A 72,089-nucleotide genomic window follows, 5' to 3' on the forward strand; every position below is an offset into this window, starting at 1 on the left:
GGATGGGATTCTGGAAACAGTAAAGAAATCAAAACCAAAATTTGCCATCTTGATTTTTGCCTTGGGCCAGCCCTCCTATTAGACATTTCTGTTGTCAGCCAAAATTTATATGACTATTCCTTGATTTTCTGTAGATTTTAGATATTCTGAACGCCTCAGCTCGCCATCTGGTTTTAGCACGGTAAAAGATGAAATTGCAATCTAACATGGCTTTAACTAGGCTCCAAGCATTTAAGTCATTCTGCTTAGTCATTGCTTCCCTTTCATTCCCTCAGGCAGTGAAACATGTTATGTGTCATGCTACAAAAGCATTCTCAGGATCAAAAGGACTTTTTGATGTTTCAGGACCTCCTTTCTCTCTTGGGATGATTTCCTAAAGGTTGATGTATGGGCTAGAGCTAGGGGTGGCTGGAGGAAGGAATACAAACGGGCTCCCTTGTCCAGGACACACCTGTTGTCAGTTCTGCAGAAGACATTATTTAGACACTTTCCAGTCTTTTAGAGAAGATGCAAATCTTTAGAATACCACAGAAGAGAACAAAAATGTGTTCTGAGAAATGCAGTTTACTCCACTTCCAATAAAATTGGGAAATGATCAATCTCAAGTGTATTAACTTTGCATATCTAGATGACTTAGGTAATGTCCCTGTTATGAAGAACTCATAAATCGTAACACAGTTCTAGGAATATTTTTTTCTGGATACTAATTTTCTTATTTTCTTAAATACTTGTTATTTTTACTTTGCACTGAGTGGGAAATGAAGAGTACAAGCTAACAGCAACAACCAAATCCCTTCTTCCTGTTATCTTTTTACCCCATCTGAAATTCAGAGCTATAACTTCCATCTGAAAATCTCTATGAGGGAAGTTAAATGGCTTTTTCTGTTCTCAGTTTATTGTTATCACTGAGGAATGAGAATATTGAGTGATTATCTTACATCAAATAGGGAAATGACATTCTCCACTATAGCATGTAACCATTTACTATCTGCACAAGTTTGGTTAGTAGCTTAAATCGTATGCTTGTTATTTTACATTTGTTCCTTCAGACTTATTGTTCAGTCTTCTTACCTTCTCTATGGCCTGAGATGGTGTCCTCTGTTGTTTAGATTACCCAGACCTGCTTATCTTCTGGATACTAGTTGAGTTTGGCCAATGAGAGTTAGGAGAAGATTTGAGAAAGAGAAATAGGTAAGAATATTCACGCTTCCCAGTTCTCCCCTCTTTGTGGCCTGGGTCCTTTTGGATCTTGGCTATAATTTTCTTTGGGTTCTGTAGAAATAATGGTTTCCCATTATTAATGGGACCATATATAATGGCCCTAAATACTTTGCTATTCATCCTTCTTTCATCCTAATCCTTTCACAACTCTGTAAATAATCTCTTGCTTAGTTAATTGTTTCACTGAGTTAGCTATTTTTTTTTCTTTTTTATCCAATAATGATGCCAAATTTGATGCCAAGATAAAACCTAGGAATCTGAGTTCCAAAATGGGATTCTGGGATTATGTTACTCACATATCGGATGAGCTCACATAATAATATCAAGGTTACTCAAGTTTCTGTAGATGCAGACATGAGATGGAAGAGAAGGTGGGTCACTTCAGAGATCAATATACTGTGATAGTTGCTCACCCTAGAGGTGTATTAGTTTTCCATTGCTGCATAACAAATAATCTCTAAAATGCACTGCCCTAAAACCATGAACATTAACTATTTCTCAACTTCTGTGGGTTAGGGAATCAAGATGATCTTAGCTAGGTGGTTCTATTAACTCAGGAACTATAAAGAAATAGCTGTCAAGATATTTACTGGGATTGCAGCCATCAGAAGGTTTAACTGGGGCCTAGGGAATCTAAGATTCCTTCACTCAGATGAGTTTTGGTAAGAGATCTCCATTTCTTGCTGTTTGTTGGTAAGAGGGCTTAATTCCTCCTCTGAAGGAATTGTCTGAATGATGACATTCAAGTGGCTCCTCCCTGAGTGAGTGACACAAGAGAGAGGGCAAGGAGGGAGCCACATGTCTTTTTGTGGAATTGTGTGGTGTGGAAGCTGCAAACCATCACTCCTACTTAATTCCATCCATTAAAAACAAGTCACTAAGTTCAGCCTACACAAAATAGGAAGGAAATTAGATCCTACCTTTCAAAGACAGTGCAAGAAAAATGTGTGGGCATATTTTAAACCATTGCAGGTAGCAATACTGATCATAATGATTATGAAATAACTGAATTTTCCTAATCATTCATGAAAATCTACACATATCAGTTGACAATGAACCAAGGAAGACAAATTGATAACCTTGAGCTCCTGTCTCAATGCCTGGGTGAAGAATCATAAAGCTCTTTGATGACTAGTAGAAGGTCTTATTTCCAGTAATCACAGGTCCAGCATAGCTGAGGATTAAATCCGAGGACTGTTTTTAAGTGTCACAGGGTTGCAAGGCCAAAAAAAGTACTCAACCCCATCAGATCTCTTGTGTGCTGCTTGGAAAGGGAGAGAAGCTGAGACATTATTATGAGAACCTTGGAGAGACGGAGAAATCCCCTAGCCCTCAAGTCTTTCTTGTTTCTACCCAAGAAGCTCCCTTTCTCTTATATAATATATATGGAGATAGAAAATTTAATAGTCATTAGCATCTGGAGTGATTAGGTGTCAGATAGTCCAGAAGTTGACATAAAGTGAGAGAAGCAATGAGTTGAAGTTCATTCTTTCTAATGAAGAATACATGTGCTCACAGAGATAGGAGACATCCACCTGAGTAGAACAACCCCAAAGCACAGGAAGAAGCTATTAAGAAGGAAGACATGAACAGGGCTAACGCTTCAGGGAAGCCCATTGGCTTTGTCAGTTAACTATTAGTTCTACTTCCTAATTCTCTCAAATCCTGGACACTTCTCTTCAGTCTTCAGACGCGATCACGTGCATGCCATCATCCTTCCTAGGGTTATGTTTCATAACTGGTTTTCCCACCCCCAGGCTTGGTCTCCACCCTAATTTGGTCTTGCAAGCAGCCTTTTTTTTTTTTTTTTCCGGAAACACTTTTAATACTTGTGGAAATAGAAAACGTGTGACATAGGAGCAGGAAAGGAAGCCCTCCGCCACACAGACATAAATGACAACGGGCAGAGCAGCGCGGTGGCATTGCGGGGGGACAGCCACCGACTTTCCGTTTGCTCCTTCAGTCCTCATTGTGGGTAGGACTTAATGAGCTCCTGCTCTGTGCCAGGCACCGTGCCAGGCACTGGAGACACAACCTTCGCAAAAGAGCTGTCCCTTCTGTACTTGCAGAACTGTCAACCCAGGGAACTGGCCAGTCTGGGGCATCCTATTGTCCTGATTAACTGAGCACTTGTTCTGTGTCAGACAAGGCCCCCCAAATTCCACAGCTTAATCCTCACGGCGAAGGCTGAGGCCAGGAAGCATGATCTGTCTGTTACAGATGAGAAAGCTAAGGTGTGCAAAGGATGAGCCGCTTGCCCAAGGTTTCGGGGCAAGGATGTGGGACAGCTGGAATCAGGCTCTGCTGAGTCCCCAGGAACACACTTCTGATCCCTTTGCTATGTTGCCCGATGGTCTGAGCCCCCAAACTCCTGATGGGGTAGTCGGCTGCCCTGAGGAATCTACATGTGCTCTAAAATCAATTGTGGGGATGGCTGCACAACTCTGTCAGTATACTAAAACCCATTGCGTTGTATACTTCAACTGGGTGAAGTATACTATATAAGTTATATTTCAAAAAACTTGTTACAAACAATACATAAGGTGGGGTAAGTCAGATATTAATGAGATTATTTCAAAAAGAAAGAGAAGGTGCAAAGACTGCTTTTTGAGTGGGAAGAGAACAGATGTGAGCCCCGTGAGGACAGGTACTTGTGTTGATCCCACAGGGCTGTAGACACTCCTCTGTGTTAAAACAGTGGCTGGAATAGTGAAGGTGCTCAGTAGATACTTCTTGAATGAACAAATGAACAAGAGACAGAAAGGAGTGTAGGGCAAGAGAGGACTTTTTGTTTTAGGATGAGGCTGAGTATGTTTTATTTATTTTATTTTATTTTTAAAGATTTATTTATTTATTCATGAAAGACACAGAGAGAGAGGGAGGCAAAGGGAGAAGCAAGGTCCATGCAGGAAGCCCCATGTGGGACTCGATCCCGGGACTCCAGGATCACACCCTGAACTAAAGGCAGATGCTCAACCACTGAGCCACCCAGGTGTCCCTGAGCATATTTTTAGACTGGGAAGAAGTGATAGCTGAAATCAAAAGAGAGAACACTCCTTTAGACCAACTTCCCCAATAGAAACTGGAACTGATTTACCTCTGTATTTGTACCAGCATATTTGGAAATGGATAAAGGAACACTTTTTTCGATGAGGTTTTGTTAAAAATGAGCACTGGCAATTTATTGTGATGAGGTGGTGACTGTTTCAGTGCCTCTATAATAAAAAAGTTTATGCACTCATCTGATTGTCCTTCTTCCTACAGACTCTTTGCTGTTGAGTAGGATGCTTTCTTATTTATCATAGTTTCATGATCAACTCATTGATCTCTATTGTATTCATTTCTTCTGACGGCAATTAAAACAGTGAACAAGAGGCTCTATGCAGTGTTCTTGGAGTTGCATCCCACATGCCATAGATTAAGGACTGCTATTTCCAGTACAAAGAGCTTATGTGCCCCTGGATCATAATGGTTCTCTAAGAAGGGATATATCATTGCAACTTCTGAACTGTTAACCTTGACTTTTCATTGGTGTTTATTCTCATTAAGTGTTTCATGTGAAATTATATTTTTCATGTAATGTTACTTCTAAGAGAGAGCTGGAATTTGGCAATTATTGACAAGCATTGTATATCCAAGGCTATAAAAAACAGTGCAGGAAATGAGAAAGGAAGACCAGAAAGCCCTGCAGGGAACTTTAAACACAATCTCATTATTCTCTAGAAAATTGAAAAAAGGCCATGCCTTGTCTCTTTTTTTTCCCTTTGTTTGTTCATTCATTTTGTTTCTTTAAACTCCACAGATGAGTGAAATCTTCCTCTAACTTATTTCACTTAGCATGACATTCTCCAGGTCCATGCATGTTGTCATGAATGATAAGATTTCATTATTTTTGATGGCTGTGTAATATTCCATCATGTACCACATCCTCTGCATCCATTCATCAGTGGATGGACATTCAGGCTGCTTCCCTATCTAGGCTATTGTATTAACACTGTATGTTAATTATACTTCAAACAAACAAACAAAAAAGCCATGTTTGACATTGTGATCATATAAGGATCAAAAATATATTGTTTAACAAGCTTATTCTGTGGTTTTTGTATAGGAAATAACTGTGAAAAATCATCCTGCACAAAAGGAGAGGAATTAGGAGAAATAGAAGTTGAAGAAAATTAGCTGAGAGGTTAAATGTCTTTTCAAAACAATCATATTCTTCATGCACTATCTCAACACTAAGAAAGTGGATTGTTTCAAATTATTTTGAATAATTGAATGATTTAGAAAACAGAATTACTAAATTAGACAATTCTTGAAGCAGAAAAGAATATAGAGAGGGAGTCCTTTTTTTTTTTCTTAAATATTTCATTTATTTATTTGAAAGAGACAGAGAGAGCACAAGCAAGGGGAGCAGGAAGCAGACTCCCCACTGATCAGGGAGCCGATGTGGGGTTCCCTCCCAGGACCCTGAGATCTTGACCAGAGCAGAAGGCAGATGCTCAAACACCTGAGCTACCCAGGCTTCCAAAAGGAAGTCCTTTCAAAGCAAAAACATCGATCCATGAAGGGAGGCAAGGAAACAAGAAGCTGGAGAGAGTGACAAAATAAATTTAAAATAGGAGAAGAAAGGAAAAGGAATCCATGTTAGGAGGAAAGTCCTTGGAAAGGGCATCTAGCCGGCTCGGTCTGTGGAATGCCTGTGAGTCTTGATCATCCAGCCTCATGCTGGGTGTAGGAAATATTTAAAAATAAAATCTTAAAAAAGTAAATAAATAAAAATTTATTGAAAAAATAAGAAAATAAAAATGTGTGAGGAAATTAAAGAAACACAATCATAATTATTTATTTCCATTGTACTTGAGAGTCATATCCATACATGTTTACTTCAGCTCTCTTCAACTATATGGCACAGCCTTCTGTAGCAGGTGTCCTGGGAGGCTTGGGGGTGAAAAGCTGGTGGGGGGGGATTGACTGGCAAGAACTCAGAGCCCACAGAAGAAGTACCCCAGGTCCCAGCCACAGCCTGTGTCCCTGTGAGATCACAAAGGACCCTTCTGAAAACCCTCCCCTCTTTGTCCATTGTAGTTTGAATTAATGTTTCATTACTTTGGTGTAAATGGCTTGACACACATGTCTACACACCTCACACACATGGGAGTCCAGGGTATGCCTGCCAAATACAGGCCCCCTCAGCCTCCTTCCCTGCATCCATACCGCTGCCCCGGGGAGGGAGGTGGCAGTGAGTTAGGGAGGGGAGGGACAAAGAACAGAAGCACTCTAGGAGGATGGGGCAAAGGAAAGAAAGCAGGACAGGAGTCAGAAGAGAGGGGAGGGCATAGTTGGCAGATCCTAAGACATGCAGTTTATGGAAAAGGAATGCAGAGAGAACTTTTAAGAAGCTGCCTCAGTCCACCAGGGCTGCCACAACAAAGCACCACATACCACCAGATGTGAGCAACACACATTTGAACAACACACATTTATTTTCTCACAGTTCTGGAGGCGGGAAGTCGGTCAGGGTGTCAGTGTGGTTGGTTTCTGGTGAGGGCTCTCCTGATTGCAGATGGTGTCTTCATGGTGCTGCTCACTTGGTAGAAGGCAAAGTGGGGGAAGAGGGGATGGGGGGGAGAGGGAGGGGGAGAGAGAGAAAGGAAGCTGGGAAAGAGGAGAGAGGGACAGGGGAGAGAGAGGAAGGGGAGACGGAGAACTCTCCAGACACTTAGAAGGGTTCTAATCCTATTGATAGAGGCTCCACTTGACCCCATCTAATTCTAATTGCCTCCCAAAGACCCCATCTCCTAATACCATCACCTTGGAGGTTAGGTTTGGACATAAATTTAGGGGGGTGAAGATTCAGTCCATAGCAGAAGACTTTTCCTGAATCGTGTAAGGATGATGATAGTAATTTGAATGTACACAGTTACTACGGTGTGTCAGGAACCATTTTTAAAGTCAGGTTTACTAAAATATAATTTATATGCAGTAAAGCTTGCTTTTATGTGAGCAGCTCTGTGCATTTTGATCCAAGTGAAGCCTGTTGCCAGCACAATCGACACGCGAGAACAGTTTTAAACTAATTCACTCAGCACTTACAGCGCATAATGAGGCAGGAACCTTTAGGACCCTGGTCCCACAGTCAGGAAACCAGTGCACAGAGAGTGAAGTGCTCAGGTGACAAAGCAGGTGTAGGAACTGGGGAGTTTGATCTCAGAGGCTGTGTTTTGATGAATGCACATCCCTTGCTTAGCATTTTGTTTAAAAAAAAAAAAACTTTTAGTAACAAGTTAAATCAGTTTTCTAAACGTTTGGGACTTAGGTTTGTGCTTTTCTTGCGTAAAGTAATATGCTGAGAACGACCAAAGAAGCAGTTTTCTTGTGAAGACAAATGGCTGAATAGAAAATAGAAATAGGTATTCATGAAGATCCATAGATGTACCCACTGACATCCTGCTCATTAGTTATTCTGTCCACAATATACACTTAATTGGAATAAGCACCCTTTCCTCAGTACATTTTTCAATCTGAAATTTGGAAAGAAATGAAGAAGGTTTCTGAGGATCTGTTTCTATAATTAAAGGTACCATACTTTGGTGTGACCTTCTTAGATGTAAATGCATGCCAATCAGCCCATGATGTTTCCACCATCCAATTCCATCAGAAATTCTGGCAATAATATGGCAGACAATGAGGAAGACAAGCTCTTTTTTCTCCAATACTCAGGTGCTTAAAAACAACAACAACAACAAAAACAAAAACCACTGTAAAGTTCAGATCCCAATTTGAAGGTTGGGTTATGAGAGGTTAGAGGTGTGTGGGTCGGTAGCACTAGGCTAGAAACCAGGAGAGGGAATGTTGGTATCTCATAGTGATGTTCCCTGCAACCCGGCCAGTGTTGAGGTGGCAGCTGGACCAGACAGTTCCTGCAGGCCCCACAGAGTTTTAGGATACCATCATCATGGGTGCTTGGAGACCTGGGTGCATCAGCCCTGTGAAGTCCTGACTACCACGCAGGGCATTCCTAGTGCGTGCCCAGCTCTCCGTGAAATAAGAGAAAAAGATGAGCTTTCCATCCGTTGTGAGTGTAAGTAGGGTTTTGCCCGTGTTCTCATATGTGGCAACCTAGTCAGTAGTACGCATCAGAGGAAGAGAACACCGGTCTATCTTCAACTGCATACACATCACTGTGTGTGTTCTGTAATTTGGAGGAGACTTGTGGGTTTCAGGGATTATCTGTAATCCCAAGAATATTTATTATTATGTTTTATATAAGTATCATGCATTTTATATATGTATTTATAGGTTTGTACATTTTTAAATATATATGCGTGTGCTGTTTATTCTCTTCTGGTATTTTCTTCTGTTGAACATTTATGATCTACGAGTTAATGAGTTAAAAGTGTCTTTATTTTTTTTAAAGATTTTATTTATTTATTCATGAGAGACACAGAGAAAGAGAGAGAGGCAGAGACAAGCAGAGGAGAAGCAGGCTCCATTGCAGGGAGCCTGACGTGGGACTTGATCCCTGGTCTCCAGGATCAGACCCTGGCCTGAAGGTGGCGCTAAACCGCTGAACCACCAGGGCTGCCCAAAAGTGTCTTTATTATACAAGTGTATGTACAAATAATAACAAAGCTATCATTAATGGAGTGCCTAATACACCGCAGACATGTATAGAATTTCTGTGAGGTCGGCATTACTGCCATCCCAGTTTTACTACTAGTAATCTGAGTTCAAAGTAGTTGATTTCCAGAAGGCTCCAGCTAATAAATTAGGGGGCTTGAATCCAAACAATCGGATGCTAAATATTCTGACATGGAGATTACACTACACACTCACACATGCTCACACACACACACACACACACAGTGCAGGTACTGAACTATGGAAACATTCTTGGCAATGGGAGCAAGATTTAAAAAGAAGAATTCATGCTCATTATTGCTTTCTAACCTTTTGTTGAATGTACTGCATTAGGCTGCAGAAGGAATACAGCTCTGATTTGTGTCCTCTAACAATTATTAGATTTTTTATTTCTAAATATTTAGCTCAACACGAAATTCTTCGTTTCCAGTTGTTGGGGCTTGGGAGGCATTGAAAGTTAATCAGAAGGTGTGAAAAATGTAACTTCATTTTCTTCCTGTCATCCCAGGGCTTTGCTCTGGCTGCAACTATTTTTAAGACACAAAAGGCAGGCGTATATTATTTCTTCCTTTTACCAGTCATGCGTCTTAATAACAAATACCTATGGCTTAGCTTTATAAAGAATCTGAAATAAAACCTTGTGTATGTTTTATCTTGTGATTCAAAGATTAACTGATTGATTAGTCTCAGGACAATTTCGCTGGATGAAGTATTTTTTCCTTTTTGTTGACAAGTCACACTTTTCATTTCTACTTATATCAGTGTTTTTCCTTCACTTACAAACTTGGTTATTTTCACCTGGTCCTGAATTCCACACTTATGGTTCTAGGTAACAGCTGACTAACTAGCTAACCTAGAGGTAGGTGAGACACAACTCTTTCTTTCCCCTTTTCCTCCTGTCCTCCCCTCCTGGCCATCCTCCCCCTGCTCCTCATCGACTCCTCCTGCTGCCCTCCTTTCTTTATTGCCATGGGTGTCACCATCTGGTTCCAGGGTGCCACAACCCTACCTCCACCTCCCCATCCTCACAGCTACATCTTCTATAATTACCTTTCTATTCCAGGCCAGTGGTATGAACTTTGCACATGCTATACCATTCAGTCTTCAAAATAATTCTGAGGGGTAAGTATCTGTGTTAGGGTTTCACAGAGGAATGGTCCGTGATTCAGCAGCCACAGGATACTGCATTTCCAAGCTCTCAAGTTTTACAGCCAACCTGAACATTGGGAATAAATATATGTGAGAGATGGTTAGGAAAAAAAATACAAATAACTGTATTGGAGAGCTTGAAATTCATGAGGTGATTTTAATTATATATACACACATCTAGCTTGCAATGCCAATTGTGTTCTGCCTTGGAAAACGCAGCTCTTGTTTAAAATAAAGTATGCGCATTTGAATATCATTGCTGGAAAGGAGATTACATAATGAGCAAATAATTGCATTCCAGGAAATCATTGTGTAGAATATAACTTCAGGCTTTTTGATTAACCTTTATGTCCTTGTACATATGACTCACCACTCAATACAGTTCAGTCATTGCGCAAGAATGTATGGGTTTCATTCTACTTAAGTTAAAAAAAAACTTTCAGAATATTTTTCATAATTGCATTTTATTTTACACAAATGTAATAATTCCCATACATTTGTCTTAATTCAGCCAGTTTATTTTTGTTTTGTTGTATTCATGTTTGCTAAGTACTTTTTGTTTGGGCTTATTCTGGCTTGGGAGTTTTAGGTTTATATTTCTTATCCTCCTCTGTATTTTTTAACATATATTTCTGGTTCAGAAAATTTAATCAAAACATAATTTCTTTATGACAGAAAGTGGGATTGAATTTTAAGTGTGGAGGTATTTGGATAATGAGGCATCTGTGGTGTTAAACCTTGAAGACCTGTCTTTTTGAAAAAAAAAAAAAAAAACACCTGAAAATATATGTTTTTGAAATGATTGCACTCAAGGATGGTTAATTATATCTAAACTGAAGGGAATCTCAGAGATCATTTTACTTCCATCCTCTTGTTTTATAGCTAAAGAATGACCTTTTGAATTTAAATGAACTTCCCAATGACACTAAGGCCTGCTCCTTTTCTCCTAGAAGTTGATCTTGCAACCTACATTCACAGCAATCTAATGAAAAACTAAAACGCCAATTCCTTTGATTTACAGTCTTCAACAGGACTTACTAAGCAAGCCAATAGAAGAGGCAAGAGGAAGGGACACCCATCTGAGCTTGGTTCCTGGCCTTCTGCCTCGGGTGAATACTCATCACCAGGATGGGTGCAGCCCCTTGTGTTGATGGAGTTCCTGAGCTAACTCTGGGGGATGGGGATTGGAGGTAGGTGTTTACTCAGACATCGGAAGTCAGGAGACGGTTTTTCTTTTTTTTTTTCTATTATTGGAGTTCAATTTGCCAACATTTAGCATAACACCCAGTGCTCTACAGCAAAGAAACAATCCAGTCATGAATTGGGCAAAAGACATGAACAGAAATCTCACAGAGGAAGACATAGACATGGCCAACAAGCACATGAGAAAATGCTCCACATCGCTGGCCATCAGGGAAATACGTCCCACGTTGGGCTTCCTGCATGGAGCCTGCTTCTCCCTCTGCCTGTGTCTCTGCCTCTCTCTCTGTATGTCTCATGAATAAATAAATAAAAATCTTAAAAAAAGAAAAAGGATTACTTTCTCCAACACTATGCATCCCCTTCCATTTTTTAAGAGAGAAGGCAGGTGAGTCTATTGGGCTGATGCAGTGTGCTGACAGATGGTCAGGAGGGCCCTGGAGAGAGATGCACTATACCTGCCTTGGAGGCACACTAAAAGGAGCTCCAAAGAGCGGGGTTTGAGGACAAGGCAAAAGTGTAGGTAATCTCGATAAAGTCAAACAAAAGATGTAATGAGAGAGATTTTGAGGATTCATAATTTATGTATAAACTTATGCAATTTAATGGAGCTAAGATTCCAGAAGTGGAACTCCTGAGGGATGACTAAAGGGCACAGGTGGCTCTGGGAGCGGGCTCCCGAGGCAGCCGAGCGACTCTGCTCTTTGACGTTGCATCTGTCATGATCTGTCTTCTTCTCCCCCTTCCCTACTGCTCCTGTTCTAGTCCATGCCATTGGATCCCTTTTCTTGATTATTCACTAGTTTCCCAGTTTCTTTCCTTCCTCACTGGTCCTTGTTTCAATTCCCGTGTTACACTGAGGCTGGAGAGATTCGTCACCTACAAAGTCTCCAGCCTCACCTCAGTTAAGACTCTTCCTAGCTCAGAGATTCCATTACCTATTCCATATGCCAACTACTGTTAGCCTCCTGTTCTTTCATCCTCTAGAAACACCTTTGTCACTTGGTAGCCTCACCCACTCACTACAGCCACGCCCCTCACCACGCCACGCCCTCACCTGCGGCCACGCCTCTTATGATGCTCTGGATTAAGGTCAGACCTATTTACCATAGCCACGCCCCCTCACCAAGCCACGCCCCCACCTGCAGTCACACCCTTACCAAACTGCTCTGGACTATGGTCAGGCTATTTACCACGGCCACGGCCCCTTGCCAAGCCACGCCTTCACGGACAGCCCTGCCCCTCGTCACGGACACGCCCCTGCCGGGCCACGCCCTCACCTGCGGCCACACCCCTTGTCACGCCCCTGCCCCTTACTAAACTGCTCTGGAGTATGGGCAGCCCATTTCCCATGGCCACGCCCCCTGCCGTGGCCACGCCCCTCCACGAGCTACGCCCTCACTCCTGCTCAACACACCTATTGGAGCTGCCTGTAAGCACCAGCCCCTTCCTGCTCTTTTCTTCGTTCGTGCTGATTTCCTCACCGGATGCAGCCTCCTTCCCTCCTCAGTTTGCTCAACCTCCACAAATCGATGCATCCACCTCTAGTGTCACCTCTTTTTGGAAATATGTCCGGGTTCCCTAAAGCTGAGCTAGGCCCCTGTGTTTCTATATCACCCCGAAGATGTGATTATCACATGTAAACCACATCTAATAAACGTTCCACTTACCCTTTCCATTCACACGCTAGAGATCCTTGAGGGAAGGAAGGAGCTGTGCGTTCCGTTTCACCCTCCACTTCTCACAGTGCTTAGCGTCCAAGGGGGTGCCCAAAACATATTTAACTCGGTGAATGACCTGATCATAGGAAATGGTGAGAGACCTCCTCAAATTCAGAATTCTTTCACAAACCACAGAGCTTCTCAGTAAAGTATTCAACTCTAGGGGTTTTTGCTAAACGTTCTGCTCTAATTGTCCTGGGCTCCGATATGAACGCCCCCGGGGAGAGGAAGGAGAAGCTGCTACTTTTAAATGTTGCCATCATTTCCCCGTTCTCTATGGCGCCAGGGCCGAAAGAGGCTCGTCTGAATCCATCTGATGACTCCGTTTGTTTTTTATCAATCTGGTGAAATGAGTGAGTGTGTTGCCCTCTTTCCTCCTTCCAATATTTTACCAGGTTTCTAATCCTTTTCCACCTCAATTTCTCTTCACTGTTATTTCCCACTCAAATTCGACATATGATACATTCTATTAATATTCTCCCCGTTTAAACCTACAGAGCACATATCGCTTCACTGATCATCTGGAAGGAGAGGTTGCTTGAAAATAGAGCTAAATTATTTCTCAGGTGAAAGGCATTGCATGATAAGGGATTTCACCTTTAGCAGGGCTCTTGCCCATTTCATTACATTTTGTTGAAAAATTCAAAGTCTGAGTCTCTGAAAATTGTGCATGTATAATGTCTCTCTGTGCTTTGAAAACCGTTCTTATACGAAAATACAGAGCATTGTTCCAGCAGATCAGATTGGCCAGGGGCACGCTGGGCTTGGTATCTTCCTAATACCTGGAGTTTGTAGCGCAACTCTGAGAAATCTCTATTCATTCAGCCATGCATTCAAACACTTTTACCTAGTGTACACACTGGGACTATCAAATCTTCCTCACATGTATCATAAATCTATTTACCTGGCAGTCACATTCATATGCCGTGTGCCTGATAACCTACTGTTCAGTACCTACAAAATTTGAGATGACATATATTCTGACTTCACGTAATTATAATTGGCATAGTGTTACAACTAGAGTTAGATCATCTGTGTAAGTAGATTCGTGGTGCCTCTTCTTTGCCAAGCTTCATGGTAAACCTAAGTTTTACTAAATGTATTCTCCCTTGAGGCTTCGCTATCTAGTTTATCCTTTGGAATGGCTGTATATCCTGCCACATCAACTCATGGAAACTCTGCTTATTATTGTCTATTGCAGCTCATGCCCAGATCCATTCTGTGCCCCTTACTATCCTGCTCTATGCCTCCAGAGGCTGACTGCTACATTATCTCCCTGACAGTTTCTCCAGAAATGCACATTCTCCCTATGTCTTCAGTCCTAGGGGTGACATCGTTTCTCTGTTGCTAGTGCATCATGGGCCCTCAATTCTCCTAATCCTAACTTCCTTCAGTTAAACCCTTTGAGTGTGCCATTCTTTTTTTTTTTTTTTTTTTGCTGGGGCCCACTGACAGCCCAAAAGTTAGAGCTGAAGAGAAAATCTAATTTAACATCTGTATTAGTTCCTGGTTATAGCTTAACAAATTCCCCCCCAAAAACTGGTGGCTTAAAACAACATATATTTATTCTTTCATAGTCCTGGAAGCCAGAAGTCTACGATCAAGGTGGTGGCATAGCCACACTTCCTCTGAAGGATCTAGAGGAGAATATCCTCTTGTTTCTTCCAGCTTCTGGTGGCTCCTTGGCTCATGGCAGCAGCATCCTTCCAATCTTTGCCTCTGTTTTCCCATGGCCTTTCTTGTGTGACTGTATGGGTAAGCTCCTCCTTTTCTAATAAGGACATTGGCCATTGGTACCTGCCTTAAATCTAGGATGATTTCGTCTTGAGATCTTCAACTAATTACATTTGCAAAGTCCTATTTCCAAATAATGTTACATTCTGAGGTCCTGAGTGACTAAGAATTTTGGGGAACACTATTCAACCCACTATATCTCCATCCTTAAGAAAAAAATCCTCTAATACTTGTCTTCACAGAAGGTAATCAGTATATATGTAATAAAAAGAGAATGTAGCCATATAAGGTTGACAATTTATCACTAACCCTGTTTTTAAGAGCTCATATGATGAGTAGAAGGGCAAAGATCTATATTTAAAGCACTGATGGTGTGCATTTATATTCAGGATATAAATTTGTCTGACTATGATGGAGACCACAAATAATTACCTTGGAGAGAAAGAAAGATGGCTATTTCTCAAGCTGATGTGGCGGCTCAGATCTACAAAGTTGTCAGGAGTCAACAATCTAGGCTCTTTCTCTCCAGGCGGTTTCCTCCTAGCATGTTGCCCTTATCCACGTGACTCAGGATGGCTCATCACATACCTCCATTCTGGTTTTCATGGAGAACAAAGGGTACTGACAAGGTCACACTTCCAAGAATTCCTACATATCACTTTTCTAAAGATTGATTGATTGATTGATTGATTTTAGACACAGAGAGTGAGATGGGGCAAGCGAGGGGAGGGATACAGGGAGGGAAAAAATATTCAAGTAGGCTCCCTGCTAGGCATGGAGCCCATCATTGGGCTCCATCCCAGGCCCCTGAGATCATCAGTCGGACACTCAAATGACTGAGCCACCCAGGCACCCCAACACGTCATTTTTCTTATTATATCCAGAACTGCTTTATGTGGCCCTATATGTATAGTTGCAAAGGGAACTGGAAGATAAAGGGTTTATTTTGAAGTCCCGTGTTCAGCTCAATATCAGGACTCACTCGCTCAGAGAGAGAAATAAAGAACAGGGTTTGTGGGATAATTAGCATTCTAAATCACCTTCTGCAAGACCTTAACTATCAAGTACTTCAGCATATCTGTCTTACACCAACCTTTCAGAGGCTGCACAACTTTCTGTAAAACTTTTGATTAATTCCTCTGAGACATTGTTTAATAGATACTTTTCATGCTTCCATAAGTTCATCCTGAAACGAAGAACCATTAATTGTATGACTATCATGTGCCAAACATTCATTTGGTCAACACTTATTTATTGGGCACCTAGTATGTATCAGGTATTGAAAAGCTAATGGTGACAAAGATAAATGGAGTCCTTGTCCTTCTGGGGAAAAACGATCTTGATTGGGGTGGAGGAGTAATCTAAAGCAGTGAATAAGTGAATTCAATAAAATCATATCATGATCAATATTATTGAGAAAAGCAAATGTTCTGTAGAGACTGACTGGGAATGAGGAATTTATTTTAAACAAGACAAATATGCCTTGAAGCTTTTCAACAATTGTGACGGAAGGATGGTATTTTCCCTATTTACACGTTTGAAGGAACAGTGGTGTTTATCATCCTCTCATTTTCTCCATGAGCGAATTCCCCAAGGTCATACACCTGGTCAACTAGTCCCTGAATTTATTTATTTTTTTTTTAATTTTTATTTATTTATGATAGTCACAGAGAGAGAGAGAGAGGCAGAGACATAGGCAGAGGGAGAAGCAGGCTCCATGCACCGGGAGCCTCATGTGGGATTCGATCCCGGGTCTCCAGGATCGTGCCCTGGGCCAAAGGCAGGCGCTAAACCACTGCGCCACCCAGGGATCCCCTAGTCCCTGAATTTAGAGGCTGAGTCTGGACCCAGTTCTCTCTGCCCTCCCCACCTGTTTCCATTTCCTCTAACTCTCAATTTGTGAAATACATAGTTCTGCAGTAATATTTTAAGAAGAAGTAGTAAGCTAATGATCTTATGCAGCTCTGTGATTTTCACATCACAAAGTTAATTTACAGAGTATAGACATGAGCAGTAAGAGACTAACTGGGATTACAGGTCTCAGGACCATGGCATTTGAGAATTAGTTAGAAGACTGTGGGCACCATGCTTGCAGAACAAAAGTCCAAGGGGGGTACATGAGAGCAGTCTCCAAATATGAAGAGAGGTCACATGAAAGAGGTGAGCTTGTTCTTTAGGGCACCACTATACAGAATCACATTTGAGGGGTAGAGGCTAAAAATAATAGTAGCTAAAACCTAATAGCAATTACTATGGAGTAAACACTTTATGTGTATTAACTAAATTAATCTTCATGGCAATAGTACAAGCAGATACTGTCATTATCCAGAGTTTACCAAGGATGTGACTGAGGCACAGATAAAGTTATCTGGCCAAGAATAAAAGGTGAGCTGGAGTGCCCACATGTCTTCTGGCATTACCATCTGTCCTTAAAATGCAGAGCTATCTTGCTTTATGTTGAAAGATTAGCTCCTTAACAAATGTGGCTCTGATTCATTCAAGATGAGGTAGGTCGTGATTAAAAAAAAAAAAAAATCTTACCATCCAAAGATGGGAGGGAGAAGGACCTTAGTATGTGGTGAAGAGGTTGGTTAATCTTCTTTCTAGTCTCTTTAGACAGATTACATATCCACTCAGATGGAAGCCACAGTCAACTAAAGAGCAAAATGTAAAAATAACAGTGTGTTGGTTACATCTTACATCACTTAGTAAGGTATTGTTGATGAGACACAAAATCCGGGCTTAGATGCCCAATAAGTTGTCAATCAATTCAGGGAATTCCACCTCATGTTCTGAACAGGAAGGTCCTTGGACAACTTGGTCATGTACAAGCATGCGTCTTGTTTATCTGTACAATATAGGTTTTTCTGGAGCTCACCATTTGTAAAACAAATGTTGCTTTAATAATTCAGAAATATAAGAGTCTAAACCATGGAATGAATGTTCTCAGCAATAACTAGAGAAGTCTTGAGGCCAATGCCTCCACACCATGGCTGCCACTGTACTCCTCTTCCTAGGAAACCTGACCATATCTAACATTGTTTGCACTCATTTCCTGAGGCCAAGATTTTCCAGTAGAAATTAAATAAGTAAATCATTTTTTTAAAAAAGATGTTATTTAGCTGTATGGGTAACGACTATTTCGTAAACCTATTAGGAAAGAGAACTCCCATGCATTTCTTTAATGTTATTCTAGTTTGCAGTTCATATTTTGCTTAATGAAAAAATTTTGTGACTCCTCTCTTAGAGGAGTAAGACATTTTGTTTGAGGGATGGGTGCGCTGATGAATTAGGTATGGATCTCTTTTGTTATGTTTTAAGTCTATTACTTGGTCATAGATTCTCCTGTTTTTGAAATTTATTTCTTTTGGGGCATGGAGATTTGAATAACTTTTCCTTCTGTGTGGGAACATACCCTTGGTTCTGTTGTCTCGCCCTCTTTTACTTCTAAATAAGGGAAATGGTGCTCATTTTCATCGTTTCAACTACTAACAATATTCTGATGGACACATCTTAACCTGTATTTTGAGGACCATAACTTCAATGTTACTACTCACACTGGAAGTGTAACAGAGCTTAACTTCCCTTCTCCACACATTCAGCATTCCACACTAAGACAATTCCTCTACATTTGCTGCTTTTTTGAGTCAACCCCCCACCCCCATCTTCCTAGTTTCCCCCAGCACAAAGATTGGGATTTCCACTTGTCAATCCTGTCTCATCTGCCACCATGGCTCACTATTAAGTTACACTGTTCTGTCTCTTGTTCTTGAACTTGCTCTTGAGAACTTTCGAGAGCTTACTCTGTTTTTCTCTCATTTCTGGATAATTGAGGCAAGGCCAAGTACATATTTTTATATATCATTTTGGGCTCACCTATAGAACATAAACAGAGATGTGAACATAGTCAGCATTGAATATATAGACTTTTGAGAGATTTAACTTAGAAATCAGTCTGATAAACTACCCTGATAGAGAACTTCCAATGACAAGGATTTTGGATTTTTAAATGCAACCAGATTGTATTAGCAGTAAATAATAAGGATATAATGTAAATGCAGAGATAAAAAGATGATTCCATTTTTTAAATTTAAAACGATAAAAAGAAATGCAAATGAAGACAGCTATTTCAAGTAGTTGTAACGTCAAAAGTGAACACAGAGACACATTCCAAAGAGTGTGGGAAAATAAGTCAGCTATTTAGATGTATTTGATTCAGCAAAAGAGAAACCATTTTTCATCTTTAGAAACACTTTTGAGCACTTCAAAAACAATACTTAGATTCAGAAGACAGGTACATTTTCATTACCCTCTGTCATACTTTTTTCAGTTACTAATGGGGAGAGGTTTCAAAACTGATTCAACCCTTGAGTCCTTGAGTGTGATACTTAGATTAAGCACTCCACTTCCAGAGGCAGGTTTCTCAGACCCCGGCATGATGGAATTACTTGCTAATATACTTGTTAAATATATAGAGTCCCAAGACCATCTCTGGAGCTGGGGGTCGATGTTGAACAAGGACCTCTGATAATTCTTATGCACATTACATTTTGAGGAATGCTCTTCTACCAAAGACTACGGGACATCAGCCAGGTTGGTCTCTGTACACCGTAACAGAATGACTAGAAGATTTAAGATAATCTTGTCCAATTTCCAAGTTCTTGGACTGTTCTTGGCCTGGGCTTCATCATCTGCAAAAGAGCCCTGAGGGACCAAGGAGAGATTTATGGTGCCTCCATGGTTCTAGATGCTCAACATGGAGGGACACGGTTGCAGAAGCTCCAAAGTATTCATTGCCACCCATTTTTCTCCTGTGCAGAGAATGCTACACTGAGTTGTTAAAAGTTATTACTGGTATATGTCTTAGTACTGTTCCAATAGAGCTTAAAAATTTAATGAGAGTAAATCACTCTAATGACTGCTCTAGTGTTTTTATGTGTATGTTTCCACTAATTTATCAGTTTGTTTCCTTAAAGAAAAAGTGGTTTAATTACCCATAACAACACTACATCATTTCAGAAACTTTTGAATATATTTCTTTCTTTTCATTTTGGTATGTGCTTATAAAACTTTGAGTTTTTTTTTCTTATATATTAGGAAGGCGAATGGGCAAAGAGAGGGAAGATGGATGGCAAGCTGTAATTTAATCTCAAGGTACTGATAATATCATAAACATCATCACGATGTATGGATTGAATTACAACTTTGTAATCAATCTCTCTCCCTATCTATTATCCACCAGAGAACAAATGGTGGCAGGGGCATCTAAATCAGAGAATGTATCCAGCAACAAGACTGACAAATGAATGTAAACTACTTCTGAAACTTCCCTAAATGAAAGTACCACTTACTGGTAAAAATAAATGAATTTAGGACTTTTCATATTACAATTGGGGCTAAACCCATCAGTTTTCTTTATGAAGACAAAGTAAGGACTTCAGAACTGGCCCTTCTGCTTTAATGAAATAATGTCCAAACTTGAAATTCTGTGAAGCTGTAAAACTAACACTCGGTACTTTGCTTAAACAGGGCTTTGCAATCTGGCACTTTCTGTTGTCACATAAGCCTAAACCACATTAAAAATAAGTGTTTGTTATAGAGTGTGATTCAAAAGAAGATATTACCTTTAAATTGTGGTTTATAAGTTATTGAATGCCCTTATGGGCTTTAGCTCATTACAAGATTTTTGAAAATATTAACTTACAAATATTAGTATGGGTGTCATATATATCAGGATGTGAGAATAAAACGAATGTACTCCTCTAAGGACAGGTCGGTGTATATGAGGGCCAGGTGTAAAGGTCAGGTTTTGAAAGTTCCAAGGACTTTTTCTAATCCATCACTCCTTACTTTATAGTCACTGTAGAATTATTCTCAGAAGAATCTTTTCACATCATATATTTATAATTATAAATGTGCACCTTTAAAGAACACAGTAATTTCTTAAGAAGAAGTATATTTCTTAGTGCATTATAGGGCACTGTAAAACTGGAACTGGACCCAATTTTAAAACAGCCCTGAAAGACTGTTGAGATGAAATAAAATCAGAGTAATTATTGAAAGTAATTACTTCCGAAGTGAGCAAAAAACCAACAAAACAAAACTTAAAAGTCAGAAGGGAGCATTAGAGCCACGTTGATTACTTTGTGCCTGATTGGTATCATGGACGAGTAAACCATCTGCAGGAAGGTACAAATACTCTTACAGAGGGTTTATCTTCTGGATGTGTATTCTTTTCCCGGATTAGAAGCTACTATAAACTGGAGCATCACTCTTTATTTTTCACTTATTGGACAGAGTTGATCAAATGTTATATAATCACTCCCAGATGTATGCCGTGTTATGTAAATGTATTCAAATGGAGAAAAAGGTAATTCAACGGTCCTTACTAAACAAATATCATAATAAATTATCATAATATCTAGTTAACAAGTTTTAGCATTTTCCATGTGACAGGCATCATTCAAAGGACTTAATATTTTAACTAATTTAATTTAACAACCGTAGGCAATGAGTTCTCATGTTATCCCATTTTACAGAAGAGAAGGAGGTACAGATAAATCAGGGAACTTGCTCAGGGTCACACAAGTGACATGTTGGAGCTGTGATTTAAATGCATAAATCCGTCTATAGAGCCCGTGCTATCCACCACGATGTTCTGCATCTCACAAACTGAGATTAAAACCATTTCTTATATATGGATTCACAAATCAAATGCATACATGCCCCAGGCCCATAGTGTGTATTTGATACTTTGTGATCATTCCAGCAAATATGCTTTGAGACTTGAATTGTGTCTAATTGAAATGTTGTATCATTGGGATTCTCCTGAGAAACAGAACCAAAAGATTTTTTTTTTTTTATCATTTTTTAAATTTTGGTTCTTAGTTTTTATTTATTTATTTGTATGGGGTTATCCTGCTTGAGCAGGTCTCTGAGCTACTTTGGATTTATGGCTTGACATTTTTCTCTATATTTGACATTTCAGTGCCACTATCTTTTCAATATGTTTCCTGCACATTTTCTTGCTCTTCTCCTTCTGGGACTTACATGTGCACATACATCAGACTTTTCGATATTGTGGCAACACTCTTGGTTTTTCTGGTCCTTGTTTTGTTTTTTTTTTTTTTTAGTTTAGTTTTTTTTTTTTTTTCCCCTCTTTGGGTCTGGTTTTGGGTATTTTTCTTGATTTCATTGTAAGTTTACTGATCAGGGTAACTTACTCAGCTGGGTCAAGTCCGCTGATGAAACTGTCAAGGAAATTCTTTATCCCTGGTATTTTGTTCCACATTTTCATGTAATTTCTACTTCTCTACTGAAATTCTTCATCTGTTCTGTATATTGTCCATCTGTTCCATTAGATTATTTTACATACTTACAATACTCCTACTGCCCAGTCTGAAAATTTTAACATCTAGGTCACTTCTATAGCTGGGTCAGTTCATGGTTTTGTTTTAACAATTAGTTTTTTTCCCTTGCTTTTTGCAGGATTTTGTCTCATAAATGTTGACTGAATATTGAATGTCACATAAAGAACATCAGTGACTGAGGGAAACGGAAATGCCCAGAAATGAGCATGCTTCTTCATCTTCAAGGCTGTTAGCATTGGTAGTGGTTTTGTGGTTGTGCTTAGCGCATTGTCATCTTCAGGTTCCCCAAACGGGGGGCTGCCACTGGGCTGTGCTTAGGCCAGTAGGCTGTGGCCCTGACAGTTTGTCTAGTGTTGCTGGTCTCCCCACAACTGGTAGCATTTTCCACATGTCTGCACTACGAAAGGGTTTCTCTCCTCTGTGTTCCTACCCATCTTCCATGTGAGGACTTCTGGGGGAGTCTCTTTTGTAGGATCCAGCTTCAGGTCAGGAAGCTACAGCATTTCAACTCCAGGCTTCCTCAGCACCCTGGCCTCTCCTCTCCTCCTGCTACCTCTGAGGGATCTTGTTCAGGGCAGCTCTCCCCCTACTGAATTGCTCTAGAATTCTGGGTACTAGAATCTTTCTGACCCTCCTGCAGTTAGGAGGTGTGATTTCATGATCCTTCCCTGCTTTCCTCATGTGAAAAGTGTTCTTCCTCCAGCCAGACCATTTTACTTGTGATCTCTGGTCAAGAGGCTTTCTCTTTTTTCTTAATAGAAGAAAGTTAGTGGGGCTTTATTCCCTCCTGCTGCTAATCTTGGAGCCCTGGGATTTGCTCTTCCTTTCTTAGCATCTTAAGGCCTTTACTTAAGAGGGAAAAGAATAGGCAGGGAAAGTAGTCACGTGCCTTTACCACAGTGGCCGATTCCTGCACTAATACAGAGGCCCTTTCCATTTGGCCGCCCTGCCCACAGTGGTTTCCCTGAGCCTCCATGGAGTCTAACAGCAGGTGGGATTCCTCTGGGGCTTGGGGGTTTCCATGTTTCTGATGATGCCTCTCTAGTCCATGCTCAGTCTATCAGAATTTATCGAAAATTTAGGTGTATTCTATCCCACTCGTGTGCTGACCATAACTTCCAAGCATTGACCTTTGCATAATCCAGTTCGTGGATCCTATGTCTCTTGGTGGTCATCTGTCTTCCCTTGAATTCTAAGCTATTTGGTTGCTCTAACTCAATGTTTTGATAAGAATAAGAACAATGAAGATTTCTTACCATCTCCCTATTTTTGTATGTCCTTGGCAGAAGTAGACTCTCAAGGCTACATAGAGCCAAACATCAATAAATATTGTTGAACTCTGTCATTTTCCATGCTTTTCCAAATCCATGAATCTTAAGAATAAAGTTGACAAATTGTAGAATGAGCATTTTGTGTTCTATATTGATTAGAATAAATGAAAAAAAAAATTAAGATACATGAGGGACTTAGACAAAATCCTCCTTCTTAAAACTAAAGTGTACTTTTACTTTTTTGAAAAAAAAATAGCTTTATCCATATGCCCCAAACTTTTAACCAAATTTATTGGTGATCCAGTGGCTCCCCATGGCATATTCCATCCATAGACCCATCTAACCTATAACCGAACAATGTGCCAAAAGTCACCCAAGCCAGAGCTTAACATATTTATTCCTAAGATTTGTGTCTCAGCGTGGAAATAAATTTAGAGCTAGGTAGCTGAGGAATATAGGTAAATTATTATACTAAAATATATGTCTTCCTGTTTTTGACCTTTAAAGATTTTTATATGTTTTATACATCCATGTCTTCTTTTCTTAACCATTTACAAGATAAGAAATGTATTTCATATTTCATTAAGGTATACATTTATAAGGATTTATGAGGTTCAGAATTAAGGTGACATTATTATGAATAAAATGATGGAAGTATAATTATGGCATAATTACCAACTATTAAAACATAACCTAAATAGCTATGTAAATAAACATAACCATTGTTTCCAATTTTTGTTGAAATCACATTACTAATACATTTTCTATTTTAAATAGCTACTCTTTCCAGGTTTTAACTCAGTTTTATTGGAAAAATAATGGTGACAATTTTAATTGTGGTAAGTACACATTATAGGTATAATCTGGGGATCTGAGAAAGTTGACATAAATTATGATGCTTTATGGCATTAATGATGGGCTCCTACTGGGACTGCAAAGCATACACCCTCATATCTCCACCTAATGGCTAATTCACTCTTTCCTTTTTCCCTCTTTATAAAATTAGCTAGTGGGCCCATAGTAGGGAAGAATGGCTGTTCCTACTCCAAACTTCTAATTTCATTCTAATCGAGTCAGATACATCCTCTGATCTTTACATTAGTAATGCCCAATTAGCAAGGCCTAGAGTAGAAAGTAGAAGAAAAATTGGCAATTCTAGGCCACTCACAGTAAAATCACTTAATCTCATTTATTAGCAGTTTTGCTAACCCACACTAAAATGGATAAATTGGAAGTTATTATGGGGGGAAAAGTGAGTCAGGGGCCACAGTTCCCAGATAACCAGTTTTTGAAGCAAGGTATGTTACTTAAGATAATATAAACTCCTTGCTGCCAGTGACAGTGATTTGTCTGAGCACCCAGAGCAGTGCCTTATACAAAGTTGGAATTCAACAGAAGTTCACCCAGTGAATGCATTAATAATATGACACCCTGAATTTTCCATTCAAAACATAAAGATATTAATATTTTGTCATATTTGTTAAATTATCCATTCATCGTTCATAGATACTCTCTATTGTGTGACAATGTGTAGGGGCTGAAAAGCCCCGATTAATTCTGAGTTTGATGGATATTTGTATAAAACTGCATTTCTAGGTATAGCCTCAGGCCAGGCATCTGAGCCAACATTACCATCATGAGTAAAAGTTAATTCTACTCTCTTATGCCCTAGTTTTAGGTGCCATATCCTCCAGGGAGTGAGACTGGGTATGCAAATACCTAGCTAAACAGAAAACTGATAGCTGATTTCACTGAAATGTAGCATACAGCACCTAAATAACTTTCTCAAATTAAAAAAAAAAAATTCTTGAAAAAACGGGTTAAAAAAAGCAGTCAGGAGGTTACTGTATTATGCTTCTGAATGCAATTTTTCCTATAAAGTTTATTGCAAAATACTACCCTGATGTAGTTAAATCCTTCCCAATGGCATGAGTTGTCATTTGCCATGTAATCTACTAAAGTAGAAACTTTTACTGGGGGAATAAGAAAAAATAAAAAAGAGGCAGTTTTTATTTAATCCCACTAACCAACATTATTATAAGATGATAAAAAAGATGGTGGGGGGGGGATTGAATTTCTCAGAAATACTCTAGTAATAAATGGGTCAGAATGGGATGAAAAAGGGGGAAAAAGACAATACCACTCTACTTAAAAAATGAAACAGACGGAAATTCAGCAGGAGTTGTTGTTAATCAAAAAGCACCCACTTTCCAGCCCGGCTGCAAATTTTCATTTGCAGAAAGCTCAAATATCTCTGAAATTGATGCTCTGAATGAAAGGTGTGATTTCAGAGAAAACTTATAGCTGTCCTATTTCTTATGCAAGGGGACAAAAATCTTTTAATTTCTATATTCTGATTCCCCCACCAGATAGGAAGTGACACCTTTATTTACTTAAGATTAAAACAATCATACTTCTTAGCAAAGAATATTCATCTTTCATAAGCTAGTTGCTTTTAAGACATAAAGAACATCTTTTCAATAAAAGAATAACTAATTGGATGTATGCCACATGTATTTTTCCATAAATATGCTGCTAAGTATTTTCTACCTCATACAATATGCATTCAAGTTATCTTGTAGACACAATTTATTTTAAAGGGAGACTCCTGATTAGAATTCATAATTGTTTGCCAGTAAAATGAAAGTTGTATGTTAACTAAAAATTTACCTAAGCTGTTACTTCAAAAGTCAAATGAATAATTATCCAAAGATTAAAAATAACGCATAAACATCTCACTGTGAACATAGGGGTGCAAGAAATGTCCTGTCTTCTTTGGTTCCACAGTCTAACTAGAATAGATAAGATGACAACAGATTTTATATATATATCAGATATATATATATATATATCAAGTTAAGAAAATATAGTTTCACGCTTAGTAATGTATTTCTGAGGAAGTGCTGTCATCCCAACATTTAGTGTTATTGAATTTATTTAAATTCAAATTGCACTTCAAAACTCAGTACATTTACTTTTCCCCAGCTTTAGTGAGGTGTAATTGACAAATAAAAATTGTATCTATTTAACTTGTATAATATAATGTTTTGAATGAACTATGTATACATTCTAAAGTTTTCACCACTAGCCAACCTAATTAACATATCCATCATTTCACACTACTATTTTCACCCTCCTTTCCTCCCTTCCTTTCTCCCTTCCTTCCTTCCTCCCTCCCTCCTTCCCTCCATTTCTTCCTTCCATGGTGAGAACACTTCAGATCTAACCAAGTTTCAAGTATATGATACAGTATTGTTAACTTGTTGCCATGGTAGAGTTTCCATCTCCAGAATTCATTTATTTTGCATAACTAAAAATGTTGTACCCTTTAACCAACATCTCCTCATTTCCCCCACCCCCTGCTCCAGGCCACTACCATTCAACTCTCTGCTTTTATGAATTCAATTCAATGCTTTAGATCTACATACAAGGGTGATTATGCATCATTTATCTTTCTGTGCCTGGCTTGTCAATTGGCATCCTGTCTTCCAGTTTCATCCATGTTATTACCAATGGTAGGATTTCCTTCTTTTTTTTCTAAGGTTGAATAATATTCCACTATATATAATGAAAATTTATTAAATTTATAAATATATATTCCTTATCCAGACATCTATTGATGGGCTTTTAGGTTGTTTCCATATTTTGGCTATAGTGAATAATACTGCAATGAATAGAACACAGCTTGTCAAGATCTTGATTGCAGATAAATTATAAGAGACTTTATAGTTAGAATAAACTGAGGGTTGCTGGAGGAGAGGTGGATGGGGGGAATGGGCTAAATGGGTGACGGGTATTAAAGAGGGTACTTGTTGGGATGAGCACCCAGTATTGTATGTAAGTGATGAATCACTAAATTCTAGTCCTGAAACAAGTACTATGCTATATGATAACAACTTGAATTTAAATTTAAAAAAAAGATCTTGATTTCATTTCCTTTGTTTCATTCCCTTTGGATATATACTCAGAAGTGGGATTGCAGGAAGATATAGTAGTTCTATGTGTAATTTTTTGAGAAACTGCAACACTGTTTTCCATAGTAGCTGCACCAATTTACATTTCCACCAACAGTGCACAAGAATTCCTTCTCCATATTCTCACCGACACTTGTTATCTTTTTTTTTTAAGATTTTATTTATTTGAGATAGAGAAAGAGTGCAAGTGGGGGCTAGGGGAGAGGGACAAGCTAACTGTTCTGAGCACAGAGCCCAAATTGGGGCTTGATCTCATGACCCTGAGATATGACCTGAGCCAAAATCAAGAGTTGGAGGCCTAACTAACTGAGCCACCTAGGCACCCCGACATATGTTATCTTTTGTCTTTCTGATAATAGCCATTTTAACAGGTGTGGATGATATCTCACTTTGGTTTGATTTGTATTTTCCAGATGATTAGTGAAGTTGAGAACTTTTTCATATACCTGTTGGCCATTTGTATATATTCTTTGGTGAAATATCTATTCATTTTTCTTTAATCAAAGTCTTACTACATTTGTTTCCAATTCAAAAAGTGCTCTTAATAGTTCAGGCTAGGGTGCCTGGGTGGATCTGTTGGTTAAGCATCTGCCTTGGGCTCAAGTTGTGGTCCCAGGATCCTGGGATGGAGTCCTGCATTGGGCTCCCTGCTCACTGGGGAGCCTGCCTCTCCCTCTGTGCCCCCAACCCCCACTTGTGCTCTCTCTCTCTCTCTTGCTTTCTCTTAAATAAATAAATAAAATCTTAAAAAAAAACCCTTAAAAAATAGGTTAGGGCCTCTCAGAAGATGTTGCACTAACAATCAATGGTGAAAAACTAAGAAATGCCTTTGTGACAAAATAATTATATCTGTTTAAACTTTTTTCCAACCTCAGTTCTATCTATGGCAATTAATTTCCACATTCTTTAACAATAATGCTACCCTTATTAAAACACTGAAGAAAACCTGTATATAGGAAAAACATATATTGGTATGTTTTCTCCAAATTTATATGTAGATGAACACTGGTTAGAAAACATTTTAAAAACTCATACATCTTAAAGATTAAGAAGTAAAAGCTATGCTCATTGTCTTAGCTATAAAACACCATGTTTTAAGTTCTTCTGTTAGGTTCTTCAGGCTTTAGGAAATCAAAATTAACATGCTTTTCTTTTCTTTCTTAGTTCTGGCTGCTTTGGCTGTCTGAGTGGGATCCTTTGATGTTGCAGGAATGTAAGTTTCAGATGTAACTCTTATTCCTACTTGGAACATCTACCTTCAAAAATTCCATTAATACACACACACACACACACACACACACACTTTAGAAACTTGAAAGTTTAAAGAAAAAGGAATCACAATATTGTATTTACACTTCAGAAAGAACACTAAGGGTGATCCATTTTATAACCCATATCTTTATTTTGTAGTATTTCATCTTTTCCTCAATTCTCTTGTTTATGAGAACTGCTTAGCAGGCTCATCTATAACAAATCCTGAAAACTCTGCTAGACACCCAGCCCCAGGATCATGTAAAGTTCTGATAAAACTGAATGAAATCTTAGACTGCTTCAGAATTGATGTAATTGCACAAGATCACTCCTCTAATGTAGCTTCAGAACTCAAGACCCTCGCCTGGGCCAGACAGAAGTGGACCTCTTGGTATATTTCTGGCTTCAAATGGGTTATCTTAGATCTTTTATAGAATAAAATTATGCTAACAAGTCATTTTGCTGTCTATACACAAAGCTCGATAGTCACATAAGAACATTGTAGAAATTGAAAAATAATCCAGTGGTGGAACATAGAATATAAACTTCAGAAGTTTAACTGCAATGTGCTCTCCTAAAACTTGATTATATTCTGTGCTCATAGGTGTCAATGTATAATTAATTTTATACATGGTTTTGCTTCAGTTGTCCTGTGATCATTTGATCCAATGTTCCAAACTTTCGTCAAAGAATTATCTTTCTTCTCGGCTCTGCTACATTAATACTCTGAGTTCATTGAGTTTAGGGTGGTCAGATAAAATAAAGGAAATCTGGTTAACTTTAAATTTCAGAATTACATATGGTGGAACTATGACCCAAACACTGGGTGGGCTATCCTTGAAATATTTGGACATACATATACCAAAAATTAATCTGAAATTCTATGTCACATGCTTCTATTTGCCAAATCTGGCTACCTTCACTGAGGCACACCATATTCTGGTATCCTCTACTGTAACCCCACTGCTTCTTACTCCACATTTACCCTTGTGTTGGGTACGTGACATTAGTTGCAAAATGTTGGATTGCTTGGGGCAACTGCCATAGGTACGCTAGAAATTATATCTTTCTACTATAGTTTTTTCTGAAATTGAAGCAGAGATTCTATCTTTCCCTTTGTCCACGAGAAGAACCATCCTGCCATGGTGCCAAATTCAGGGCCTCCTCCTATATATAGCCTGTGGTGAGTTGGTATATTTACCATCCATTACTACTGACAGTTTTACCACACTTGATAGAATATTTAATAAAAAGGACATTTGATCATACATATTTTTCATCAGGTTTATAATGCTTTTCTCCTTATTGAACATGAGGGCAAATGGATACATGATTAGTAATTTTCAACAACAAGCTGATATCCCTAAGGGCCTGATTCATGTTAAAATCTGGATAGATTGAAACTCAAGAATATGTCCTCAACTTTTCTTCTGGTGTGAATAGTTTTTATTTACCAGCCTTGAAATTGTAAGTATAACCAAGAAACTGACATCATGCTGCACATTTGGATGCATTTTTACCTATGTTTTGTTTAATTCATAAAACTATCCTAGTGAATTAAGTAAGTAGTGCTTAGTATACAGAAGAGTTAATTTTATTTCTTAAATTGAGAAGTTCATGCCTCCTGGCTTTGCTCAAATTCTGTGTTGGTATTCACTTGGAAAAAGCAACCGTAGCTGAGCAAATAAGATGAAAAAAGCAGTGTTAAACTTGTCAGCACAAGGACAGTTCTGACATGAAAAGCACATATTGACTTTTACTCTGTTAGAACATTAGAATTAACATGACACAGTGTTTCTTACCTTACATTTACCCTCATGTAGGGTTATATGAAATTTGTTGCAAAATGTTAAAGATTAATAGGGCAAAATTATGGAAAGATTTCATTTCACAAGGCTTTCTTTCTTTAAAGCAGTTTCAGAATTCATAGCAAAATTGAGAGGAAAGTACAGTGACTTCCTTGTATCTCCTGCTCCACACATGCACAGTCTCCCCTGTGATCAACATCATTCACTAGGTAAGACATTTGCTGCAACTGAATCTACAATGCCAAATCATGATCACCCTGAATCCGTAGCTTACCTTAGGGCTCACTTTCACTGTTGCATATTCTATGGATTTGGGCAAAATGTATAATGACATGTAAATAAATATCCTGATAATATACAGAGTGCTTTTTCCACCCTAAAAATCCTTTGTTCTCTGCCTATTCATCCCTCTTTGATATCCAACCTTTGGCTAGCACTGATCTTTTCACTGTCTCCATACTTTTGTATTTTCCAGAATGTCATACACATGTACCATATGTCATGGCATGTCATGTAGCCTCTTCAAGTGGCTCCTTTCATGTAGGAATATCCATTTAAAGATACTTCCATGTGTCTTACGGCTTACTAGCTCATTTGTTTAGCACTGAATAATATTCCATTGTCAGTATGTATGATAATTTATTTATCCATTCATCTACTGAAGGATATCGTTGTTGCTTCTACATTTTGGCAATCATGAATAAAGCTGCTATAAACATCTACATGCAGGTTTTTATGTGGATACAAATTTTCAGCTCCTTAGGTAAATACCAGGAAGCATTATTGTTGGATCATATGATAAGAGTATATTCAGTTTTGTAAGAAAGCATCAAACTCTTCCAGAATGGTTATACCATTTTGCATCCCCACCAGCAACGAATGAGAATTTCTGTTGCTCCACATCCTCAACAGCATTTGGTGTTGTCAATGTTCTGGGTTTTGAACGTCTAATAGGTGTGTAGTGCTATCTCATTGTTCTTTTAATTTGCATTTCCCTGATGACATATGATGTGGAGCATATTTTCATATGCTATTTGCCATCTGTCTGTCTTCCTTGATGAGGGGTCTGTTATGTTTGGCTCACTTTTTAGTCAGGTTATTTATCTTCTTATTGTTGAGTTTTAAGAATTCTTTGTATATTTTGGGTAGCAGTTCTTAATAACATGTGTCTTTCGCAAATACTTTTTCCCAGTCTGTGGCTTGATTTTTCAATCTCTTGATTTTGTCTTTTCTGGTTCAACCATTTTCTCCACATAAACTCATATGGCAGAAGGGGCAAGACAGCATGAATCCCATTCATGAAGACACTTTCTTCATGAGGTAATTACTTCTCAAAGGCCCCATTTCCTAATGCCATCACACTGAGCACTAGGATTTGAGATAAACTACAGAATGGCTTGGGTATTGCCATTCTTTCTTGAAAGGTGTTAAGTACCCCAACATGTCATTCTCTAGTCAAACCAGCCAAAGCTCTAATGGCTCTTCCAGTGTCTGTCCATAGCCACCATGCATTTCCCTCTTTTTAAGGCTCAGTGTAAGTGTATATCTCTGTGACTATTGCCTGATAGAAGTTGGAATATCCTGCCCACTCAGGAAAAAAAAATTCAGTACTAATCATTACAGTGTGGTGAACCTGAGGTTACTGGCCAGATTAACTAGAAAGTCCTCCCACCCAGAGGTAAGGCAACAACAGCCAGCGCATCAGTTGGACAGCAGTTTTTTAAACTCCTTTGGGGCTATTTAAACTGTAAGTATCTCCTCAATTTCTCCTGACTAATAGTCAATACACCGAAAGATCATTTATTGCCAGGTTGACCATCCAGTTTGATGGTCCCCATGGACGGATTCCCATGGTCTTCCTGCAAATCCCATAAATCAGCTCATAATAACCTCATCCTGTCTTTTTCAGGAAGCCATGTCTTTGTCACCATTCTATCTGATGTTTTTTTTTTTATTTTTTTTTAATTTTTATTTATTTATGATAGGCACAGAGAGAGAGAGGCGCAGAGACACAGGCAGAGGGAGAAGCAGGCTCCATGCACCGGGAGCCCGATGTGGGATTCGATCCCGGGTCTCCAGGATCGCACCCTGGGCCAAAGGCAGGCACCAAACCGCTGTGCCACCCAGGGATCCCCATTCTATCTGATGTTAATTACACTAAAAGAAGTTGCTATTTAAATGAATTCTTTAGTGAAGTTTTGGTAAAACCGTCTTTCTAATCTGCTTCTTCAAGTACAACTGTTTTAGTTGTAGTTTTTGTTTTTGCCTGTATCAGGGATACATAAACTTGAAATATATCTGTAGATGTTCTTAAAGATCATCTCCCTGAATTGAAAAAATACATTTCAAAACTTTGAGAATTATGTCACATTAAGTACATCTTATCACATTGACTTCTTTGAGAAGAAAATGATATGAAACTCTTGGTCTTGCCACATTTCTGAAAAGTGAGGTACATTTGGAGCCATTATCAATATTATTGTAAGTAATATATTGTTCTTAACAGAATGGGTGAATATGATGACTAGCCAAATCAACGTCCTATTGTGTAGGTGCTGACTGCTGAAAAGAACATTAGTGAGTTCTTCCCTCAGAGTGGGGACACTTTGTCAAAGATGGTGCACACATCATAATATGAGGTACTGAGAAGTGCTAGGAGAGGACAGAAATGTAATTTTCAGCTCATCATCTGTCCACTGCTACTTTGGGATATAATCTCTGTTTCTCCCTCTTCAGCTTGCTTTCCTACAGGAGACTTAGGGTCTTTCAGGATGTGGCTCAGCCAAACAAAACCTCTTCTCCTGAAATGGTTATGTGAGTAAGGAAAAAGTGCAGGAGCGAGATGTTCCCAAGATCATTTCCTGTCATTGTCTTTGGCTCACTTTGCTATAATGTTCTGCTATTGACAGATGATTGCAGATCTGTTATAAATGTCCGTGCTTTAGTTAAATGTGATCTGGGGGTATTCAGTGTCTCCTTTGTGAAATGACTGTCTGATGTGTGTGCCTCTAACCCCAGCTTAAAACCATCAAAAGGAGAAAATCACAGAAACTGCCCACTTTTCCCATTTATTCTGTGAAGTTGTGTTCAAGTGGAACATGAAATTGGCTGGGGGGAAACAAGGTCTTTTAAAGATCTCCTCTCTGTCTTCTGTATGAACATATCACCATTTGAAATAAAAAAGGACAGAGTTATAAATATGATACTCTAAGAATACTGAAGAGCCAAGTCAGCCAGTTGTCTTTGCAGACAAGAAATAGCATTATTATTGTCTTGTTGTTTCCTAAAAATATAGTCAACCTACAAAGAGCAGTCTGCAGCAATAGACAGGTATGAATGATGCTTATATTTGAAGAAAGATTGAGTGGGGAAGACATTGTAATCTTCTCAGGGCCTTTTCAAACTATGAATCCACTTACCCGAAGTTCCTATTATTTGTACTTGTAGCTGTGAGCCATTGCTGTGGATGAGGGGTGTGAATAATATATCAAGTATTATTATATTTGAAAACATTGAAGTCTTTGTGAAGAATGTATAATTTGAATTAGGGGTTCTCATTGGTGGTGGGTTTGGGGGTCGGGGAGCTCATGTCAGAATCACCTGGGAATTTCTTTTAAAATTGCAAACGTCCAGTCTTGACTCTAAACCTTTTGAAACAGAATACCTAAAGGTGAACCTTGTCATGTTTGTTTGCAGATCATACTTCTCTTAAAAAGTATTTGTTAAATTTAAGAAAAAAAAAAGATTTACCTAAAAAAGTCATGTGTCAGAAATATAATGAATGTCTGCTTCAACCAATGGTGAGCTGGGAAAACTAAAAACAGGTGCAACTCTATATGAAACACAGTAAACTTCTAAAAGTTTCTATAAGCTAATAAGAAAGGGAGGAAGAAGCACCAAAAGATGTCAAGAAGAGGAGAGCCACACAGGTAAAATGAGAACTCAAAGCAACTTTGCTGAGGGCACTGGCCTGTGAGTAGAGGTGTTTGGTGGTTTAGTTGGGAAGATGGTGAGTGAAATCTTGGGTCCCATCCAAGTGGAAAAGCTAATAAGCAGCACTCCCGCCTTTCCATATGACACCCCAAGGTACATGCTTTGGGTAAGGGCAAACTGGAGTTGAATGTTTTACAGGGTTTTGAGCATTGTTTTGTGCACCTTGGAAAGTCTTTGGAAAACCTCAAATCTTGAACAGGGATTAGAGTTGTCCTGAAATAATATCCCTAAGGAATCAATAATAGCAAATTCAAAATACAAAGTAGAGCCTCACATTATTTCCACAAATATTTCTTTTGTAATTTTGTCTGACACAGGAAAAACTAACTAGACACATAAGAATCATTGAGTGAGGATCAGCAAAAATAAAGAAATAGATTTACAAAGAGTGTGTTAAGAGAAATTAAATGTGATTTTGAATATATATAAGTAGAAAATTATAAAAGGAGACAATGCAGATTAAATAAATTTCAAATAAAACTGAAGAAGGAATGCAAATTTCTGATGAAAACTCCATAAAGGAGTTTAAAAACTTATTAAACATGGCTGAAAAAAGAATTAGTGAGACATAAGCTAGATCAAAAGGAATTTCCCAGGGAACAAAGGAAAAGACAAAATAATGAAAAATTAAGGAAGCTGGGATGAGGGACATAGAGATGAAAGAATATCCAGTATTATTTTCATGAAAGTCCAAGGGTGAATAAGAATAGATGGGAACTTTGCTCTGAAGCCAATACTAAAAAGTCTACTTCAGATGGATGAAATTTGATTTGGTAATAACTCTGGCTGAAAAAACAAAAAAATTAAAAAGAAAGTGACAGATGGATAAGTCTAAAGTAATTTAACCGCATGAAATAACACTTTGTGGTATTTAACAAATATTGAATTAAAATACACACCCCAGGGGTGCCTGGGTGGCTCAATCTGTTGAGCATCCAACTCTTAATTTTGGCTCAGATCATGATCTCAGGGTCCTGGGATGGAGCCGTGTGTCAGGCTCTGCCCTCAGCTTAGGATTCTCTCACCCTCTCCTTCTGCCCCTCAACCTGTTTGGGCTCTAAGTAAATAAATAAATAAATGAGATTTTTAAAAAGTAAATAAAATAAAATACATCGCACTAGTAGTAGGTAAGTTAGAAGGAGATAAATCGATTAGTGTTTTCAGTTTCTTGTATTATCTTGGGAAAGGTACAGATATCGGTTAACATTAAATTTTGATAAGTCGAATAGCAGTCTATAGCTTATGTAATAGAAACAAGCATGTATAACTTTCAAACAAGAGAGTGAATAAGTACAAATATAGTAATTTTTTAAAAGATGTGAAAGAAGGTAAGGAAGGAGAGAGACAAGATACACAAAACAAGTGGCATATACTGGCTTTAGAAAACTTGCTATAAATTATTTATAAGTGATCTCTCTAAAACACAAGGATACACAGAGGCTAAAAGTAAAGTGGTAAAACAAGACATGCCAAGAAAATGCTAAGCAAGAAAGCTAGTGTAGATATATCACTAGCTGATAAAATTGGCTTTAAGGCAAAAAGATTACGAGACATAAAAATATGTCACTATGTAATGAAAAAAGATACATCTTCACCAGAAATATAAAGCAGTTTTAATACCTTATTCTTCTAATCATATAGTCTCAAAATATAAAAAGTAAAAATTTATAGGACAACAAGGGAAAAATAAACCACTCTTAAACTGTGGTTGGAGATATTACCACACATCCAAACTGAGAAAACCAGTGGAGAGAAGCTTTCAGTGAGAACACAGACATTTGAAACAATAAAATTAGTGAATTTGATCATCTGAATGAACATATATGGAAAACTACCACCCTGCAGACTGTGTATGTTTTTCTAACACGTGTAATATTTATAAATTTTCATGCTGTATGGAGTCCGGAATGGCAGCAAAATATTGGCTGACCTTTATAACAAGGCCACATGTCAAATGATAGGGAAGAGAAAGGAGTAGTACCACTTTTTAAGCTTTTGTAGTAATGATATCAGAGATGAATTTTCTAATATCAAAACACTTGTTGTCTTGGAGAAGTTGCATGTATTATGACCTTGTTCCTCTTAAAAGACCGAGTACATTCTTGAGTAGCTATGACTTTTATCTCAAGTACACATAGACACCATGCTGCTGAGGATCTCATGGCCATTCTCCTAGCATGGAATATGTACCTATGCGCGCGCACACACACACACACACAAACACGCTTACAAACATCACATAGTATAACGTTATCTTCTTATCTCAGACTCAGAAATAGTTTTCACTATTTCTCTTTTAACACAGTTTTAATGATTGTGTTTGATTGCTCACTCCGATCACTAATCATCCAAAGAATGATCTTGTAGGATGGAGCTCTTTGCGAACATACTTTCACCACTTTTTATATTTAAGTAATGGCTACTGATCATGATGCCCTTATACCACTTCCTCTGATGTTTCTCATTTGAAACTCTGATAGCATCTGGCCCATGTACAAACTCTGCGTAGAAGTCAGTAAGGGTGTGGCAACAAAAAGTTAAGGTGTTGAATTGTGTTGACAGATGGTTTGGATTTTCAATTATAGAAAGCAAGGAACTAATGAATGGAGAAGGTATAAATAAAAGGTTACTGGATACAAATATATTTTTCAGAAATTGTTGCTTCTAATAATAGAGTGAATACACGAACATGAATAAGATAGAAAGATAATTCAAGCAAAAGCCATTTTTTCCCCCTTGTAGCATACTTTGGAAGTTGAAAGTGACATTTAGACGTTGAAAGTGATATTTTCCTCTAGGAAACTTCTAAAGAGTTTGAAATATTTTCCTCCTGGAAGAAATTTCTTCCTTAAGACCTAGAGTTTTTTCCTTTCTAAGAAATACTGGTAGTAGTTCCTACTTTCAGTTAAATCAATTCAGGCCAAGACTCTCCTATTCCCTTTTCCCCCTCCCACTCTTTTTCTTCTTCTTTCATTATGTGTCAAGCCTAACCATTATAAGCTTTATGGTCACCTGATTCATTGTTATAGTTTGATCCAAATGTTCCTATAATCAAGGAGTAAACCCCATTATTCTATTCATGGAAATTATACTTCTGCACAGGTAGAGAAAAGGAAAGTTGGGGATTGAGTAACCTTTGGGGTTAGCAGGTGATTTTCAAAGATCATGCCATAGAAGGATCCTTCAATTTGTCTTCAAGGTAATGCTTCTAGAAAGCTCTGACTAAGCAAGTCAACTTCTCTGAGTCAGTAATAGTCTCTCATTTTGCAAAACAGCCTTGAAAGAAATTTTACAGGTTGAGGATTTACAAAGAAGGGACTTGGGAGAGACCAGGGACTAAGGAAAGAGCAGAGGGTTCTACATCAGAACATCAGGGTTTGAACTCTGTCTTGTAGATTATATGTGTTTGGGGTAACACCTAACCTCATTGCACCTCATTTTTTTTTAATCTGTAAAAGTAATAATCTACAGGAGAATAAATCTAAGATAGTGTGTGTACAGGCACTGTATAAATAGTGGAAATTTTTATGAGAATGTTCTGAGTGATAAATTCCTCTTTCTTGTTAGCCAATCTTTCTTTAGTGCTCATAGTTCTTTGTACATACATCAAATATTGCTTCTGTCTTTTGATAGAAACAAAGATAATGGTATCTACCACAAAGGGGCTCTGTGATGATTAAATGGGGAAAAAAAGTAAAACTCTGCCCCATGATCCTGGCATATGGCCAGTGATCATCAAATTCTAGGAATGGTGAATGCTGCTTCCTGCTACTATTATAGTTATGACACATATTTTTGTTATTTACACATTTCTGTTTGTGTGTCTTGCTCTGTGGAGACAGATACCATGCATCATTCAGGAGTGTTGGTGAACCTTATTTTGAGTTCTGGGGCAAGTCTCAATTCTTTCAGTTATGGTTTATGGCTTATTGTGTCCTAAGCAAGAATAACCTTCCCTAGGAGGAATCGGAATTGCTGGGACAGAATGCAGTAGTTATAATAATTGGCAGGCCCCAGATTTGCTGAGTGTATCCAAGCCACATGGCCCATCTCCAGGCACCGTGCAGTTCAAGATGTTCAATATTTTAGCCATGCAGGAGAAGCGGGTGGCAGGATGATAGAGCCCAGTGCTTAATTGTTTTTATATTCTTATTTGAATGCAAGCTGAGTTTCAAAGATAGACATCCTTTCATATCAACAAAGGACAGATTTCACGGACAAAAATGAATGCTAAAACCACCACCTTAGAGAATCATTGCATTGCAAATGCTTCATTGATGCTTGATTCTGTTTTCTATCAGCTGTGGAACATTTACAAAAGCATGGGGGTCATAATATAATGTTTTGGCAGAATGCTATCTATCATCTCCTCCAGGGACAAGATGCCAGTGAACACAGTAGATTCTACTTTAAGCTACACACAGAGGCCAAATTAGTCACACTGCATTTGGAGGCAAGTTTTAGTGAGAACGTTCTTATTCAATGTTGATACACAGAAAGAATGTAACCACAGAGATATTTTTGCTTGACTATAAATCACTCCTACAAAGCCAATCTGACCTACAATTCTAAGATTTCACATTAGTCCCGTCAGGCAAAAAAAAAAAAAAAAAAGCTTTAATATCAAGTTTAATAAACATATCAATACTAAATTTTAAGGTGGTGTTATATATTTGCTTGTATTATAAACAGAGGCTCATATGTAAGCTCACACGTGCATACATGCACATTTTAATTTTCTGCATTATGCCAGAATGATTCATTCTGCCACCAAAGAATTTATCTCATAGATAGAAAAAGAAATGAAGAAAGAAAAGAAAGAATGAAGAGAGAAAAAGAAAAAACAATTGCTTACACAGTAAAATGAGAAAATAAGAGGTAAAACTCAGGTTTGAATAGTACAATGTTTTAAATAAGGCTTGTTTTTAAGCTAACATATGTATATGCCGCAGAGAGATATTCTGAAATGCATACATATCCAATGATGCATCAATTGATCAAATGGAAGCATCAAGTCTCAAGAAACAGTACTTTTGTTTTGCTCTCTCTGTTAAAATGTTTTCCTTTTTGTTAAAGATGAATGAACTGCTATAGGATTATTTTAACTCTAAATAATCCTGTAAAACAACATAATATGGGTTATCATGGTGGACTGCAATAATAGGCTCAGATCTGTTATTAAGTACTGAACAATTAATTCAGTACTCTAAAAAGACCAGGGAGACATTGTTTGGCCACATATAATTATAATTAATATATTTATTGAGGACCATAATGTTTTATGAGCTAGAGCTATTGAGATGCTTTTGTAATTATGACCCCCCCCCAAATCCCTACAACTGCCTGTGTTTTTAAAAATAAAATTTCTCTTTTCCCACTGTCCTTAAAGATATACTCCAGCAGAATGGGTATGAGACTTGTAACAATCATTTTTAAGAAGCTAACCAGGTGATTATGGCCATCAACCCCAGTTTAAGGAGTCATAGTTCAAATACAATAAAAACTGTTCTTTATGTACATAGTATTTTTCTGTTAGCATTGACTTTTTATACAGTCCCTCTGGGAGCAAGAATCCTTCAGTCACTTAGTGTCACTGGGTGTTATTCAAACCTGTTCTAAATTTTTCCAAGCTTCACTCAGAGAAAAAATGGTACCAACAAAGTACAGCTGATCCTCATTTCACAGATTCTGTATTTGTGAAATTGCTTCCTTGAGAAAATTTATTCATAGCCCCCAAATCAGTACTGGTGGTGCTTTTATGATCATTTTTGGGCAGGTGTAGAGTGGTAAAAAATTTGAGTCACCCAACACATACCTTCATAGCAGGGAGTGCACACAGCTACACCCTGCCTCTTGCTTCAGCTCTTACACTGTAAACACATGTCCTTTTCTTGGTTTATTTAGCATTACTTTTTCTCATTTTTGTGCTTCTGGTTGGTGATATGCACTTAAAATGGCACCCAAATGTTCTGCTGAAGTGCCGTCTAGTGTCCCCAAGCTAAGAAGCCTGGCTTGTCACTCGTAAAGAAAATGCACATATCAGAGAAGCTTGCTTCAGGCATGAGTTATAGTGTTTTTTATCAGGAGCTCAACCTTCATGAACCAACAATATCTATTATAAAGGTGTCTTTAAACAAGAACATATATAAAACAAGTTTATATATTGATTTATAGAGAAAATGAGCAGAAGCTCTCAGGAACGAAACCTTACATTTCCCTTGGGAGTGATGGTTCCAGATTCACTAATTCAGTGTTCATGACTAATGAAAATCAACTGCATATGTCAAATAAACTTACTTCATATCTTAAGTTCATCTAAATATAATTTAATGGTTTGCTGGTGATTCTTAGAGACACTCCAGTATTCAAGAAACACAGTCCAAAGAGAAATTTATATAAAACTCTAATTTGCACTTGAATAAATGTGTATTTTCATCTGTAACAACTGTGCATGTACAACTTTAAATTCATCTTATTTAAGCAAGAACAGTATTTTATTTTTATAACTAGAGTAATAATCGTTATCATCAAATGGTAACAATATTTGTTGAAAAATTGCTAGGTATTCAGGATAATATATAACAATATAATAGATTTTTCCATTTAATCTTTGCAACAGTTGTGGACATTATTATTAATCCCATTGTGCAGGTGAGCACATTAAAACAAGAGGTTTGGAGATTTGGCCCAGGCACACTACTAGTGAAAGACAGGTCTAGAGTTATATATGCATTATTTAAAAATACACACATATATTAAGTAGTATATTGGAATACTTACTTGTTCGATGCCCGTCACCTTAGTAGACTGGAATCCCAATGAAAGAGAATCTCTAATTTTCCTTGTTATGTTGGCTTCCTTGGGGTCTTGTGTAAAACCTGGTGGACAAATACTCAGTATGGAATCACACTCATACTTGGCTGTGTGTTGTGTCTAAAGCAGAGTTTTAGCCCATTATAAGTGCTCAGTGTTACCTTATTGTCACAAAGATAAATAAATCCTAGGAGCATTATACAATGAGAAGAGTATGTAGTCATTTCTCTGGCAATAAATAGCATTGTCAATACTGCAACCAATCACTGAATCAGTCAGTCATGTATTTGATCTATAAAATGAGAAACTGTTATATGTCCCTTACCTTATCTGTCCCTTATCTCTCTACTCAGGATACTTTGTGAATATTAAATGACATACTGTTTGTGAAAGCAATTTCAAGGGCTCAGAAGTATGAATTGTCCTTTTCCACCTCCTCCTACAATAGTGTCTATCATCTTGTCATTGTTTTGTTCAACATTTAGAGTTTAGTGATTCCTTTTCTGATTTAAATTCAAGTATAGTTCTACATATGTCAGGCTTTCCTACTGGTCTTGCTTGAATTTATAAGATTTGAACCATTTTGAAGAAATATCATTAAAATTTAAAAGAGGACTTGCAGCAATTTGTATTTTATGTTTCTTCTGAGTTAATTTTAGCCTAATTTCTCACGTCATTTTTGATTACTTCTCACTCAAAGCACATCTGAATCTAGGGCTAATTACGTCTTTGATCAACCATCTCAAGAAGAGATTGAGATTTTCCTAGCAGAGGACCTCCCTGCATCACAATGAAATACATTAGCAATGAAAAGCAGTGATATTTTATTGTTCTTTAAGTAACAATCAATGAAATAAAATTTTTTTAAAGATTTTAAAAATTTCTTTACAAATCCAACTTGAGTTCATGAGATGACACTTAAAATTCTGGCTTCATACTCTCCCAAAGTAGATAGTTTAGCTTTTCAAATGGCTGGTAGGAAAATTTAAGAGCTACATTTTAGATTAGAGCAATTTATTTCATTTTTATGATGTGATACATTTTAATTCTTGATCAGCTCAATGAGAAAAGAGCCTTCTGTGAAGCATTTACTCAATAAATATTGATGTAGGTTGATTTACAACACTGCCCTGTCAGCTCTTTATGTTTTAGGTAAACAAATTTAAAATGCTAAAGAATTAAAGGATGTTAAAGAATTTTACTTCGAAGAGTATGCTTGTTTTAGTTCATAGGCCAGTTGGCTTATAAACAACAGAAATTTATTTCTCACAGTTCTGGAGGCTGGCAGTCCAAGACCAAGGAGCCAACAGATCTGGTGTCTGGTGAAAGTCCAATTCCTGGTTCACAGACACCCTCTTCTCTGTGTCCTTACCTTACATAGCAAGGGAGCTCTCTGGGGTTTCTTTTAAAAGGACACTAATTCTGTCATGACCTAATCATTTCTCAAAGTCCTTACCTCCTAATACCATCACACTGGGCATTTGGCTTGGGTATATGGATTTTGGGGGGATACAAATATCCAGTCTACAGCAATGCAGGATATTTAATTGTCTTCTTTTCATTTTAATTTATATATCATTTGGTAGATAATACTAATCTCATTTATTTTATTTTATTTTATTTTTTAAGATTTTATTTATTTATTGAAAGACACAGAGATAGAGGGAGAGGCAGGCTCCATGGGGAGAGTCCAATGCAGCACTCGATCCCAGGACTCTGGGATCAGGACCTGAGTCAAAGGCAGACACTCAACCACTGAGCCACCCAGGCACCCCTATTTATCTCATTTATTATCATTATCCTGCTCCTCATGTTGCTTTTCCTGTGTGACTAGAGAGAAAGTAACTGAGTTTGAAAATATTTTCCTGTCTCAGCCAAAAAGTTCTTATCCTCCGTTATGTCACTGGTCAAACACAAATTCTAAAATAGGAATATGGACGGGGGAAGGGGGAGTTGGTGGTGGTGTAAGTGTTCTAAGCACTGGATGTGGTGGTGGTGGTGGCACTTCATCTCACAACACTGTCTTCTTACATCTAATGTGAGACTTCACAGTTGTACTTATTGATTTACTTGTATGATTTCTCTCTTAGACCATGGCTCATCTAGTCTTCCCATTTCATGATGTCATCATCAGGTTGCACTTCCATTTAGCCTGTCTTTTAGGGTCTAATCACCATATTTCTGGTCACTTCTCTTCATGTGGCAATCACCTGGCTCAGTCAGCACACAAATATTCTCCCATTTAACCCCACAGAATTCGATGTTTAGCAATTCCAATCCAATTTGGTTACCTGAATTCAGTCATTCTATGAACTAATGCTGTTAAGTAGCAATAAGTTAAGAAAACATAGCTCATGCCTTCCTGGAATTCATGCTCTGTTCATTTCCTGGATCTTGTCATCACCCAATCCTCTGCCAGTTACATAATATTGGTCTAAAAAATATGGCTCTCCAACTTCACCCTCCCATTTTCCTCATTATCCCACTTTACTTTTAGTACATTAAAAAAAAATTCATTAAGATATGAGAAACTCAAATTTTTCCTTTTCTCCTAGTCCATAACCCTTTTTTTGTGGATGGTTAAGAGAGATTCGGAAGCCATAGCATGGAAAGTGAGAAGTCATTCCTCTTATTGTAGAAAATACCAATGACAAAACCAATTTGTTCAGAGAAAAGTTGTACAAAAGAGAGGTTCTACTTTTTCTTCAGTATCAAGGCAAGGGATTCATGCTCTTCCTTCTCGTGCTGCTGCTTCTGTTTCTTCTCTTACACTTTTACTTTGACTACTTCTACTAGCTCGATAGAATTTATTGAGGGCTCTAGGAGCCTGGTGTTTATCTGAGAACTAATGGATATCTTCACACTTAATTCTCAAGAATAACTCTTCTTAGGGTATTTCCTGGGCCACCCAGTAGCAATATCACCTGAAACTTGTTAAATGCAGAACTTGGGCCCCAACCCAGCCCTACTGATAAAGAAACCCCAGGTGTGAGATTCAACAATATGTGTGTGTGTGTTTTTTTTTTTTTTTTTTACCACTGAAGAGATTTATATGCACACAGTGAATCTTGAGAACCACTAGATTACAAAATCATTAAGTTCCATTCTAATTCTGAGATATTTTGATTCATTGCAGAGAGATGTAAACGACAAAGAGCTTAATATGTTACTGAGGTTTTAAAAATGTTACCTCTATCATTTTCTTTCAAAATCTCTGCAATAGCTCTTAATTGCATCACAGAATATGCAATCCCAGTAAACTTGGGCAACAAACAGCATCATTTTGCTTTCTGAGCTTTTGAAACCACTTACCCTGATTGTACTTTTTACTTTCATACAGGTGAGATAACATAAATGCTCATAATGCTGACCTTTATTTGCACAACAAGGACAGTATACATTTTATTTTAAACCCTAATATGGTCTCTTAGATATCAGATAAGGTCATACTTTGGGGCTGGCAGTTTTAAGTAACTGAAATAACTTCTTAGGTGTTTAATTAGAATTTTTAAACATGACATCTAGTTAAGATAATTCAAAGGAAAAATGGACTCTAATTAAATTTTAGAATGCCCAGTTGAAAAAAAACTTTTTGACATGTAACTTATTTAAAGTTAGGAAACTCAAACTTGTCTAATCTCATGAAAATGATAAAGATAAAATTTGTTTTCATAATTTAAGAAGAAAAAAATCACAAAATATTTTATAAATAGTTTTTCCAAGCAGATTTTTACATAGGGAGGTAAGATGGTAAAAAAAAATAATGAAACTTATTGTTAGACATTTGGAATTCCGATAAGTTTTGTTAGACTCATATTTCTGACTTCGGTCATACTTATAACTAAGTGAGATACAATAAAAACACAAAGGCTATTTTTTCCCCTAATTTTTGTCTTGATTAGGACTGAGAAATGATGGAAACAGAGAAGAGTACTTTCTGAACAAATGTAGTTACCACTGTCTCATATTATAACTGAAATAATCCCACCTTTAAAAATTAGGAACCTGGTGAAGAAAACAATTCCAGGATTTCAGGAAGATTAGTTTAAAATTAGATGCATTAATTAACTAGCATTAGTGACAATCGATAATTTAACCAATACCTTGAAGTTATGTCGGCAGATCTCTAAGAAAATAAATTTACATATATTAGGGCTCATTCTAAAATTATTAACATATCAGGACTTTGACAAAAGAGCATTTAAAGACTTAGAAAAACAAGGTCACAAAGCTTGGACATCCGAATGAAGCTACCTATGACTTCACAATAAGCTCTATCTTCCTAAGATTTCATGCGGAGCTGTAAGTGGCTATGACCAATTTGAAATCTGATTAGAGCCTTTGGCAATGACACTTGTCTGGTATCTCACTGGCCTTTAGCCATTTGGACTTCAGGACTTCCTCCGCTCCTGAAGGCTTTTCCATTTTGAGTGCAATTTTTGTATGTCATTCGGCCCAGCTGCAAACACTTTGTCTCACCACAGGGTAAGACCCTCAGATCTGATGTGCTCATCTCCAATGAGTCATGATGTGGGAAAAGTCCAAGAAATTTCCATTGTTAAAAGGGGATGGCATAGGACTGGAGGCCAAGCCTTTTCCCCCAATGATCAGGTCACTGTTCACACAATAAGGACTGAAAGGTACCAACTTCTTACCTGGAAAGACAGCTGGCCCCTGGACACAAGTCCTCACTCACTGATGAGACAACCCCGGTGGCTCACCCAACACTGCTACCCAACACTCCTTGCATCACAAGGAGGATATGATTCCCAAGGCCCAGAACCTTAGCCCCTCAGTCACAGAGCTCTCACCCCCAGATAAATGAGAGGACACCTTTACATTCAGAGGCTATTGGGTCAGAAATTTTGGCCTTTTTTGTAACTTTATTTAACTGTGAAGGTTTTTCCACTTCTTCATTTGTTTTAAAATAATTCATAATAGTTGGTTGAAGCCTTTTCATGATGACTACTTTAAAACCCAGTCAGTGACTCTAACATCTGATGTCTTTCTGACTTAGGCATCAGTTGTCTTTTTTTGTTGGCATTGTGCTTTTCCTGGTTCTGGGTATGACGTTTGCTTTTCTCTTGTTTTCTGGACATTCTGAATGTGATGCTTGGGGACTGTTGATCTATTTAAATCTGTCATTTTAGCAAGAGTCCCTCTATTCAGGGTTAGCTTATAGGTCTTGACATACTCTTTAGGGTTTGAATCCAGTAATGATTTCATTTTCAAAGGCCTTGCATTATTATTCTGTTATGCATCATTCCTCTGGTGCCTCTGAGGCTCCCATGTCAATCTCTCCAGGTACATTGGGTGGGGGGATTCTGGTTTGCTTTCTGTTGCTAGACAGGTCAAGGAGATTCTGGTCTTGCATTGTTTTTTATTATTGGGTGTAGGGCCTGGGGATATCAAGCTAGCTGGTGCTATGAGTGCTAGCAGATAAGCCACCCATGCCACTGAATGTGGAACTGTGATTATAGATCCCTGTCCAGGTTGACACTCTTTGTAGATAAAGCCACCACTCACCTAGGTAGGGTGGTCCCTATCCACTGCTGCTGTGGCTGGTGGGGCTTATTTGTGCCCAGGTAGGGATCAGATGTTGATCACTCCACTAGGTTCCTGCTGGTCTCTCCTTTCCTGGTACTTTGTCAGGGAAAAAAGCCAGACACAAATATACAAAGTTCTAGAAAATAACAAGTCTAATCTGCAGTAATAGAAATCAGAACAACAGTTGTCCTGGGGTGAGGGTGATATTGGCTGGTGAGATAGGAATTAATTAGAAAGAGACACAAGGGAACTTTCTGGAATGATGGAAACATTCTGTCTCTTCATTAGGATGGTTATACGAATGCATCATTTGCCAAGACTCATAAAAATGTTTCTAAAAATGTGCATTCTATTATATGTCAATTATATCATCTCTAAAAAGTGAGAAAAGTTTATATTAAAGTGGTCTGAAAACTTGGCAAGGGTCAGATCTTGAGTGGTTTAATATGTGGGTGAATCAACTAGGTTGTTCAGATTTTGTCCTTGTGGTGATGGAGATACACTGGAGTATTTGAGGCTGAGTTGTGCTTCAGTAAATTATACATTTCAAGGAGGTAACTCCATGGAAATATGGAGCCCACTTATTGAGCTCTCAGCAAAGTCCAGAAGAGAAATGGTGAGAACCTCAGTGAAGGGACAGCCATGTGGTTTGCGAAGGGCAAGATGTCTGGATGATGTTAAATGGACTTAGTTATTCACTAGATGTTTAAGATGGAGGAAAAGGAGGAGTTTGGATGTCTCCTAAGTTGTAACTTTGGGTCAGCTGGTAGATGCTGTACTGTCATTGAACAATGAAATGTAGAAGGCAGTGCAGGAACTCAGGAAATGAGGGAGGCATAGCATTTCAGGGACATCAAAATCTCAGTAATGAAGACAAAGGCAGGATCAGAAGGGGGTGTGTTTGTGTATGAAGATCATGGGTTTAGTATGGATATCTCGATTTTCAAGGGTGAAGGACTGAGTCCAATGGCATAGAAAGATTTGGCTTTAAAATTCCAATAGCATTTAATTCTTTCAGAAAGCACAGAAGGAGGGCATGACAGAGGGGATCCTAGAGCAGCTGGCTTTAACATTATGGATTGACATTATACACAAAATTTTTCTAAAAAGATTTTTCTTAGAGTCTCAGTGTGGCTCATGACTCAACAGGTTAAGAATTACTAGAGGTATTTTAGTGAAGCAGAGAGAGGGTAAAAGAAATTGCACGTGAAGTGTTTTTTTTTTTTTTTTTAAATAAGAAGAAAAGTCATTTGAAAGTGAACCAGCGAAGTGCCTTAGAGAGGCAGGAGAAAATGGAAAGAGTTTAGAACAGCTGCTAGAGAGAATAAGAGAGAGAGTCAACTCAAGATAATTAAAGAGATTGGTAAGTATCAGTGACGGCTCAGTTGACTAATTCCAAAGCAAAAGGTTTTAAGAAAAGGTTTTGTGGAGTGTTTGAATAAGTACGTATCCTCTTGATGTGACCTCTTAGAGGTAAATAAGACTCATTTGTACATGCAAGTTGTTTCCTAAAATTGCAGTCATATAATTTTATAGCCGTGACTTGTATTAGAATGATAAACCCAAATAATGACTTTCTGTTATTTTTAGTATTCCTGAAAATGTTGACATTAGAAGTCCTTAAACACTTGATAAAGCAAACAATTTCTTTTAACTAAACGCTTCACCAGTCCTACAAATGTCACTGATCAAAGTTGGCTCTGTTAGGGATTTAAACTGAAAGTAAGTAGCACACTACAGCAAGAAAGATTCTAGAGCCATAAAACCATAATCCTCTCTTAAAATATGGGATCCCATTGCCTTGTTAGAGTTGAGAGGTATAGTTTTGCTAGGAAGTAGATAAAGGCATCAGAAGGAAGGTGACAAAGGAGAACAAACAAGTCAGGGTGTTTTTCAGAAGGAGAAATAAGAAATACTTTGCTTGGTACTAGATACTCCAACATCTAAGGGGGTTTGTAAAATAATAAAGTGACTACATTCCACTTTCATCAAATGCAAGTAGTCCTACTATCTTTTCAAGTGTCAGATGATCTCCCAATGAAAGGAATATATATATATTCTAATATTTTGCAACTATTTATTGAATCCCTGATACTTTTCAGCTTAAATTGGTAGCAAAATGTATTTACGTGGAGAATAAAGAGTGATGCTATAATTAGGCAGGGGCATTACCTGAATAACAAGAAATAAATATCAGAATATCTATGTACAGAGTCAGAAGCAAAGAGAGATCTCATTTCCCCCACTCCCCAGCTCCTGGCAAGCCCCATCCTTAAGAACAGTCTCAATCACAATTCCTTGTGAAAAGCTTTCTCCAATTTCCTCAAAGGGCCTTGAGTGTTTCTTATCTACAGTTCCCTGTGACTTCCTCTTCAATTACAGCAATGATCGCATCTGACACTGGATTACTAATAAGTGGGCAATTCTTCACAACATTAAAAGCAAAATAATGGGGCTCTCCCATTTTCATGTGTTTTCCGATATAGGATATAATATAATGTTTGCCCTCACTGTCAATATCACAAAGAGAGGCCTGATAGGAGTTCTCTCTTCCCCAGGTTCATTTAGCTAACTCAAGGACCACCACCAACCACAATTACCAACCACACACATTCCCTTCCTCTCCTCCATCTCCTCTGCCTCCTTGTGTGTAGAAAATCCCTATTTTCATCAGTTAGATAATATACTATATTAAAAATAGTAAACTTAAAAAAAAATAAACAGTAAACTTTAGGAGCAATCTCAGGTCCCAAACCTTGTGCAAATATGTCTTCTGACCAATTCTCTCCCATCCAACGCAACCTCTGCAAGCTTTAGCTCTTCCACTGGAAAAACGGAGAGGTATGGTTAGTTTAAATGAGACAATAAAGCACTTATTTATTTATTTTTGACTTTTATTTAAATTCAATTAATGAACATATAATGTATTATTGGTTTCAGAGGTGGAGGTCAGTGATTGACAAGCATTTAATTCACTGGCTGCCTTTGAGTTAAATGTGTAATAAATTTATAACTTCTTATTAGTGTCATCAAATAATCTATGTGCCTATGTTAAGGGAAATGGCCTCATTGACATCCAGTGTAGCAATATTTTTGATTATCGTATTAAATAAATATGTGTTAATATAAAAAGAGACTAAACTCCTCACACTTACACCGTTATAAAACAGGATACCTTTATAAAAACAGTAAGACCAAAAAATCAAATTAATAAAATGTATTTAATATAAGAGACGCTGTAATAAATTTTCTCTTCAAAAAATGAATCTGGGCACACAGCCATGTTCCCTGTTGATGACTGAATTCCACCACTTATCTCTCCACGAACTCAGAGAAATAGGCATCAGCACACCATGCCCTGACATTACTTGACTTTCAGTTGGCTTAAGTCAATCATGGTACCGTTCTCATCTTACAAGATGATCCAAAGAATTCGTAAACAAGACTGGAACCAAGACAGTAAAAATATCTGATAAAATTTGAAAAGAGAGTAGTCATTCAGATGATCACATGGTATTATGCTATATTCATTGTTCTTATTTGATAACTTGCTTTTTCACTCATCAATACATTTTTGAGATATATCATGTTGTCATATTATAGATCGAATTCATTTTTACAATGTGCACACATTTTTATATAATTGTTCTCTATTAATGAAAGTTTAAGTGATTCCAGAACTCTTTCCACTTACAATGGTGTAGTGAATATCCTTGTGTATGTTTACTTGTGTTAATAATCAGGTGTAGAGGGACTCCTGGGTGGTTCAGCGATTAAGCGTCTGCCTTCAGCTCAGGGTGAGATCCTGGAGTCCCGGGATTGAGGCTCACATTGGGCTCCCAGCATGGAGCCTGCTTCTCCTTCTTCCTATGTCTCTGCCTCTCTCTGTGTGTCTCTCATGAATAAATAAATAAAATCTTTAAAAAAATAATCAGGTATAGAGCATTCCATACTTATATTCAAGTTCAAACTCATATTCTCTCTCTCTCTCTTATTAATCTCTCTTTCTCTAGTTCTGTCTCAACTATTTCTTATTACTTCCAGTTTACCCACATGTAATACACATATATGCATGCACACACAGTAAATGTTAGGTTACTAACATTTATAAAATAAAAAATCATATTGTATGTACTTCTCTGCATTTTATTTTTGTTATTGTTTTCTTTTTATTTCTAATTGTGACAAAGACACATAATAAAATTTACCATTCTAACCATTTTAAGTGTACAGTTCAGTAGTGTTAAGTATAATTACATTGTTATGCAACATAACAGAGATTTTTCATCTTGCAATACTAAAACTCTATGCTTGCTCATTAAATAGTAAGTCCTCATTTCCTCCTTTGTCCAGCCCCTGGCATCCACCATTTCACTTTCTGATTCTATAAATTTGAATACATTAGAGAGTTCATGTAGTGGAATCATATAGAAGGCCAAGAGCTAAATCCTTACATGTAGTGTTGAACCATCTTTAATGAGGGTGCCAAGGCCATTCAATGGGGAAAGAACAGTCTCTTCAACAAATGGTCTTGAGAAAACGGGATACCCTCATGCAAAACAAATAAAGTGGTACCCAAGCCTTATACCATATAAAATTTTAACTCATGAGACCTAAATCCATGAAGTTCTTAGAATAAAACAGGAAAAAGCCTCATGACATTGGTTTGGGAATGATTTCTTGGATACGACATCAAAAGCACAGTAAACAAAAGCAAAAATAGATCAATGGGACATCACTTAGAAATTCCTGCATATAGGGCAGCCTGGGTAGCTCAACCATTTAGCGCCACCTTTGCCCCAGGGCATGATCCTGGAGACCCAAGATCAAGTCCCACGTTGGCTCCCTGCATGGAGCCTGCTTCTCCCTCTGCCTGTGTCTCTCTGTTTCTCATGAATAAATAAATAATAATAAAATCTTTAAAAAAAGAAATTCCTGTGTGTGTACAAAAGGACACACTCAACAGAATGAAAAGGCAACCTATAGAATGAAAGAAAGTATTTGAAAATCATGTATCTGATTAGAAGTCAATATCTCAAATATATGAAAAATTACAACTCAACAAAAAATGCAAATAACTTTATACAAAATGGGCAAAGAACTTGAACAGACATTTCTCCAAAGATGATATACAGATGGCCAATAATAATATGAAAAGTTGTCCATCATCACTAATTATTAAGGAAATGCACATCAAAATCACACTGAAATATCACCTCACACCCTTTAGAATGGCTATTATCTAGAAAAAAAGACCACGGTGAGGATCTGGATAAATTGGAACATTTGTGCCATGTTGGTGGGAATGTAAAATGGTATAACTGAAATGAAAAACAATATGGCATTTCCTCAGAAATTCAAAAATAGAATTACCATACGATTGAGTAACTCCACCTCTGGGTATATGTCAAAAATAATTGAAAGCATAATCTTGAGGAGATATTTGCACACCCACGTTCATAGCAGCATCGTTCACAATAGCCAAGTGGTGGAAGCAACCCAAGCGTTTATCAACAGATGAATGGATAAACATAACGTATATACATACATGAAACATTATTAAGCCTTAAAAAGTAAGGAATTCCTGTCACAAGCTACAACACAGATAAAACTTAGGGATATACCATACTTTAATTTTTAGCTCAACAATAAATTAAGGCAATCCTTTCAATTAGAATCCATCTCATGTACTATTTCCTATAGCTGATTATTTTTTTTTTTTATTTTTCATGGTATGGCTATTGCTTAGTTTATTCAAACATTTCTTCATTGATAAAAATTCATTTGTTTTCAGTTTAGTGCACTATAAAAATGTTGCCACGAACATTCTTTTAAACATATCTTTATATATTTGTCACATTTTATTGTTAATTTTTATTATGTATAGGGTTATAAGATACAGTAGATAGCCAGTACTATTCTTATGTTTTAGTGTGGGGTTATTTGGGGAAGGTGTGTAAATATATAAATGTTTTTCTAATTGTTCTAATTGTTCCATGGATGTTATACCATATTCCCTATCTTCAATGAACATTCCCTATGTACACATTAGGATGATTGCTAATTTCATTTATTTTTTACTTTTTTGTGTCTAAAAGAATGGATTGATATATATTGAAATATCCCAGTATAATTTTATTTTTCAAGTTTTCTTTGAATTTTTAGTAATTTGCTTTTAAAATGTCATTGTCTTCAAGTGTTTTTAATCCTGAACTAATATTCATTTTGCATTTCTGCCAGTCATCACCCCTTTTTTCTTTTAGCAAGTAATTACCTATTCCTTTTTTTAAAAAAAAATTATGTATTTAGAGAAAGAGAGAGAGAGAGAGGGAAGAGGCAGAGGGAGATGGAGAGAATCTCAAGCAGACTCTGATGAGCATGGAGCTTGAACCAGGGCTTGTATTCATGACCTTGAGAGTTGGACATATAACCAACTGGGCCACGCAGGTGCCCCTGCCCTTTCCCTTATATTCTACTTTGTAAAATATATTTCAGCACAGTTCTTATAAATTCATTTTAATAGCATTTAGTCCATTCTTATTTACAAGGTCCTGATATATTCTATCCCTCCTGTCTTATGTGTACTTACTATTTATTTGTCATTTCCTCTTTTCACCTCTCTAGTATACTTGCCTAATTTATCAAGTCACTATGTTTTCTCTTGTGAGCCTTTTTGAATGACAATTATATAGATGTACGCATGTATATATGTGTATGTGGAGATACACATATACATACACATCTCATAATTTGCAAAATGCTTGAAAATATTAGTAACAAATGATAAGTTATTTGAAGTAATGTTGCCTTCTAAAAATCACAAATATGATAATAATTAAAATTATGTGTACCTGAAAATACACTTGACTAATATTTAAGCAGGAAGCAATCTCACATTGTAGAAATTTAGTATTCTCTGAACCACTTCTCAGAATGTGATATGAAAGTAGCTTGACCATGCAATAATAGGGTATTTTGGTTTCCTTTGTAAACTTATATCAGAAACCTGTCTTTGCTGTGAATAACTACTTGGATGGAAAGTAAGTCACTTGATGAAAGTGCCCTTTAATGAACTGTGTTTGCAATTTTCTAAATGACAGCCATGAGGCCAGAACATAATTACAACTCCTCCCTAAATGATGGGAATATTTTCACTAATCAGGCCTGGATGCTATTATGTATTAATATCATTACTAAGAAAAATTTAAAAATAGTTTAATTAAAAGTTAAGTGTGTTTAAAGGTAGAAAGACCATCACTGAATCCAGCTGTTTGTCATTCTTTGTAATTAACTTTCCTTTGCATTAAATGGCAAAAATAATGTTCTCAGATCAGGAAGTTGCATTACCATGCACTGCAGTAAAGGGAGGCAGAGCAACTGCCTCCTCTTCCCCATGCTACAAATACCTTTTTTTGCAAAGTAACTAAAAGTTTTAGCCCTTCTGGTCCATTTGATTGCAGACTGTATATTCTAAATAGATTATGTTGGCTGGACTTCCCAAGCCAAGTTGAATGCATAGAGTTAGCAGTATTATTTCTAAAGGTCATCTCCACAAAGCCTTTTGAATTATTTACTATTCCATTTATTAAATGTGTAACTGGGAAAATCACCTTCAGATATAGATATATAATTTTATTTAACTTCAGATACGTGTGTGTGCATCTTCTGCCAATTCTAAATGTGATATAGTAGGTAGCAGGTAGCAGCAAGTCATTACTGGTGCACCTACAAAATAAAGAAAATTATCAAACTTATAGCTTTTAAAGATACTGGGAAGCTCTGATCAAAGGTAAGATGTATTTAAATTCCAAAGTGTAAGCAGTCCTTCTTTAGTGAGCTGATACCACTATTTTCTCACCTGAAGAGATTTTTCTGGGTCAGAGGATGAGGAGAATATTTTCCTTGCCATAGAAGGAGTCCACCGAAAGAAAACTGGAAACAACAACAAAATAGTAGAAACTTAAATGGTCATGTGGGCTCCATGAAAGCTTAGGATTTAGAGGAACAAGATTAAAATTACAGTATATTTCTTGTCAGTAACCATGCAAGCCAAAGGAGAGTGTAGTGAAATATGTAAAGTGTTAAAAGAAAACAAAAGTATCAGCCTAGAATTCTACATCCAGTGAATTTATCCTTCAAAATGAAGAAAAAATAAAGACTTTCTCAAAGTAAGCTGAAGGAATTCATGATCAGCAGAAATGCTCTCTGGGAAACATTAAAAGTTCTCACTGAAGGAAAGTCATATAGGTTAGAAACTTGTGTCTACATAAAGGAATAGTGTTGGAGTAGGGATAAACGAAGGTAAAATAAAATATTTTATTTTTCTTGTTCTTAATGAATCTAATAAATACTTTTCCAGAGTAATAATAATAACAATATATTGGGTGCTTACACTATGTGGATAAGTGAAATGAATGACAGCTGTGCTGTAAGAGATGGGAGGAAGAATTGGAAGTACTCTAAGATAGCTGTGCTACCTCTAAAGTATCATTTGAAAGTTGATTTAGACTGGATTAGATTACTTGGAGTACTCCAGTGTAATCACTAAATATTTTTTTAAGAAGTAGCATAATTGGTACACTATGAGAAGAAAGAAAAATACTATTATGTGAAATGGTTAACTAAGACCAGAAAAGGCAGAAAGAGAGGGGAAAATAAGAAATAAAGAACAACTGCAACAAATAGAGAACATTTACAGGAGTAGTAGATATTAATCCAACTATATCAATAATCACTTTAAATACGAATGGCTTAAACACACCAATTAAATGACAAAGACAGTCAAATGGTTAAAAATATACTTGACTCCATGTTGTCTACAAGAAACTTGCTTCACACATAAAGACACAGATTCAAATAAAGGGATGGATCACAATGCCGCAATTAATTAGAAGAAGGCAAGCTATATTAATTTCTGACGAAGCAGATTTAAGAACAAGGAAAAAGAAAGGCACTGCACAATGAGCAAGGGGTGAAAACATCAAGAAAAGAAACTATTGCTTTATATGAATGTACCTAATAATAGAATGCCAAAGTAAGTGAGGCAAAAACAGAGAGAGGTGAAAGGATAAATTGAAAAAATCCACGCATATTGTCGGAAATTTCATCCATCTCTTCTTCAGTAATTGATAGATCGAACAGGCAGAAAACACCTGGAGAGAGGTTAGTGCATACTGCTTTCCCAAAAAAAAAAAAAAAAAAAAAAAAAAGCCAGTTTGAAAGAGCTTCCTACTGTCTGATTCCAATTATCTGACTTTGTGGAAATGGCAAAATCTCTAAAAATGCCAGCAGTGTCCAGAGGCTTGAAGAGAATGTGGTGGAGCAGGAGACATGGGTGGGGGAAGAACAGAGAATTGGGGGGTTTTGGGACAGTAAAATTCTGTGTAGTACTGTGTTTTTGGACACATGAAATCATGCATTTTTCAAAACCCAAAATTTATTTTGGAGACACAGACTAATGTGAATTACTGGATTATGATTGCAGCTTTATGAATTCCATAAGGGGAAAATGTTGAGATTCTTCTGCACAGTTGGAAATGAAGGAAACTATATTTCCCCCTGAGTGTTCATTCATCAAAACGAGATCAAAGCAGACATATACAGAATGACTTTAAAAGAAAGAACAGTTACTAGGTTATGGAAATATCTAGAGATCTAAAGTCATCCCAAGAAAGGAAGTATTAACAAAAAGAAGAAACATTTGTCTATAGTTTGACCCAAAAGCCTAAGAAAACCAAAATGGGCACTGCGAAAAGGATGGCATCACTCAGGAGGAAAAACAACTTACCAGGAAAGATGAAATCTTGGCCAGTGATTTTGAGATGTACAGTCCCACTGAGATGACTTATGTGTAAATGAATGCATCAGTCCTTCATAGAATGGTGCCTTTAAATGATTCTCTATCTGTTAAAAAAAGGGGGGGGGGGCTTTGTGGAGAGGTTCTGAAATACAATTGCTCTCCATTCTTTCTCTTCACTAGCATTGGAATTAATTATTTAAATTTAAATTTAAATTATTAGAAGCTCTACATTTACTAAAAAGTAAAAAAGAGCTCTACATTTAATTTAAAAAGAAAAATGAATTACCAGCATTTTATTAATATGTATTAATTAATTAGTTCTATACAATGATATACAATATTCAATTTCTTCAAATATATCTATATTTTCCAATAAAATAAAAAAAGAATTTATGGCCTTTAAGCAGTACTGTGTTGAAATGTTTAACAACAGGTCTGCCTAACCCCCAGAACTCCTATATGTAGCTCGTCAATTTGTCTGGTGTAAATACTCTCACCATAAGTTGTCTTGTTTTACAGGCACTATTTTTTCTGTTTCTCGTGGAGGATGTTAAGCACACTTCCTTTAAAACCTATCAAATTGCTCTATTCCTGATTTTCCTCACTTGTGTGTCTTCCATTTGTGGAAAATGTTGCCCTGCTTTTCACTGAGATTATTTAGAGCAAAGAGGTTTTGTGTGATTGTTTTACAGGGGAAAATTACAGTGTTCCTCTCTCTAGTCACCCCCATGGCTTGGCTAGCAGAGCAGCTGGGCTTCTTGCCCGGTGGTTCATGGCTCCCAAAACTCCAGTGTTCCAGGAGGGATGGAGCGTAAATGGTCAGGCCAGGTAAAGGTTAGTTTAGAACTGACACAATGTCACTTCTTCCAATCTGATTTATTAGCCCAGATAACATGCAAGCTCAGATTCTATGGGCGGAGGGGGGGCTGCACAGTGTGTGAAAAGGGAGACTCTTTGTTTTCTTTTTTTATGATAGTCACAGAGAGAGAGAGAGAGAGAGGCAGAGACATAGGGAGAGGGAGAAGCAGGCTCCACGCTCCGGGAGCCCGACGTGGGATTCGATCCCGGGTCTCCAGGATCGCGCCCTGGGCCAAAGGCAGGCGCCAAACCGCTGCGCCACCCAGGGATCCCAAAGGAGACTCTTTGAAGGGGCTTTTCAGAGTTCAGCTACTGAACAGGAGTGAATTAATCTTCCATGGTTGTTGGAATGCAGTTAACCATCCTACATGCTATTGCAATGTTGTCTTGTCTTTCTTCAGTGAGGTCTAATGATTGTTTCAATATACTGATATGCAAAACTGTAGCTTTGAACTTCCCAGGTAGAATTAATTAATACCTGGATAACTTCCCAGGTAGAATTAATTAATACCTGGATAACTCTCATCATAGAGAATTTTTTTTTTACACAGATGTATTGTAACATCTGTGAAAACTATGTTATTTTACTACACGTTTATTTTTACTCAAAGGAAAAAATGAAACCATGTATGTATGTCTCTCTGTGATTGTAGAAATCAAATAGATAGGAAAGACACCATTCTTGAAGTTAAAAAAGGTGGGTTCTCATGCCAGATGTCCCAGATGTGATATTTAAGAGATAACTTAATCCTCGGGCTCCTTGCTTTTTCAGACTTAGTTCACTCTCAACATTTCCTTCATCACTAAAACTCCATTCAAAGGATTATTTATCATCCAACTGATAAATGCAAACATTTAATTAAAATAGTGTATACACTGTAGTGATCATAATGCTCAAGATAACCAATATGTTTAGGAAGAAAAAAACCACATTTTTCTTTTCTCATTTTTAATAATTTCTTTAAAGCCTCAATCTTTCTTCAGCCTCCTAGCATAAATCCAATTACACAGATGCACACATACACGCACAGACACACCTCCAATCTTGTCAAAAGTAGTCACCTCGGATGGTTGTTTCTTTTAATTTTCTAGATAAATAAAATTTATTTATAATAAGCTTATACATCACTCCAGACTTTGGCTTTGTGGTGAAAATGAATTCAACCGTGGATTCTGTTTTCTCATTAGAGCCTTTTTAAGTTGGAAAAGTATTTTTGTCAAGCTGGAGCAAAACATAATATAATGGTAAAACTGCTAAATTCAGTAAGTATGAATGATGATATTTGACTTAGGAGATGCCCCAGATTTCTGTATTTCTACGTGAGAAGGACCTTTGTCTAAATCATACTCAAGCTGTTAGTTATTCCTTCCCACCAGAGCCAGGGTACCCACAACCATTTCTGTTGTTGTCAACCCTGGGGAGACAGAACACTTGGAGATGCTGCAGTCAGAGTGGAATGACTGAATTAGAAGCGTTGGCACTTTGCCAGTGCATGTTATAACAAAACCAAGAAGGCACTAAAGAAGAAAATTGACCATATCTGTGCAAATGGGAAAGTAGAACATTAAAAACACAAGTCAGCGAGACTTTGAACTTAAAAGTATGAAATTTGAATAATAATGAAGAAACTCAGAATTTTGTGCAATTCATGCCAACAGTCCTGATATGTGAAAAAGATCAATTCAATACAGATGGTGCATGACACAAATAGCATCAGGCACTGAAAAGGGATCGTAATGTTATAAAGAAGAGGCTGTCTTCAAACAGCTCAGCTCAGAGACTTCTCATTTGTTTTTGTCTGGCAAATAGTCTCATCAATTTCTGAGTTAAGAGGGGGGATGGGTATTGAGTCAAAGTAACACTAAGTCCTCTTTTTGGATTATTCCATGTATAATTTTGATTCAACCTCTAAAAAGCTGCATATGGTTGTCCTCTATGGTGGTCATTCTATATTACTAGGTTTATTTCTATAAAAGGGGTCATTAACTGTAGTAACCAGTCATGGGGGGCCGCTAATCTACAATGGATGTCAACATTTGTTCCCAGAATTAATGAGCTAGGATCTTGATCTAAAGCAATCCAGTCTGATTGTAACTCACGTGGCATGTGAAGATTTCTAGACCACTAAATATTTCTAACCATATAATTTTGTTTATAGGTCATTGTTTCTCAAAGTGCATCTCCTGGAGTTTTTGTGGAAAACACTGATCATTTTTTTTTTCAAATAAGTCTCAATTTTAATAAGATCCTCTACATACACATTTGCTACTAAAAATTGAAATAGCACATCAAAAAAATTACAATTTCTGAAAACCAGAAAAATCTACCTTATGCACACCCTCCCCTAATTATACTCTAACCAAACCACCCCAAGTTTTCTGTGTACTCCTTCTGCACAAGTTACTTGGCTTCTGATTTTTTGATGTTAGGTTTTATCTTAATGACTTCAGGCTTCTCAAACACTTAGGCACACTCAAAACCTAGTAGTGCTTCCTTAGGTCTAATTGAAAAGTGGACATAAACTGACACCATTCAAATGCAAACTACAGGAACTGAAGTCCTTCAAATGAAAACTACAGGATTCCTCACAAACTTCAGCTTCAGAATTTCGAGATGCAAACTAAGGATTGAGAATAATGTTGTGAGAACTTCTCGTATCTGTAGAGTAGGAACATCATGAAGGTTTATAAACTACATGTTTCTTTCATTCAGACCTTTTTCGTGTATCCTATGGACATCTATTGAATATCACAATTTACTTGGCATTATGCTAGATGTAACAAATGAGAGGAAATATGGTACCTCTCAGTTCTTTCTGCTAACCTAGTACAAGTGAAAAATGAATGACAGCTTATTGGCAATATAAACAGCGGAACCCTCCTCATCTGCTTGACTGTTCTCTTTTGCTATCAACAATACTGTCAGATCAATTTTGATTCAAAAATGGGCTATAGAGATTGTTAAAAATAATGCACACACATTGACTTTCAAATATGGGCAAATAAGAACATTTAGCACTAGTGTTGACTTTGGAAAATGCTGTGTCAGCAAAGCAATTTGATGTGAATGTTCTGAAGGAAAAATGATTACAGAGGCTATCATAAACTTGAATAAATGATTTATCTAGATATCACAGTATGATTAGAAATTGCCTGATTTTAAGCATGAAATTGAGAGTTGATCCTTGAAATGTAAACAAAGTTGTTTTGTCAAATCAATTGTTAACTGGCTATACAGATTTTTCTACAATCACTGCTATTTTCTAAAATTGCAATTCTGAAACAAAATTTCAGAAATATGGCAATCTTAGATATGTTAATATAAAAAATACAGGTAAAATATTAGCAATTTATAAGCTACAAAGATCTTGGACTTCCTAAGTAGGCTACAGCAAGTTCTTGGCCAGCAACTGTGATTTAAAAGACATCTCGGGGGGGATCCCTGGGTGGTGCAGCAGTTTGGCGCCTGTCTTTGGCCCGGGGCGCGATCCTGGAGACCGGGGATCGAATCCCACGTTGGGCTCCCGGTGCATGGAGCCTGCTTCTCTCTCTGCCTATGTCTCTGCCTCTCTCTCTCTCTCTCTCTCTGTGACTATCATAAATAAAAAAATAAAAAAATAAAAGACATCTCAGGGGATCCCTGGGTGGCTCAGCGGTTTGGCGCCTGCCTTTGGCCCAGGGCGCGATCCTGGAGTCCTGGGATCGAGTCCCACGTCGGGCTCCTGGCATGGAGCCTGCTTCTCCCTCCTCCTTTGTCTCTGCCTCTCTCTCTCTGTCTATCATAAATAAATAAATTAATTAAAAAAAAAAAAAGACATCTCAGAGGGCCACCTGGGTGGCTCAGTGGTTGAGGGTCTGCCTTCAATCAGAACATGATCCTGGGGTCCTGGTATGGAGTTTCACATCAGGCTTCCTGCTCACTGGGGAGTCTGCTTGTCCCTCTTCCTCTGCCCCTCCCCCCTTGTGCTCTCTCTCTCTCTCTCTCTCTCTCAAATAAATAAATAAATAAATAAATAAATAAGTATTTTAAAAAACATCTTAGAGTCCTTTCTCATGATCCATTTGGGTGCCTGGACATAGGGCAAAGAGCTAGGGTTGGGATACAATATAAAGGAAAATGCTGTATACTTCCCAATAGAGATAGGAACATATGATCATATTTATATTCATCAAAGAAGGAGGTGATCTATGACAAAGCTCTTGCTACATATCTAAAAATTCAAAATAGTTACTGAGTCCCTGGGTGTTAAGGAGCATTGCTAAGTTTGTACATTGAGTTCTGTTATAAATAATTGCACATAGGGCTGAAAATAATTACAAACAATTCTAAGAACTCCAGAAAAATTACTCAAACTCAATTTTCTGATAAAAAGAGAGACGTTTTTGACAGTTCTAAAATAGTTTTTCTTTTTTTAATTGCCAGCTAATTGTTTAGAATAGCCATGTTTCTTTCTTTTTAAAAATTTTTTATTACAGCCAGGTTACAGAATCCCTGTCAACAAGGTTTTAACAAGGTTATAGATGTGAGAAAGGAAGAGTATATATTTCTCTCAATATGGTACATACCTAAGTTAGGTAGGATTAGGTAGGATTTCAGGGGTTTGTCATCAGCTGCCAAGGAGTCTGGAAATGGCTAAACTGGGATATAAAAAACGAGAAGGCAATCATCAGAGAAATAAGAATAGAATTACCTCAGGGAAAAAGGTGAAAATTGAGAAGAAGGTAGTCTTCTATGTTTTTCTCATTAGCTCCCATCCCTTCCACCTCTAACACACCATCGGAGGTATGTCTTTATGCAGAGATAATGGAAGGTGTTACAATGGGGAATTATTGGGGAAATTATAAGAATTTGAGATTTTATTACTTTTTGTGACAGCTAATATCTCTCAGAGAGATTTAGTCCAGTATTTAACTGACTCCAGTGCCACAGGATGTGTCATAAGGTCAATAAACTCTACAAATATTCTATGACTAAACAATTTCAATTTTCCCTTATATTTCCCTAAAACACTAGGGCCATTGCTAGAGAGCAATTGGTCTGAGATCCTTAAGAGTTTTTGCTGCCTTTGGAGGATGTGTTTGGAGGAACATAGTTGGCCTAAGCAAAGCCCTACTGGATGGGTTGTACTATTTTCATAAATGCAGGTTTAATCCTCCCATGGTTCCCTATTTATTACAGAATCCCTGTCTAAGCTCTGTTTATGTATTCTTGTTCATTCATTCATTTTTTCACCCATCCACCTGTTCATTTAATAAATAACCATTTCCCTCTCACTCATGATCAAGCACCATGGTCAAAGAAGAGAGAGATACAGTTGAAACATGATCTCTGCCCTCAAACAGATTGCATTCTAGGATATCCTGTAACTACCAGGAAGGATATACAACCAGATAAATAGATGACAGTGTGCAGTGCGTTCAAGTAAAAGAACTAACACGTATCCCTTTTTGATAGAGACATGTATTGATGGCTACTCAAAATCCACTTCTCATCTTTCTTGGTGACACGACTCCTAATTTCCTTTGGGGACCAACCTCCCACATCTGTTCATGTCATTTGGGATTATTCTGACTCAAAAGAATGTGAGTATCTTGTTGTCATTGGACTGCAATTAGTTCTGCAGTGGTCTTGTCATTAAGTACATTGTGAATCTTCAAAGAGTATGCACCCTTCAGGAAAAGTCTAGGGCAGTGAAGGCCATTTAAATGTCCAGGGTAAATCATGCATGAGAAAACTAATTCATGACATGGGTTCTGAGAATGTCTAAATCCTGGACCGAATTGTGGTTAAGAACGTGGTCATCTTTCCAGTTATGAGATAGAATAAATGATCTTTAGGTTTTAAATGAGTTTTCTTTGGCTTTTCTGCTGCATGCAAATGAATGATTTCCAAAACACATATGTGGATCATTTGCTGTTTTACTGTAATCTGGCCTGCCCCAAGATGTGCTGCTGCACAAGTAACAGGTACTGTTCTGGGTCAGAAAGAGTGAAACAAGAAGGTATTGATTTCCATATCCAATAAAACTGCTTTGCCAGCTTACCTGGTGATATTTTCTGAATGCCATTTGAAATTATAGGCTCCAAAAACAACTTAGATAGGCAATGGACAATTGCTATGTATTCAGTTCTAAGAAGTGCTTAGAGATTTGCAGGGTTGACTCAGACAGCTTGATTTGATCTGAATAAAGATATGCCGTGCCTCCTAAAGCTTTGTCTACTCAGGGTCTATTCAAGACATTTCTCACTGGCAGGGATTCAATGAATGACTATGCCATGATTAAATGAAAGTAGAAAGGACTTCGGAGTAAGTCCGAGAAAATGAGAGAAAAGGAAATGTAGAAGGAACCTTTGTACTTTCTTTTTCTTCTTTTCTCTATAGATTAAGGAACCCCTGCCATATGTTTTGTTAATGCAAACATAGGCACATAGAGTTAAACCAGAATAAAGATGGAATGTTATTATTACTTTTTGTGAGAGAAGAGATATTATTTATCTGACAGTTTTTCTTTGCTCTGTATTTAAAGGTCAGTAGATAACTAACACCATTTTCATTTCCTATTTTTGATATTTCAGTGACTTAAAAAGAGATATAATTTGAATGCTTGATGAAATTTGAACAGAAACAATTTTTGTAGCTTCCCAAGTGTATTCAGTAGCCTCACTTTGACACATGAAATGTGTTGGAAGCCTACATGCTCATGAGTATATTTGCCAAAATGGCCTGCTCAGTGCCTGTGACAGAGCAAGCTCTGCATGTCCAGTCCACTCACTTCTTCAGTGTGAGCCTCAGTCTTATGTACGACAGGAATATAAACATCAAATGTGACTCTCAGTCTTCCCACATGCCAAGCGTGTTTTTTCAAGTTACAGAATCTTTGCTTTCAACACTATGGCACAACATAAAAATAGGAAAAGCCAGCACCAAATTATTTTTCTATATAGATTAATGTTCTAATATTTTCCTAGTATCATGAATTTGATTAATTATGCAGGAAGGCCAAGAGAAATAGCTATGAGACTCATTTGAAGCTGATGTGCCACTTTGGGCTGATTTGCTAATTAGTTAAGAAGCAGACTGTGTTGACAATGCACCTATTCCATGTGTGTACCCTGTTTGGTTCTCATTATTCTCATCATCATAAGTGTGACTAATATCAGACGATTTTTTCTTTCAGGTAGGATATATATTTGTACAGCTTTGATTAAATTCCTACCAAATTCCATGTAAGAAAAGTAGTAGTTTTTTTTTTATATAAACAAATCGCACTTTAATTATTGCCTTCATTGCTAATAGTACCCCAAGACAAAGTCAATGCTATATCTAGTTGTATATTCACTGATTTTTTTTTCTTTTGGCTAAGCAGTCTTTGTTCTTCCTCACTTATGGATTTGTTCTTATATCTGTCATATTATTAAAAAGCACAGTAATAAACATTCTAGTTTATATAAGCTACTTAAGCCCCCACCTTTTTTTTAGGATACATCTTTGTCTAAGCAGTTTGAAATGAACCATACAAAGAAAATATTAAAGATGGTCATTATCATGTGCATTGACAATGACAACCACCACGTCTTTCAGGAGGCCCATTAGGAACAACATTCGTGCTTGAGATGAACAGGAAATAAGGGAGGGAGGAAGAAAGAGAGGAAGTGAGGAAGGAAGAAAGGAAGGAAGGAAGGAGGGAAGGAGGGAGGGAAGGAGGGAAGAAAGGAAGGAAGGAAGGAAGGAAGGAAGGAAGGAAGGAAGGAAGGAAGGATAGGTTTATTCTCCAACCAGTATAGACTTCATACATTGTAATTTCAAGAGTGACATATTTTCCAGCATACTCATTACCTTAACCTTGGCAGTACAAAGTTCTAGAAGAGAGGATGAAGGAAAAACAAAACCAATATGAACTTAGTATGAATAAATATTGAGATGGGAGCTTTGGCCTTCTAGCCTTCTGGTAGAACCAGTGAATAATCTCATGAGGAAATGGGGCCAAATGCCATTGAGAGAGACATCACTGCCAAGATTGGAAATAGGTCCTAATTACACTGTACATGCAGCCTATGATACCAACTACTGCCTCAGAGAACAAATTCTCCACTCTATAGAAAATGTTTTAGTTACACTTGAGACTACATCACGGACACATTTCTTGATGATTATTCGAATGTCTACAGGTGATTAAGCTGCACACAGATTTTAAAAATTTCAAAAAGTAGTTAATTCCCTTATGTGAATTCACTGTGAAGAACTATGATGTCTCGTTACATTTGGAAGGTGTTCAAAGGCTCCCCGGCCGATTCCTTCGAGCAATCCCAAGATGGCTGAACAAAAAACATTCTCTACAGAACGACACAGCAAATTGTGTAAAATGATTTGGCTGGAGGCAGCCGGAGAATGCAAGATGAGGAAGCTAACTTTTGAGAATGACTGCTCAGCCAGACATGAAATCCTAGTCCACCTCTATAGAACTGCAAGAGCTACTGGGAAATTCTTGTGCACCAATATACTGTGATACATCTTTTCCTATGTTTACAACCTTTGTGGCTTTTCTTCTTTCTAAATAACTACTTATTTGGGTCAATTATGGCTACAAGATGGCAGAAATAAAGCCAATCTTTATACTCCAGTCAATCAATCAACAAAATGCTATCAAATACCACACAAATACTACACCTCCAGAAGGTGTTGTGGACTTGTCCAACTTTGACCCTAGGAACAGATCTTTTAAACATTTGTAGACATCTCTTCAAATTTTTCATAATTTTATGAACTGTTCTGAAGCTTCAAGCAGTTTTAACTATTCTCTAGTTTTGCTTGTGTTGTGGATAAGTTTGAAAAAAAATTAACCTTCCTAACATCAACTTAGAGCAATTAAGGAAGTGCTACAAAATTCTGCTTTCAGAATTATACACTAACAGCACTCAAATGTACGGTAACGACATTTAAATTTTATTCAGTGCTGGCAGTTATGCATTTTCCTTGCTATTCCCACATTCACAATGTCAGGTGGAATTTAACAGGATTTTAAAAATTGTTTCCACCCTTTTAACAATTCTAGGAAACCTTCGCACATGATTTTCTTTCCTTGTTCCTAGATGCACTGAGATACACCAACTGAAGTTGCCCTTGGGTAATATTACAATTTCCATGTGTCCATGTCAGTTCAGTAAAACATATGTTACAACAGCTTTGTACAGTGACCTCATTTTTAGAATAGCCTTGATTCTGTAGGTCCATGATCCAAGTCATGGGCCCTTATGTTTTTCATTCTCATTGCATATGAACATTTGTGATGCGAAGATGAAGAGTTCTTATTTTTTGTTATACAAGTAGAAATCTCCTTGCTTCTCTGGTTTTGAGGTAGCCTTGTATTAAGAACAAAGTCATTTTGTTTAATATCTGCAGCACGTTTGCCTTTCTGCTCATGTGCTGGGACTTTGATCTCCTAGCTCTGCAGTGGTGAGTCTCCAAATGTGGAAATGTACATTGGAAATGGTATTCACCTTTCTCTCTATCAAAATTAAAGTGCCAGAAGAAGTACTGACTTAAAAATTACGTTGTGATCATACCAGCTTCTTTTATGTGTCTTCTAATCTGCTCCTTTATGCAAGTAGAGATATTTTCATTGAACAAAAATTCAGTGATTGAGATGAGACATGATCACCTACCCCAATCTCAGTGTTTGCCCTGGAAAGAGCCACTCTTAACATGTTGAATTATAACTTTCCAAATCTTTGCAAACACATGCAGACACAATGACAGATATTTCTGTATCTATCAATCACCTATCTATCTACCTATGTGATTTGACATATTTTAATTTTTAAATAGAAGTGGTATTGTATTGCTTCTTGCTTATTTTCACTCAACAAATATCATTTGGTAGAGATCTTTCCTATTTCCACACATAGAATTTCATATATTTTAGATATGTCTACCCCCCTCTTGGTAGAAATTCAGGTAATTCACAACTTTTGCTGCCTTAAACAATCATGCAATGTACATCATTGTAAACATCTTTTGTGTCTGTGCAAGCATTTTTTTCCTAAATGAATACAGTATTTTGCAATTTTTGGATCTTTGTGTGATATGTGAATGTTTTGTTTAGGAAACCTTTACTAGGCTAGGATAAATTTCCCATTAAAATATATGTAATATGTAACATTTAAGAATTTTATCAGCATTTACCACATCTTCATAACAAATTCTGATCTTCAAGCTTCTTAGTATACCCAATCTGGAAGCTGAGAAAAAAATATGTCCTATTATTTATTTTGCATTTTATTGATTATTGCTGAGATTGAGTATCTTTTTCTGGGTTTCTTAGCAATGCGTTAGTGAATCAATTATTCAATTCTTTAGCCTATTTCTTTAGTACATTGTTTTTGCATAAAGATAGACAGGGTTTGGAAAGTATTTTGCATACAAATTCTTTGATATATATGTGTAAATAATTTCTCCTAATCTGTCATTTTACTTTAAAATTTATTTATAATATATTTTTATAGAGCAACTTTAAAATTTGAAGCAATAAACTATTATTTTTTATCTTTTACGGATTTTATGTTTTGTTTTAGAAGATCTGTTTAGCCTAAACTTATAAACACACCAATATTTTCCTCCTAAATTTTCATACTTTCATTTTGTGAACCTTTAAATCCATCTGGAATATTTTTAAATGGAGTGATGAGTGACTGTAACCTTATGTTTACATATGAATAGATGATTATATAAATGCCACATTTTTAGTATTCTCCCATTAATTTGAAGGCCAAACTTTACCAACTTTGCCAGATGGTTGGCCACACAAAAGCTGACTATAATCTCTTTTGCACTTTGCTTCATTTTCTGTAGATGTTGGAAGGCTTATCCATTTACTTCCCTGGATTCCTCTGCTGCTAGACGGTCACATGATTCAGTTCTTGCCAGGAAGATGTTTGCAGAAGTTACTGAAAGGGGGTTTCCACAAAAGGTTTAACTCTGGATCAAACTAGCCAGGCCCCCTTTGGCTTTTGCCCTGCCATGATCTTCCTGCTTAGAATAGGAATGTAAATTTAAAGGTGAAACATCTCGAAGCGATGCGTGACAAAGATGTACAAGGAAGAATGGTGGAACAGAAGAATTAAAAGAGGCAAGTCTCTGATGGCATCACTAAATCACTGCTTTCAGTGCTGAAATATTAACCATAATCCATTTAATCTTGCGTTAGCTGAGTTTTCTGTCAAATGCAACCAAATGCAATTTTAATGATTCCAACATATTCTCATAATTCAGTTTTTAGCCTATATACCTTTCTATTGTTGTTTATTTCTATGTCAACACCACAACAATTCAATTAGTATTTAATTCATATAGATTCAAGTATACATATTTTTTAGTGTTTGGAAAAACTTAACTTCATCTCTTGTCCTATTCAAATATTCACAAACTTTTATTCTTTCATTCAATTTTAAAATTTCTTATTTTGCCATGCTGCCTAAATAATCCTTAGATGTGAAATATATTATTTTTGAATGTGTTATTTGTTTGTTGTACCTAAAATGATCATTTTTTTTCTGTTATTAATGTAGAAAATTACAATACTATGTTTGTCTGATTTGAACTATCTTGGATTACAGAGCTAAATCCTACTTGATCATGGAGTGTTTTCTTTTTAGTATATTTTTTATAAATTTTGGTAAAATATGAGTGTACATCTATGCTTATTGCTAATATTGAATTGTAGGGTTTTTTTTTTTTTTTTTCTTTTGCTCTCATTTTCTGGCACAATACCATGGTTATTTAGGTCTCAGGAAATGATTTGGGTATTTTTCCATTGTTTGCTCTTGAATACTTTGTATAAGATGGGAATTATCTGTTCTTTGAACATTTGGCAGAACTTGTTCATAAACTATTTAGGTGTTACGTTTAGGCTTTTCTTCAACTTCAGGGGTGGAATTTTTATTTAGAATGCATCCTTCAAATGTCTTATGTAATAATGATTTCAAAATAGTTAAGTTGCTGATTTGACCATTTATACTTTGCTTTGTAATTTCCCAGGTAAACAAAGAAATAAAATGATAAGATAGACATACATTTTATGGATTAACAACATTGATAAAAGACATAGATAGCATTACTTGAGTTTTTTTAGTTTAAGTAACAAAAGGAGTTCCTTATCACAAAGTAGCTCTTATTTTAAGAAAGTGATCTTAGAATATGTGATTTTAATTAGGAACTTAAAATTAAAAAACAGAATCAGACTTATAAATACAGAGAACAAACTGATGGTTGCCTGCAGTGGTCAGGGCTAGGCAAAGTGAGTGAAAGGGGACTGGGAGATGGAGGTTTCCAGTTATGGAATGAATAAGTCACATGAATAAGAGGCACTGCATAAAGAATACAGTCAATGATATTGTAATAGTGATGTATTGCAGGGCGGATGATAGCTACACTTGTGGTGACCATACATCATGTATAAACTTGGCAAATCACTAAGTCGTGCATGTGAAATAAATGTAACATTGTGTGTCAATTATGCTTAAATAAAAAAGTGCAGATTCTAAGTTTTATTTATGATTCTAGCATTGATAGGAAAAATAAGACTGACTTAATGTGAATATTAATGAGAATGTCAAACAAATACTTTGACAAAAAAAGAAAAAATATAAAATTCTAGAGAGTGTCAAATAATATTTTATGATAGTGTTTCTTATGATTAGACTTTTTCTATAAATGCTTTTTTGAGTCAGTAATAGAGGAAGAAGGGCATAGGTGAGACTACTATCTTTTTTTTCTGTGTGAGACTTACAGTACTATTTGACTTTTAGTATTATATACATATATTACTTTGATACAAATTTAAACCTAAATTATAAGAATGAGAGGCGTCCAGGTGGGTCAGTCGGTTAAGTGTCTGCCTTCAGCTCAGGACATGATCCTGGGGTCCTGGGATCCAGCCCTGAAAAGCTCCCTGCTCAGCGGGGAGTCAGCCTGTCCCTCTGGCTCTGCAGCTCTTCCTGCTTGTGCTCTCTCTCTGTGTCACAAAAACAAATAACATCTTTAAAAGAAAGTAAATAAATAGTGAAAATGAAAGAGAAAAGTGGAGTATGTATGAGAATTTCACTAAATGTATGAAAGGCCTTGGAAAATGATTTTGAATTTCTTCAGTTTTAAAAAAGTTTTTAACTAATTTTTATTATAGTTGACACACAATGTTACATTAGTTTCAAGGGTAAAACTTAGTGATTTGCCAAGTTTATACAGGATGCTATGTTCACAAGTGTAGCCCTGTTACACTGCCTTGTTAAATTGTTACTACATGGCTATCACTGACTGTATTTTTTCTGCAGTGCCTCTTTTCCCTGTGACTTACTCATTCTATAGTGAAAATCTGTATCTCCTACTCCTCTTTCACTCATTTTGCCCATCCTCTAATCACCTCCTCTCTGGCAACCATCAGTTTGTTCTCTGTACTTATAAATATGATTCTGCTGTTTGTTTATCCATTTATTTTGTTTTTTAGATTCAACATACAAGTGAAATCATATGGTGTTTCTCTTTCTCACTCTGACTCATTAAGAAAGCAACTTACTGAATGGAAGAAAAATCTTTGCAAATGATGTATCCACTAAAGGGTTAATACCTGACATGTATACGGAACTTCTACAACTCAACGCCGAAAAGTAATCTAATTAAAAATGGGCAGAGGAGGGATCCCTGGGTGGCGCAGCGGTTTGGTGCCTGCCTTTGGCCCAGGGCGCGATCCTGGAGACCCGGGATCGAATCCCACATCGGGCTCCCGGTGCATGGAGCCTGCTTCTCCCTCTGCCTGTGTCTCTGCCTCTCTCTCTCTCTGTGACTATCATAAATAAATAATAAATAAATAAATAAATAAATAAATAAATGGGAAGAGGACATTTTTGTAAAATAAACATAGGAAAAACATAAGATGGCCAACAGATGACTATATGTCACAAGCCATCAGGAAATGCAAACCAAAATCACAATGAGATATCATTTTACTTTTGTAAGAATGACTAAAATCAAAAACATAAGAGCAAACAGGCTTTGACAAGAATGTAGAAAAAAAGGAACCCTCATGCACTGTTGGTGGGAATATCAATTGGTATAGCCATTGTGGAAAAAAGTATGTAGAGTCCTTAAAAAACTAAAAATAGAATTACCATATGATCCAATAATTCTGCTATTGGTATTTATCCAAAGAAAACTAAAACAATTCTTCAAAAAGAAATATGCACCCTTATATTTATAGCAGCGTTATTTACAACAGCTGAAGTGTCCGTCAAGAGATGAATGGATAAAGAAGATGTGGCCACAGGCATGCACACACACAAAACACACACACGCAAACATAGGTAGAGAGGGAGGGGGGAAGGAGAGAGAAACAGGCACAGTGGAATATTACACAGCCATAAAAAGACATCTTCCCATTTGAGAATGTAAAGACAGACCTAGAGGATATTATGCTAAATGAAATAAGTCATACTGAGAAAGGAAAATATTTTTTTTTCATGGGGAATCAATTTTGAAATCATTTTTCATTTTGAAAATTAGGAAAGTAAAAATACTCAAAGCATTCAGGACTTTGCAGGGAAAGTATAATACATTACTATAGACCTAAAAAATTTCAACAGAAAAGTATTACCTTTCTGGAAAATGCTAGCATAGCACAGATTTTGGCTAAAATTAAATATATAATTTAATAAAAAGAAAATATACAAGAGACCTATTGCTTTCTGAAA

The 72,089-nt window shown here is 37.1% G+C and overlaps 1 long non-coding RNA gene across 1 annotated transcript; it reads right to left on the bottom strand.

The window, feature by feature from the left end:
- Positions 1 to 9,264: 9,264 nt before the first annotated feature.
- LOC140610883 (uncharacterized) lies at positions 9,265 to 45,859 on the bottom strand. Its single transcript, XR_012012348.1, has 7 exons — positions 45,802 to 45,859; positions 41,114 to 41,211; positions 17,208 to 17,320; positions 15,760 to 15,852; positions 12,882 to 13,008; positions 9,913 to 10,078; positions 9,265 to 9,389 (listed from the first exon to the last, which is right to left on the bottom strand). It is a non-coding gene; the product is annotated as an uncharacterized lncRNA (long non-coding RNA).
- Positions 45,860 to 72,089: the final 26,230 nt, after the last annotated feature.

Source organism: Canis lupus, chromosome 1 (genome assembly GCF_048164855.1).
Source record: "Canis lupus baileyi chromosome 1, mCanLup2.hap1, whole genome shotgun sequence".
Lineage (NCBI taxonomy): Eukaryota > Metazoa > Chordata > Mammalia > Carnivora > Canidae > Canis > Canis lupus.